Source organism: Vicia villosa, linkage group LG4 (assembly GCF_029867415.1).
Source record: "Vicia villosa cultivar HV-30 ecotype Madison, WI linkage group LG4, Vvil1.0, whole genome shotgun sequence".
NCBI classification, from domain to species: domain Eukaryota; kingdom Viridiplantae; phylum Streptophyta; class Magnoliopsida; order Fabales; family Fabaceae; genus Vicia; species Vicia villosa.
The window spans coordinates 53734558-53806646 of NC_081183.1; the positions used below are offsets into that span (position 1 = coordinate 53734558).

General features: G+C 34.6%; 3 protein-coding genes across 4 annotated transcripts; 2 read left to right on the forward strand and 1 right to left on the reverse strand.

Annotated features, from left to right (window-relative positions):
- Positions 1-10340: 10340 nt before the first annotated feature.
- LOC131594819 (histone-lysine N-methyltransferase ASHR3) lies at positions 10341-20486 on the forward strand. 2 transcript variants are annotated; one of them, XM_058867026.1, is made up of 11 exons: positions 10341-10726; positions 10917-11069; positions 11823-11987; positions 12644-12670; positions 13040-13154; positions 13312-13405; positions 14343-14436; positions 14549-14627; positions 14831-15002; positions 16593-16673; positions 20078-20486. In XM_058867026.1, exons 1-11 carry the CDS (start codon positions 10481-10483, stop codon positions 20250-20252), a joined length of 1401 nt encoding a protein of 466 aa, XP_058723009.1. In that variant the 5' UTR covers positions 10341-10480; the 3' UTR covers positions 20253-20486. The 2 variants fall into 2 exon arrangements, with proteins under 2 accessions (XP_058723009.1, XP_058723008.1); XM_058867025.1 differs by having other exon boundaries at positions 10342-10726; positions 12638-12670; positions 20078-20483.
- Positions 20487-54574: 34088 nt separating this feature from the next.
- Positions 54575-57644, forward strand: LOC131594820 (putative clathrin assembly protein At5g35200). Its single transcript, XM_058867027.1, has 13 exons — positions 54575-54734; positions 54813-54882; positions 54983-55323; positions 55408-55494; positions 55570-55620; positions 55700-55765; positions 55863-55928; positions 56010-56090; positions 56164-56241; positions 56338-56460; positions 56555-56627; positions 56736-56863; positions 56950-57644. Exons 1-13 carry the CDS (start codon positions 54690-54692, stop codon positions 57316-57318), a joined length of 1578 nt encoding a protein of 525 aa, XP_058723010.1. The 5' UTR covers positions 54575-54689; the 3' UTR covers positions 57319-57644.
- A 2129-nt stretch (positions 57645-59773) lies between these two features.
- On the reverse strand, positions 59774-65060 carry LOC131594821 (uncharacterized). Its single transcript, XM_058867028.1, has 8 exons — positions 64828-65060; positions 64621-64745; positions 64487-64524; positions 63614-63724; positions 63441-63520; positions 62402-62438; positions 62055-62096; positions 59774-60237 (listed from the first exon to the last, which is right to left on the reverse strand). Exons 1-8 carry the CDS (start codon positions 65020-65022, stop codon positions 60125-60127), a joined length of 741 nt encoding a protein of 246 aa, XP_058723011.1. The 5' UTR covers positions 65023-65060; the 3' UTR covers positions 59774-60124.
- Positions 65061-72089: the final 7029 nt, after the last annotated feature.

Genomic DNA, 72089 nt, shown 5'->3' on the forward strand with positions numbered 1-72089 from the left:
TATTCTTACACAAACGCCAATTACTGTTTATCACTTCACACACGCTGTTTATTTGAGATTTATTTACAGATAAATAGTACTGACGCAATTGGTACAGAATTAAATTTTTTGCAGGCGCAAAGTCCGGGGATTCAGACTGTACTGGTAACGAGTAAATTATTATTAGTTTTTTGTTTCCCACTAATTTTTGTACTATATTCTATTATTTTCAAAATCTTTTCCTTTCTTTTCAAATCTCTTTCTTTCAAAATCAAATCCTAACTTTATTCTATACATCTCTCTTTTTCAAATCCTACCATACACTTTCTTTCAAATCCTACTACCACTCAAATTTTCCTTTTTGTACGGAATCACTTCATTCCCCAACGTCTCTATCCTTCTTTTCACTCTATAAATACCTCTCATTTTTTTTCATAAATTCTCACATCAAATTTCAACTCATCTCTCAAATTTCTACCTCATATTTATTTTCTCTTCTTCCCCGACAAAAATGGCGAAGTGGATGGATACGTGTTTTCTTATGGTCATCACCGTCGTGGTGGTAATCATGTCCTTTTTCTGTCTGCATAGTCCTGAGAAATGCGGACCTGGGTTGTTGACACTCCCGATCATCTATATGTTGCTATTTATAGCATGGGTTTTTAATCGTCATTTTTAAAGTTTGTCGTATCTTTTGCTTTCAAATAATGTACCGTTTATTTGTCGTACTGTTCATTATATTATGTAATATTTGTACTGTCAGTATTAAATGTCGTACTATTTGTCGTACTGTAGTTTAATTATCCAGATAATATTTTGTGTGTTTTCTGCTAGTTAAATATTTATTTTTCTGTGCATTAAATATTTTTCAAGGTTATTATTGGTAATTTTGTTCGCGTACGGTATATTTTATTTATTTATTATGTATGTGTTTTTCTAACAACTCATGTAAATAAATTTTCACCATTAATACAACAAAAAACAAAAAAGAAAAATTAACTTTAACTGTTGAATTTTCACTTTAACTGCTACGTTAATGCCTGAACAATCAGTTGACAGTCAAACCCGCTGACGATGCAATTCTCCGTGTTTTGTACCATCAATCAAATCAATCTTTTGCATTTCAAAATTCCAAGATTTTTGTTCTAGAAGTCTTCTGATAATCACATGATCAGCAGAGACTCAGCACTGCACAAAAATCAGGTACGCTTAACTGTCTCCTACACGAACAGTCCCTAACTAGGGTTTTTGTTTTTTCAGGAGAACAAGTTTTTTGAGACCTCAAATGGATTTCATGGACCTCCATATATCTCTAAGTACCACCATACAAATTTTCAAACTTCAATTCGCTCAGACGCACAGTCAGCAGCTCAAACAGTCAACAGACGACCAGTTTGACCGAAAAGTCAACAGACACTCAAAAATGAATTTTTTTTGGCAGCCTCCATATTTTGTCAAAAGATTCATCATTTTATCATTGGTTGATCATAATTCATCAAGGAAAGATCAAAAATCAACAAAACCCTAAGTTTCAAAATTAGGGTTTTCTCCTAAAAAGTCAACTAAACTTTGATCGGTCATAACTCTCTCCTCGTTCATTCAAAAAATTCCAACCAAAGCTTGTTTTGAAGGAAATTCAATTATCTTTCAAATGCAATTGATCCCATGGTCATTGGATTCACCATTTGGAAAATATGAGCTTAGACATTACATGTCATTTTCAAAGTCAACAAAAAGTGGTTTTTTGTCAAAGGCCATAACATCAAGATAACTTCTCCAAATGAAAAAAAGTTTCCAAAGTAGCTTGTAGAGGACGTCTTGAGGTTTCTAAAAAGTACAAGAACTCCTTCATATGATAAAAATTGAGGGATTTATGCCTTGTTGAAGTTGGCTATATTTTGGGAAAATGCATGAAACCAACATTGATCAAAAATGTTTTTTTCCAAAAGGGGCCAAATTTTCATGATCCAAACATGATTCTAACAATGTTAAGGGCCTCCCACGACCAACCTAAGGCCCATAACATTTTTATTTCTTTTTTGGTTTAATTTTATTACATTTAAAGTTAAATTGAAAAAGAAATGGTGCAAGATCATTATCCAAAGCTTTGTCTCTTGTTTGAGTCATCAAGATAGCTTATTTTCTGCAACAAAGGGAAGTACAAAGCAGGCCTAGAGCAAGAGAGACCAAGAAGATCAAGCCATGGTCAAAAATTCAAAGATTTTTAATATAAAAAAATCAAAAGTTCAACAATGCAATCAATGCTTCTTTGCTTCAATTTTAAGCACTTCATTGATTATAAATGAAGTAGGATACATCAACAACAAAAGAACCACAAAATTATAGCAAGAGAATAGCAAAGAAAAACCAAAAAATTCTCAAAAAACACCAAAACTTTGTAATTTTCGTTTTCACATTTCCAGCCATTATCAATACAAACAAACACTTTCAATCATCTTCTAAAGTGGTATAGAGTAAGAATAATCTCTTAATATAGTCCCATGAGAGTCATAACTCATGCATAATGTTTTCCATGAACATACATATGTAACTTTTGTTTTATTATACATGCTTGGTTATAATGAAAACTAACCACTTGAATGGACTCATGGCATGATATAGAGTAGATTTGAGTGATTACATGCAAGCTTTAACGTGGTTTTGAAGCTCCACCATTTTTGAGCTTCAAACATGTGAAGCTTTCGTTCTCCATGATGCAAGCTCCAAATGGCAAAACTAACAATGCTATCATGCTTAGAAGGGTCCAATTAGGTGATCTGGGTGGCCCTTGTTCTTTTTTATTTTCATTTTGTAGGTCGTTCAAAAGATTGAAGATTTGAAGGAAAAATCCGCAGGAAAATCCGCAGGTAAGTTTGCAGGAAATTCCGCAGGTACCAAGGAAGAAGATGATGAATAGTGGAGGAGACCTTTTGACCAGCACGCGTGGCAATTTCTCTCCATTCCATTCGCCAGTCATCAAACATGGGTCCCACGTTAGAATTTTAAATTCTGAGTGATCCAATGATACACCTCTATCCATGTGCATCATGTGTCCTATAATCTAAGCCACTGAATTGATCTGACAACACATCCAACGCATCAAAACACACAACCATACCATATACCTTCAAAGTAACCACACAGGATCACAGCTTTATTTTATTTTCTATTTTTATTTGATTTAACTTCTAAAATTATAAAAAATAGTTTTAAAAATAAAAAAAATATAATAAAAATATTTTTAGGTTTATAAAATAATCTATTAATTTTTGACACAAAAATATTTTATTTTTTTAATAATTAAAATATTTTGTTTAATTAATTAGTATATATTTATATATTTGTTTTTTAATTATTTCAACCTATCAAAAAAAATCAGAAAAAAATTTGTTCTCTTTATTAAATTTAGTTTATATATTATAGACTAATTTTGTACATATTTAGAATATTTTTCTGTTTAAGTTTTAGTTATTTGTATAATTGTTTATATAATTATATGTTAATTAGCTTAATAAATTTTCAAAACAACTTCAAAAAATCCAAAAAAATTAGTTTTATTTTAAAATTAATTAATAAGAAATATGAACATATTTTAGACTTAATTTTTAGGTTTAAATTTTATTTCTACCTTTTTCTCATTTTAATTAAATTAATTATGCATTAATTTTAATTAAAATCAACCATACAAAAAATCCAAAAATACTTCCTTTTATCTTATTGCAATTTAAATTCATAGATAAGTGTATAGGTTGTCAAAATCATGTAAATAGCGTAGTTTACATTTCCCGCACAATCGATGTAATAGCGTAGATTTACTTTCCGCATTTTACATTCCCGCACTTTAAATTTCTGTACATATAAAACTGCGTGTATGTCAAAGATAATAACTGAAGCGTTAGGTCACTAACTTCAAAGATAAAAATATCTGAATCAAAACACAATCACACTTGCACCTCTTAGGGTAATCCCTCTGTTACTCTTTTCAAAATCAAATTCTACTGTTTCAAATACAAATTCAAACTTTTGTTTACATCCGGTAAAGGAGAATTTTCTAAAAGAAATAGGAAAGGACCTTATAAACTTAGGGTAGATCTCCTAATTGCTTGCTCAAATCAAAACAAACAAATGTCTCATATATCATTATTTTTCAAAACAAAACTTTCAAAAAAAAGACAACATTTTGTATATATCCAAACAAGGATCATTACGAAATTAAAGCTCTTTTTTCAAAACATCTTTCGAAAGATAAAACACTTTGTATACATCCGCACAAGGATCATTACAAAGCCAATTTACAAAGGTATTTTAAAACCACATACAAGCATTTTAAGGCAAGACAAATGATTCAAAACAAGTGAGCTAAGCAATTAAGAGCCCATGGATAACCATGGATACAAAGGGATGCTAATACCTTCCCTTTGTATAACCTACCCCCGAACCCAAAATCTCTTAAAGGTCTTTTTCTGTTTCTTTTATAAACCTTTCCTTAATTGGATAAAATAAAAGTCGGTGGCGACTCTCTGATTTTCAAAACTCAAAAGCAAAATAAGAGTCAGTTTGTATCTCTCACACGAGAGATAGAAAAAACCGAGGGCGACACACTTATACAAATCTTCCTTATGCATGAAGCTTTCAAACTTCCTATATAAACCATACAATTTTTTTTTAATCTACACACCATATTTTGTTTTTCTTTTTCTGAAAAACTTTAAAAATCTTAATTATTTATCAAATAAATTGATGCGAATAAAAACATTGGAGAAACTCTTATCCCACCCCTTGGATCTCTTATCCACTATGTGTGCTTCTAAAAATGTCTCTCTGCTTCCGTAGATGCATCTCCGGAAGCACCTTTTTTTAACATTTGCGTAGATACGTTCCATAGCTGCATCTGCGGAACATTTCCGTATGTATATCTACGGAATAAACCCACAACCAATAAACCAGAAAAACAACATTTGTAATGAGAAAAACAACATTCATTGATTAAAATCGGTCGACATTACATCGATAATTCCAATAAAAAATTAAATATTACATATCAATAGCCCGGTGGACGTTTGCACATCTCTAAGATTTGCTCGACCGTTCTTTGGGCAGTTGCTACGAACTCGAGTGCAATTTTCTTTTTGAAACCTTCATACGTTCGCCACGCCAAAACACCCGCTCGGTTCTTGAGCTCAAAGTTGCTGTAAATGGCGTTCCCTCCATCGTCAAATGAAAGTGACTGATACTCGAGCTTCATAACCTTCCCTCTGCCGTCAAACAAACTGTCACCAGCTAAATCTATTGGTAGTTCCAATTTTGACTTTTCCTTTTTCGATTCTTTTTTAATGTTGTTTAATCTTTCAAATTCGTGCATCCTATCAACAAAAACATCCGGCCACGTTTGGCATCTACGGTATGATGAAGCATTCATTCCTGTGATGTAGGTGGTATAGGGCATCCCGGTTTCAAGTAAACTTGCATAAAGTGACTCACTTTTGAAAGCCAACCAATACACATGATACGATCCCTTGAATTTGTAGGCGGTGCAAAGTGGGAAAAAGGTTTTTGAAAAACCATAACGCGTCAAGTCAATGCACACCATATCAAGGCGCATGCAATAAGATGTCCCATTTCCGGGAATTTCATCAATTTTGACACATGTGCGTAAGCGCCCATCCAAGGAATAAGAGTTTCGTTAATTACTTCAAATTTAGCTTCCTCTCCATATAAACGCGTGTACGAGTATTTATGCGTCTTCAAATCTTGGATGAGTTGATGATGGACAAGCGTATGGCTACCCTATACATTACCAAGCAACACCGAGACGACTCGACAACCGCAGTAACCATCCCCCGCAACATCTACGATCCGCTCGATGTAAGGGTGCATAAAAACCGACATCTCTTTGATGAATGGAATTTTCGGTGAAATAGGCATCTCTTCGATGAATGGGATTTTTAGTGGAATAGGTGTCGGAGGCGGTTTGCTTATGCGAGCTCCTTTGTTTAAATTTTTTTGAGACTTTTGAGATTTAGGAGTCGGTGAGTCAGGAAAAAGTTTATCGACATGCTCACAATACGAAGGAGCCCGTGTAGTTGAGTTGTCATCCAGTATAGGCTTCAATTTCTTCGGAGCACCCATTGTCTTAACCGATTGAGAAGGCAGTTTCATGTTGCTTGTTTCAGGATATCCAATCTTCCACAATTGTTCTTTGATGTGGAGTTTCATGTTGTCATCGGCCTTCGAAAATCTCTCTTGTATCGCTTCCAATTCGGAAGTAATAGAGATATTCGATTTTCTTCTTCAATGCAACTATCATCATCAAAACTGAGTCTTTTCCAATGAGGGATTACTTCGTACATTCTTATTGGCTCACCTAATCTCACCTTTTTAGCAATAAAACAAGCATACGAGAGACCATACGTTCTAGTAATAGTGCAACCACACTTTGCGCTATCGGAAGCGATAGTTTGGCCTCGTGAAAAATATAGTTTAACTTGGCCCGAGACACATTGCCGATCAATTGAGAATAAATAATGTTGTCCCTAAATCGATTTTCCAACACCGTAATGCTACGACCAAATATGCTTTGTATCTCATTATGTTGGTTTTTAATCATGATATTTACGGTGTCCTAATCTCGACACAAGTCACCCTTGCTATAGCCAACCAAAATTTCAAACTAGCATGTGTCGATTCAACTCTATTGGTGGTTGTATTCCCAAGATGTCAGACATTATCAGTCCACGCACACACAAAGTCCATGCATCCATTATTTATTCAATAATCACACCGGGCTTCACCGGTTTTCCACCTTCGGTCTCTACTTATTTTGTCCCCACCGCGGGTTTAACCTTACTCTCACATTCCGCGGGTTTAACCTTACTGGTTTAACCTTACTCTCACATTACGGGTTTAACCTTTCGTCCCCACTTTGCGCTAAGCGGAGCCTGGTTTGCATTTCGCTACTGTTTTTAGCCGCTTGAAGCGGGATTGTTGAAATTGTATTTGCATAAGCACGCTTGAAGGCCGCTGAGCGGACCTTGCTGTGTAAATCTTTTTGTAACTTTGAATTGATGTATCTTTTGATCCGTGACTCCTTTCTAAGTTCTGTTTGGACTGTTGGAAAGTTAAATAAATTCCTATCTTATAAGAATGGATTGAGAACCATTAGAATATTATTTAATATGACTTATACTTTTTGTATGTGTTTAATATGTATGAATTGATAATGATATTGTATGCTATATGCAATCATTTGTATGTGTTTAATGTGTATGAATTGATAATGATGTTGTATGCTATATGCAATCATTTATATGTATTTGATATGTATAAGTTGATAATGATGTTGTATGCTATATGCAAGTAATTGTGCGTATTTGATATATACGAGACGATAATGATGCCATGTGAGTAATTAACAATACATATTTTTTTATTATGAAGTTGAATATAACGTGTTATGAAGTTACTTGATTTGTATGATGTTTGTTGTTTATATGACGAATTTGTTGATAATGTTAATATGAATAACATGTTGATGTTGTTGTTAATAAGATGAACTGTTGGTGTTTGTTGTTAACATGATGAATTAGTTAATATTGTTATTAATATGATGAAATTGTTATCTTTGTTGATAGTATGTGGAACTTGTTGTTGTTGTACACCTTATGGTCAATGTTGATGAGTTGTATTGTGATGTACTGTGAAGTGGATTAATGTTGTATAATGATATGACAAGGCGACGTGATTGAGACGTGGTGAATTACTATAAAAGTAATTGTGTTTAGTCGATGTTTGTGATGTGTTGTAAATGTTGTGTTTGTGTGGATGTTGCATTCATTGAGTCACATCCATTGCATAAAAGAGACGTGGCCTTAATGGCAAAAGCGACGAGACCTTAATGGCAAATAGTGACGTGTGCCCAATGGCAATTTTGAGACGTGGGAGTTATACTCCAAATGGTACCACATGCATTTGCATAAGTTTGAGTCACATTTGAATTGTGTTTGGATTGTTGAGATGATGAGATGTTTGTTGTCACGTGATGAGGAGATGTTTGTTGTGATGTTATGATATTGTAATTGTGCATTTGAATATGATATCTTAATTGATTAATGACATTGTTTCCGTTTTGAAAGTTGTATTATATTGGTAAGATGTTTTGCGATGAAAATTGTTGTGATATGTTATGTGATGAGAAGTGGTGAAATTATGTATGATCTATATCTCCTATATTATTTATCATGCATTCCTTTATATAGTAAGATATCTCACCCTTTTGCTGATATTTCCCCTACCATGGGAAATGGGCAGGTACTCAAGATTAGCCGTGGAAGTTTGTAGCTTCATCGAGTCCAGTTGGTGTGTCGCTCTGATACGTAGCACTCGGGGGATGTTTATTTTGTTGTTTCATGTAGTTAATTTATAACTGGTTGAATTCTAAGTTGAATAATGAGAAGTACTGCGATGTTTTAAAGTTGTTTATGATTGAGTAAAGATGATTTGTTTATAAAGTCGAATGTTATGATTCCGCTGCATATTAAATAAAAGTTGGTTTGTTCTTAGAGCTGATATAAGTCGATTGTGATCCTCTGAGATTAAAGTGTTGCATATCTGATTATGTGTTGTTTATATGAAGTAAATGTGATATCCCAAATGTTGCTGATAGTTTTTAAAATACTCTGATTTCTGCATTATAATTTTGAGTAGAATTTGGGGTGTTACAGTAACATCGCCCATCTCAAATAATGGAAGTCTATACTTGTTGGTCTTGTAGGTAGAATCGAGAAAGAGCACTATCGGGAAAGTGTTGAACAACTTTATCGAATTCGGATGAGTCCAAGAAATATCTCGGACCGTAACCCCATCGTCGCAAGTTCTGTACCGTGACACATATTTGTTATCATCCAACATCTTAAACAGTTGTTGCATCTCACTTCTATCTCCCCAAATCACCTTATTATCGCGGTACCAGATGTTATACACTTGCCTTATATTTGATACATTGTCGGATTCCTTCTGTTTCAATGTGGCAAGTATATTTTTCGGTTGGACAAGATTCATGGATATGTCATTAATACATGTCTTCTCTTCCGGATTGAGCCAACATACACTAGGATGACCTTGTAATTTTGCGTGCAAGTCATGGTTATGTAAACCACAAATAACACTAAATCTCCACTTCTTGCTAACCACCATGTAACCAAGAATTTTAAACGGACACTCGCATTTTCTAGTATCCATGTCATCTCTTTTAAACTTCCTTAGAGGAAGATGGTATTTCCCGCTTCTTTCGCACAACATTGTTACGAAAGCGTTTCTTCTTGCCGTACCATTATTCAATCTTCCTATTACCGCATCAAAATCAAGGTTAGTTGCATTCCTACGAATCCGTGTGAGCATGCTATCCCGATCATCAAACTCTTACTTGTTATTAAAGTCACCGCCGACATCGACCGCCTTTACGACTACCCCTTCAACCTTCGGTGAAACATCGACTGAAGGAACTAATTCTCTTGAGATATTATCGGGGAGCACCATACCTATTTGTAAATAATAACACAAATAACGCAAAATCACAAGACTGCTGGAAAAAACAGCACAAACACTTTCCGTAGATGCACCTCCGAGATGTGTTAATCTTCAACATGTTCCGTAGATGTACCTATGGAAGCAAATTGATGCATAATGTGAGCATTGTAATGGATAAAGATGACTATTAACCTGAAATTTAGTCTTCTCTTACTCCCTTTGATTTGTTGCACCAAAAAGTTGGAGCTTTGGAGTGGAAAATGATATTGATAAAGTAGGGTTTTTTTAGGGTGGTGAGAGTGATTGTTGAAGAAGAAATGTAACAATGGGGGAGTGATCATTCTGATTCAAACTATATCAGATACTTCTGTAAATATATCTACAGAATATTCTGGCGCTAAATCATTTTGTAGATGTACCTACAGAATAATCCCTGAATTGAATTTATGTGTATTTTTTCCCAACATACAATAATTAAACATGCTTTCATAGATACACCTACGAAAAAAAATCAAAATTTTAAAAAAAAAGGTATTTCCAAATTTACATCTACAAAAACAGGAAGCATAATTAGATTTTCGTCAGTTGACTAAGAGATTCAAAGATATATTGACACTAACATCTCTAAAAATGACATTCTTGAAATTTTATTTTAATTATTAAAGAAACACACCTCTTTATCTTTTCCTTTTTTCTTTTATTAAGAAAAATAAAAAATAAAATAAAATTCAAAATTCCGCATTCACTCTACTAGTCCTTCCAGCGGCGCCCGATTACATGTGGCAGCATCGTAAATACAAACAAATCAGATGTAGTTTTCTGTACTCTCACTCACTCCCATGAAAATGAAAATGAAAATGAAAACTACAAAACCTCATTTTCCCGCCCACTGCTTCTTCTTCCCCCGATTTTCTCTCCATGCTTCTATCCCTCACTTTTTCCTAGGGTTTAACACTCTCACCTTCTCCAAATCACCATGCCAGATTTGGGGAACTGCCCTCTCCCGCTCGTACCCTGCTCCCCCGTCAAGGCCACTGACGCCGCCGACGATGCAGCTGCTGTCGAACCACTACCCAGTGATTTTGGTTCCGATAATGGCGTTCATGCCAGGGTTTTGAAGAGGAGTCGCGGTTCTCTCCGGAAGACTGGCAATGGTAAGAGTTTGTGGGACCGCCTTACGGATCCTCAATCTCTCCCGTTTCTCGTCGGTGCTCCGAAGATGGTAGATTGTTTTTTCCTTCCAATTTACTGTTTCATATTGTTTTTGTATATACTGAATACTGATTATTAATTGATGGAACATCACAAATTGGCATTGCTGTTTTTTAATTATACTTTTAATGGATGGAGTTTTGACCTAAGTTCATTGTTTTTCGTTTTAACTGCTTTGTAATGCCGTGGGAGATGTTCAGGTGGAATGCTGTTTCTGCCACCATTCTGTGTGTCCCGGGGAGGAGCTGCTGTGTTCTGTTCATGGATGTAACTCATGCTATCATATGGAGTGTGCAAAAGAAGTCAGTGGGGTTTCAAATCTGAAAAAGAAAAAGTTCAAGTGTCCACAGCATGTAAATTTTCTAGTGAATTCAGCATTGCTATAATTTGTTACAAAAAATTTATTGATGTCTCTTTCATTAATATATTCTGATCCAATATCAGGTTTAGGGCTGTGAATTATGTTATATAGATATATATTTACATTTATTATCTTAATTTTAGCTGCTTTCAATGGGCAGCTGGTGTAATCATAGCCATGCTTTACCGTGTAGTGCGCACATTGAGGTTGTCGGTTTAAATCGTGAGCTTAGCTTCTTTTAAATGCGAGTTAAGACAGTCTACCTTATTGTGGATCCTGTCATGGTAGAATCTTTGTTTCTCTTCTCGTTTGATCTCAAATCTGATCTAATTATTCATATACAATTGTTGGAGAGTATTTTGTTAGATTCACAACTAATTGATAATGCTAGTTAGGTCTACCTTTTTCTGGATCCTGTCATGGTAGTATCTTTATTTCTTTTAGTTTGATCATAAATCTGCTCTAACTATTCATTTTTAATTTTTAGAGGATATTTCATTAGATTCTTTTGACAAATCGAGAAGGATCTCACGTGCTTAGATATTCTGTATTATTTAACTACACCTTTTTTGTGTGATCACATGTATATTTTGTAGGGGTTTAGTAGATCCAATTATTTAAAGCTTTGTATCTCCTAATTGACGTGCTTTTCCATATTGGTGTAGAACCTAGGTTGGATATGGTATTTTGCCTTTATTTGGCCTGCCTTGTTTTTCCGTTGAATATCAAGTCATTAAATATGCAGGTGTGCTTCATTTGCAAGCAAAAGACGCATTTGCGGTGCGTGCGTTGCACAACGGCTTTCCATAGTAAATGTGCACCATGGCCTGAAGCTGTGATCCCTCTGAAAGATCATCCTGGACAAGCTGTTTGTTGGAGACACCCTTCTGACTGGCGCCTGGATAGAAAGGTCAAACTTTTGTCTTCACCAGAACTATTTACTGTAATTGTTTATTTGTTGATTATATTGTGGTGATGCGTGGCTATTCAAGGTTACACTGATTGCTATTCAAGTGTTTTTGTTTGGTTTTTTCTCTGGCATTTTTTTAAAAAACTTTTCTATCCCAATAGCTATTGAGGGAGGACACATCAGGGAAGAAAGGGGGTACTTGGCACTTGTTTAATACTGACATGTATTGGTTATGGAAATTTCTAATTGCCTGTATATTACTAATCTTATCTATATCCTATGCATTATGTCAACGATATTAAATTGGACTTTTATTAAGTTTTTGTCTAGGTTTTGTGGTGTTAACACAGTTGAGATTCCTTTTCCTGTTGTACTGTATTTATGCCCCATTAGTCTTTATCTAAAATATAAAAGAGGTTGTTGTTTTTATAAAGCATACAATTTCTGATTATATGTGGATATGTATTTACATTTACACCGCAAGCTTATTAATGTTTAAATCGTCTTACAAATGGCCACTTATGGAATATACTTCATAGAATTGAAGAATATTTCTCACTATATTTATATTCTTCTTTTCTAAGTTTTATTCTTTTATTGCAATTTTTCATTGGTTCGGCTGGCTGACAGAACTGTTGATTGTGTTTCAGGAGCAGCCTGATACTCCAACAAGTGACATTTCGGTAAGGTTTAAGAAGAATATCTTTATATCTATTTTATGTATGAATGTACAGATCTTTTAGTGTTGCTTTGCATATATATATATATATATTTGACATTTTAAAATAGTTATATGACTAACTGGTCGAGATAGAATGGAATTTACACTATTAAAGGTCATCAAATTTTGAATATTCTGTTTAAATTGCTCATTATATATGCTTGTGCCTTGCATGTTTTGATAAGTTAAACCACTGGTAGTACATTTGCTTTCTTGTTTAAACCCCCCAAAACTATTGTCAGGGCTAAGCTACAATAAATAAGCTTTTGAATAAAATATGGTTGGGGAATAAAATATGTGAATTTTTCTGACTTGTCCTACCTTTTCTCAGGAAGTATTTTGTCGTTTGCCTCTTCCTTTTGTTAACGAGGAATTCAAGATCGACTTCACTTGGAAAGACATGGACAGTAAGATGGAGCCACCGCCGTATATACACATACGACGCAGTATCCATCATATACTAAGCACTATTTTAATAAAACTTAAATAATCATATCTATTTTTGAGGGAAGTTAAGGAGTTAAACATTGTAGAATCAATATTTTTCAAGTAAATTTTTGAGCTCACTGTCATTTGCTACTTGCTAGCCTAAACTAAGAATAGATATATACCTAGTGAAGAAAAAGCGTAGTGATGTAGATGATGATGCTGGGTGCACCAACTGCATTTCTTCATGCTCTGATGATTGTGTATGCAGGTATATGTGAATTATCTTCCACTTTTTATTTTCTTTAGACTTAGTCTTTTTATAGGTGTAAATAATGTTCTTAGTTTTAGTTGAAAAAATTATTTTGATTCTATATCCAATATATGACTGATATTAGCCGATTAAAATTTGGTTATTCTAGACATAAAGGTCTACAAAGATATGGATACAATGATTTTTGTTACTGCTATTGAGCTATAATGTTAAGAAACGATGTTTACGTTCAACATATGGATTAGATTGTACACTGTAAAAAATGTGTCAAGATATAGAATAGGGAGAATTATTTAGGAAGTATTCGTATACATAGGGGAATATAATGACAGAGAGGATTGACATTGAATATTGTATTTCTGTGACCAGAGCAGTGGCTCTATTGCAGAAGGAGAAAAACCCTTGGAGAGATTTCTCTCATATCCTTTCGTATTTTCTCAATAAAAGTATTCTTTCTTTTCAATTATATTCTTGGTTTCCTAGCAAAAACTCATAAAGATTGAAGTAATGGCACCCACATACAGCACGCTTTCATTCATCTTTGACTTGGATACCCCTATATTTGCAAAAAATATTGAATAGCAAAAGAATTCCTAAGAGAAAATGATGATTTTTACATATGCCCTTTGTTCATGTGAGCATGCTCTGATATAGTCTCAAATGAAAACAAAGTCCTGACTTTATTCCTAACTAGAGGGAGAGTTAGTTGTCATTGTCATTGTATTCCCCAGCTGTTGTATGCGTAATATCTATCTACATATACCATTTATATGTCCTTGTCATTGTCATTGTAGTTAGTTGTAAAAAAACGACATTTTGGCGATATTTAGTACCAAAGCATTATTTCATAAGTTGGTCTATTTTGTAAATTTAATTGTAATATTTCATAAGTCTAGCTATGTATTAAGCGTTACATAATATTATGACTTATCAGGGTTCAATGCATAAGCTGCTCAAAGGCTTGTCGGTGCTCTGAAAATTGTACCAATCGGCCATTTCGCAAGGAGAAAAAGATCAGGATTGTCAAGGTGTGAAAATTTGTTGTAGTGACTTGATGGATGAAATATATTTTTTAGGCCTAAACTTCCTACAATGTCGCTATCTATTAACATTTTATGCTTGTTTATGGTTTGTACTCAGACTGAGTTTTGTGGATGGGGAGCTGAGGCTGCTGAAACAATTGAGAAAGGAGGGTTCATAATTGAGTATATTGGAGAAGGTAGCTCATATTTTTGAATAGTTTATATTGTCAAAACATTGTTTGTATCCCCTTCTTCCACGCCATAATCTAATTCTAACGTCTTTCAGATGATATAAAATGCCATTTATCCAAGGATGTTCTGAAGGCTTATGATCTGTTAAGCATACATGATCTTTTAACTAAGCTGTTTCTCCATTTAATCAGAAATTTTTCTGTTACAGTCATTGATGATGCTTCGTGTGAACAAAGGCTTTGGGACATGAAATATAAGGGTGTGCAGAATTTTTACATGTGTGAGATTCGTAAAGACTTCACAATAGATGCAACTTTCAAAGGAAATTCATCACGTTTTTTAAACCATAGCTGTGATCCCAATTGTGTTTTGGAGAAGTGGTTAGTGTCAAAAACCCTGCTGTACTTGTTTGTGCTTTGCATCATGCTCTTACTTTCCATGGATTCTATAGATATATAGTTCCTAGAGCACCTAATTATTATTAAATTTCGGAATACAATATAACCTGATATAGTGATTTGCACTTGAAAATTTGGATCAACAAATAGTAAGTGAAAGCGAAATACCTGAAAGCAACTTATGGTATAAAAATCCATTGACTTACAAATGCAGAAATTATATCAAATTTACCTTAGGTATTTACAAGGAAATAAAAACCGGGCATTGCTTAAGCATAGCGAATACAGAGGAAATCAGCATTGGGCTGCAAGCCATTTCCCTAACCAAGAGGAACAATGGGAATTTGAAGACCCGGAAGAAGGAATTCTTACAATTGTATCGTGATCATCATATTTTAAGCATTGGATTTATCCACCCAGATCCCATTTCTTAGGGCACTTTGGTAGGATAAACCCATTGCTTAAAATATCATGACCACAATGCAATTGAAAGAATTCCTTCTTCTAACGGCTACACTTCGATTTGTTTAGAGAATTTATCCTAGATTTCATCTTCACTGCTAAGCAGTTTCATTTCAATTAATATTTTGGATAGATTCTATTACGCAACAAACAATATGACACCTGAAACTCAAGATCCAATTACTAAACATGGCCAAAATTAAGAAGAGAGGTCGATAATCTCAAAGGAAGTAGAGGCGTCGCAAACAGCTTCTACGAAGACGTCATGTGTATCTCATGAGCAAAAAAATCCCCCACTGTGTGTTACTGACTACTTGCAAAAGCGCGTGATGACAGTGATAGCTGACACTTTGTAGGTTTTTTATCAGCACTGTCTTAGTCTAACACTGCGGTGTGCATTTATGGGAATGGACTGACGATAGAAAAATGTGATGTCTTTGGTATTGATTTGGTCACTTGACGACTACTCAATGGGTGAATGCTTAATGGTTGCTAAAGCACTAGATAAGATGATTCGAAACAAAAATGAAAAACATTAGGGTTCTAAAAATGAGTTTTGATTGCAATTGTTCTTGCATTGTCAAACATTCAGGATGATCCATGACAGGTCAGAGGATGGTAATGCTCTGATAACATGTTGAAGGTATAAGCTTTAAAGAAAGGGAAAAGAGGAATAGTAAGGAATTTGAAATTGATAATGGTATAACATGATTGGAAATAACTTAATGATACCCAACTAAACACTAACCCCTGTCATGATATAACTAAATAATATGAATACTAATTTAAGGAGATAATCTAAGTTAGTCTAAGATTAGAAACTAATCTTACAAGATAATCTGAAAAACTCTCAACATAATAACAATATATTCAAAGATACCTTCTTATGTCCATTCATATAGTTTATGTTGTAAGTCCATGCTTTTGGTATTGGTGTATTAGTTTGTAATCTAATTAAACAAGTTACATCATTGATTAGCATGCATTCTATCCTTAATGATATGTGCAGTTGATTGATTCAAGTTGTATAACTAGATTTAGCAGGCTTATCTGCTTGGTATTGCCAAATCAGTCTCTACATTTTTGCTAAAATCTTAAGGTTTCTTCTAGGCAAGTAGATGGTGAAACTCGCGTTGGTGTATTTGCTGCTCGTTCGATAGAAGTTGGAGAGTCATTAACATACGATTACAGGTAAGTTTGATCCTACCTCATTTTCCGCTTGGTGCATAGACATTTGTTAATAGCTCAATCATGATTTCTTAACTTTGCAAAAATATATAATGACGTTCTCCTTTGCATTTATAATCAAAATTTTTTATACATTGTTTTTATGTGGCTGTCAAAATACAAAGGAAGGATATTTGTTTCGATTAGCTATTTAGTTATTGTTCCCACTCCAAATTATTATTTTGCATTCCACTCCCGGTTCTAATCTTATTAATTTTTTTTTTTGTTCCATCTCGGAGTTACTATTTAATTTTTACATGGCTGTCAAAATACACAGGAAATACTTTAGTGGCATGGATTATTGTTCTGGGATTGGCCTTTTAGTAATGGGGAGACTATGAAAAATAGGAAAACACTATTTTCTGAATATGCCCAAGTCAATTAGCACCGAGTAGAATATTTAATTTATTCCCAAAAGATTACAAGGATATTAAATGTCAAATGTAAGTGAAGGAATCCACACATGTTACAACAGTTGAGCTATGACGTTTAAATACTGAATCATTAAATAAACACAAATGTTAATGCTACCGCATTTATCCGTCCTCACTGTTACAATCTAGAGGTGGCAGTGAGGATGTTTTATGTAGGAACCCGTGTTTCAACCCGGGTCACCAAATTTCTCCTCCCCCGTGTTTGTTTACTTGAGTATGTATTGGCCACTAGAGTAATAACAATATATAAAAATGATACCATATTTGTTATATTACATCATTACCAAGTTTGTTACATATATAGTGCTTAAGTCAATTAGCAGAATGCAATAGAATTTTAGATTAATTGTTATGCCTTGACGGTGTAAAACTTTTTTATACATGCACCCAATCAAATTGCACCATAATAGTACTTTTATAGGTTAGTTCCTAAAATATCTCCACGAACATCTATATTTTGTGATTTGATTGGATGCACGTGTAATTGCCGGTGTATACAAATTAAACCAATAGAATATTTAGTTTTTATTCAAAGATTACAAGGATATTAAATGTTAAATGCAAGTGAAGAGTCCATCATTGTTACACAGTTAGGCTATGACATTTATACCAAGTCATTAAATAAATACAAATGTTATGCTTCCACATTTATAATATTTACATCATTACCAAGTTTGTTACATATAAGTTTATTAGAGGGTTCGTAATGAGCTTGCTGAAAAGATCTGCCAATTGATTATTTGAATCAACAAGGCTAGTGTTCATATCTCTTGATAAAATATTCTCCAATAGAATGACAATCTCTATGATTAGTTTTCTCATGAAATACTATAGGCTTAATTGCAACTTTGGTCCCTCTATTTTATCTTTTTCTCGATTTTAGTCCCACCATTTTTAAAATCACGATTTTGGTCCCCTTTTAAGTTTTCTATTGAAAAAGAGACAGAAATAGGGACTAATTTTGCAGAAAAAAATAAAATAGGGGGACGAAAATTGCACAGAAAACTTTAAAAAGAGACTAAAATTGTAATTTTTAAAATAGAGGGATCAAAATCAAGAAAAAGACAAAATAGGGGGACTAAAGTTGCAATTAAGCCAATACTATATTTGAGGGGCAATGTACAAATCAACTTGATTACGACAAATGCGTGTCATCTATATAACCTATCAGAATCTAAGCTCCTGAGGGGCAATGTATAACTCAATATGATTAGCTAATGCAATGGCTTGGTATCATGTTTCCGCACTAGACTGTGCTATGGCATTCAACTTCTTACCTCTCTAGAAGATAGGATTGCCCAATCAACATTTGAATTTCCTGCAACTTGAGTATGACCCTTGTTTTCCTAAAGAAGAACTTTCCCCGAAACTTCTTGAATATACTTAATTATATGAACTATGACATCCAAACGTCCTTCATATGGTCAGTTAAGAAATTGACTTACCCTACTTACAACGAAGGAGACATCTAAGGTAGTTACAATGAGATAATTTAGTTTGTCCACCAATCTTTGGTGTCATCTTTGCATCAAAGAGTTGCTCCCTCTGATTTGGTAGATGCTAGCACTATGATCCATTGAAGTGTTAACATGCTTAGCATTTATTAAACTTATTTCCTCTAGAATGTCAATAACATACCAATAGCATACTTCCTCTAAGGAATTACATTACAATTCTCGGGTTGTGCCCCCTCTACCTCTAAGAAGTATCGAAGCCTGTCAAGATCTTGTTAAAAAATGGGAGGCAAAGAAGTTGTTTATCCATGCAATGCCATGATAATCACTACTCTCTGGTTGAATGTCAATAGAAGACCAAGTGATCTACCTCACTTTGTGTTGTGTCAAATCAAATGTTAAGTAATATTGCTAAATCAATAGATTCAAAAGACGAGGAAAGTAAAATGCTAAGGTGGTAAAAGATGATAATCAAAGTAATTGAGTGAAGAGAAAGATTATGAGTAGACCTTATACCTTTTTGGAGTGCAATAGGAAGATCAAGTGCAGATATTTAGACCATAGCGGATGAGGTAGGCAGAGCCGCAATAGTCCACAGAAGTTGTAAATGGATGCATTAATGGCAGAGGCAGAGGCATAGGTGTTGGAGATGAGGCAGATTTGGTGGAGGTGGAGACTTAGGTGCTGTGTGTAGATGAGGCTGTCGACAATGATAGTCTGGAAGGGACGAGGATAAGCAGAAGAATTATGTCAAACATGGGGCATCACTAGATCAATGTATTTAAGTAAGACAAGAAATAGGTAAAGTGTCTTGGATAGATTCGGGTGTAGAGATGGCTATAGAAAGGTGTAGGCTCTAAGTAGGTAAGGTTACATCAGTTCAGAATGAGGCCAATTTGACCCAGTTATCAGAATTGTAGTATTAGGACAAGCTGTCATATAGCTTGTGGCACTGAAACCTAACATAGGAAGGGTTTGTGACATTAAATCTGAATGAAGTGAACACTTACCTAAATATCCGAGTACAAGTATTTGATAGTTGTTTTGGTTGTCAAGAAAAAATCTCACAAACAAAAGTTTTATATCTTATATTGGACCTTTATAGTTGTTGCCCTTGAAGAATCCAAATGGAGAAATTATTATTTGCTCAACTTACCCCATGGATATATTGGGATCCATCCAACCAATATGAATCACATGCATTATAGTCATTTTCCTCTAGATCTTTATTTGTTACTAGCATACGAGAATATCTACTGCATTACATTGCAAGAAATGTTAATGATTGATACATCCTATGTTTCTGTTACTAAGTTTGTTACTTTTTTTGGGAAGATGCAACAAAGGCCTAGTTTTAAATCCGAAAATAAATACTAGTTATTCTCACTAGAAGAAAACTTGTGAATCATATGGATTTGCTTGTCGGTAACTTCTGATAATAGAAATTAATGTTATTTTGTATCATTTTTGGCTTTTGTAGATTTGTGCAATTTGGTCCAGAGGTGAAGTGCCACTGCGGTGCACAGAAATGTCAAGGATTTCTAGGTTCAAAAAAGAAAATTAACAAAGTAGACCTCTGTTGGGGGGCAAAACGTAAGCGAACATTATGCACATCGGCAGTAAAAGCTGCTGATTTGCCAAAATATTATATGTAGTTGTCACAGCTGTATGTAGGCAAAGTGAAAAGGAAATAATCGTAATAGCATAAAAACCTCACATTCTTAGTCTGTTGTACCAGAAAAAGGTGGCATTCTCCTCATTAAAGATTGTGACTACATTGTCACGTAGAATTTTATCCTTGTCATACAAGACAAGAAAACTTGTAAATTGATATTGATGAGTTACTGCATATATATTACAGTTTTCAATAATGATAAATATCAAAAATAATTATTTGAAAGTTTAAAGATGTTTGTTATCTAGTTTGTTGAATGGGAGGGAGGGAGGACTATTATGCTATCATGCAGTAACATCATAAAATATATCAAAGGCGAATGAGATATCTAACATAATGATATGATTTGCCTGGATCCGGTTTAACAGATTTTGACCACGTTTTTCTATTGGTTGGTAAATGTTAGTTTTGAGCCGTTCTAATTTGATTAATTGTTCAACTCATAATTGTTAGATTACTGAATATTTTACAATAAAAACAGAAAATTATGTTTGCATTTTAAGTTTAATATGTATTGTCCTTAAAGTTTTGTACTTTTTGAATTGATTTTTTATGTTACAAGATGTGTCATTTGCCTTTTAAGTTCCACTTCTATTTTGTTGTCTTTTATGTTATTATGTAAAGGTGAAAGACACCAAACATTTGATGTGTGGGAGAAAGTAAAGTGACAATCAATATGAATAGCTTCAAGTAAAGTTAGTTTGTCATACAATCTAAGCAAATGCATAAGAACAAAAATAAAATAAAGGATAAGTACACACATAATTTGTTTATGTAGTCCGATCAAACCGATCTATTATGTGGAAGAGACCAATTCTTCGATCCAGTGTAACTTAATAGTCGTTACTAGAGATTATTAGATGAGTTAAAAGAAATTAATTTTTCAAATTCAATAAGAACTTCTCTCTTTTTTTTTATCCAATTATTTCTCATTGTCTCATTTACTCGATCTATGAATCACACAAATTTAAAAATGTTTAGAAGTATTTTCCAATCTTCTTAGTTACTTCAAAGATCTTCTAACTTTTAGAATAATGAATTCTAAAAACATTTCTCTTTGTCTCTTTAAGTTTTTCTTTCTAGGAAATTCCTTGTTTTTCACCCCAAAGGTCTAAAAAGCGGCCTTTATAGGCAAAAGATATTGCATTTCACTGAAACACAATGCACCCCTACAAATTGTGTTCCCTACAAAATGCAAGAAATAATGCGTCTTTACCAATCACATTGTGTTTCTTGAAAATGCATTGTGCTCCCATCAAACCATTTTGTTCCTGCAAATGCTTGACGTTCCATGCAAGCGCGATGCATAATGGCAAATCTTTCCTTGAGATTTTTTGAGTGAATCTCACAATTCTTCACCTTGACTCTAAAATAGATTATGATTTCAATTTACCCATCAATCTCTCTCTCTCTCTCTCTCTCTCACACACACACACACACACACACACACACACACACACACACACACACACACACACACACACACACACACACACACACACACACACACACACACACACACACACACACACACACACACACACACACACACACACACACACACACACACACACACACACACACACACACACACACACACACACACACACACACACACACACACACACACACACACACACACACACACACACACACACACACACACACACACACACACACACACACACACACACACACACACACACACACACACACACACACACACACACACACACACACACACACACACACACACACACACACACACACACACACACACACACACACACACACACACACACACACACACACACACACACACACACACACACACACACACACACACACACACACACACACACACACACACACACACACACACACACACACACACACACACACACACACACACACACACACACACACACACACACACACACACACACACACACACACACACACACACACACACACACACACACACACACACACACACACACACACACACACACACACACACACACACACACACACACACACACACACACACACACACACACACACACACACACACACACACACACACACACACACACACACACACACACACACACACACACACACACACACACACACACACACACACACACACACACACACACACACACACACACACACACACACACACACACACACACACACACACACACACACACACACACACACACACACACACACACACACACACACACACACACACACACACACACACACACACACACACACACACACACACACACACACACACACACACACACACACACACACACACACACACACACACACACACACACACACACACACACACACACACACACACACACACACACACACACACACACACACACACACACACACACACACACACACACACACACACACACACACACAAGTTTGAACCACTCTTCACACACACAAGTTTGAACCACTCTTCTTGAACTTTAAGCTGAAGCCTCAACTTTCTTCTCATATCAACTTATAAAGACAAACTTCACAGCTCTAGCATCAAACTTGTTTTTTATATGCACAAACACCAAAGTTCTAAAAACATTTAAAATAGAGTAGTTTATCGGTAATAAAGACAAACTTCACAACTCTAGCATCAAACTTGTTTTTTATATGCACAAACACCAAAGTTCTTAAAACATTTAAAATAGAGTAGTTTATCGGTTTTTCACTCCAACTCTTGATAGGTGTCTCGAAGTCTATTCTTATGGATAAATATTTGTTGAGCAGGTAAGTTGCAACAACTACTTCTTCACGCCAAAAACTTTGTTAACTCAACTCTCAACAACACACACTTTACCCTTTCTAAAAGGACCTATTTATTTGTGTAACTAAACCATTTTATTGAGGTATGCTAACAATGGTTCTATGCCTCTTGAAACATTGTTTCCTACAAAAATAATTAAGCTATTATGATAGAAACTTTGGGACATTCGTTTTACTTTCCAAACCATCTCCTATATGAGAATTTCATTTCTTGAACTTTTCAAAGTTGTCTCTTTGAGTTTTTCAAAATGTGAACCCAAACCATTTTAGAAAAATGACAAATAATAGTAAGGAAATAGAAACCAATTCCATGAATTTTCGCCCTTGCCGAATCCTATAGATCACAGTGAACATATTTAAATGGTTTATAAAATTATGCATATCACTCCCAAACTTTACCCTATATTAATTTCCCATTATGTAATGATCACAAATTATAGTTTGTTATATTTCTCACATCCTAGTACACTTATTTAGATAGTTCAATCAAACCTCTTCAACTAACGTTCTCTAATCTCAGATGTTGCAGATTGTCTTTGTCATGAAAGTCTTGATTTGATAATGATGCATGAACAATAATAATAGAACCATATAAAATAAGTGGTTTTATGTGTTGTGTAAGTTATGATAGTATTGTTTGTTGTTTTGAAGATGATAAAAGAACAAAGTTAAAATAATCATGAACATCATCAAAGTAGAAAAATATTAAATTTATAAAAGAAACGAAGCTAATAAGGTTCCGATGTTGAAAGCAAATACAGTCAAATGCAAAGATCAACATCAAAAGGAACTAAAGTCTTTGAAAGCTTGCCTTATCCAATGCATAGTTGTATTTTTATCTATTTAAGATCAATAATGAGTAAATGAGTGTGAGTATCTCTCGAAGTACTAAGACAATGCACATACACTCAATATGATTTTACAAACATCATTTAGTTCAAAAAAATTCTTAAAGTTAATTTTGGCCACTAACTAATCAATTAGGAAATGACCTAACCAATTAGGAAAGCAAAATATCGGTCTCTAATCGATTAAAACTTTTATCTAATCGATTAAGGAGTAAGCTCACCACATAATCAATTAGTAACCAATTAGACTCTAAATATGGTTAGTTTGTTTCCAAATTAGATAGGTCTAATCGATTAATGTGAATCTATGTGCTTGCACATGCACATCTATTTGCATCAGGAAAACATTCACAATGATTTTGATGATGACGACACTTTATGTCAATCAACATGATTTGAAGTCATCATATGTTAAGAAGAAGTATTGATCAAATATGTTTTTTTATTAAGATCAAGATGTTTTGTTTGTGAGATCAAGATATCAAGTTAGATTAAATAAAGACAACACGTAATATCAAGCGGCATTCGATGGAGTCCATGATGATATATGTTCAAGCAATTCTGGATGAAGTGTGTATCAAATAAGTTTTATCAAGCCTCATGATTCAGAAGAAGTCAAGTCTCAAATGAAGTTCTAAATCAATAATGAATCAAGCAAGGGATTTTGAAGCTCCGAAGACTGTGAAAGAGAGAAAGTGTAAAAGCTCGCGTGGTCCGTGTTTGAGCGAGTTGTATTGTAAATGTATAAGAGTAATTCTTAAATTACTAAGGCAACACAACACACACATACACACATAGACACGCACTCACAGATACACACACATAGTTAAATATAATTTTAAACCCATCTCTTTTGCCAAACCACCTTAAAATATATAAAGGAACCATTAAGATGCTCGTGGAATTGACCAAGAATGTTCCTAATGATTTAGGAAGCTTTTGTACATTGCCTAATTGATTAGGAATTTAATATGATTGATTAGATCAAGGAAAAAAGCTTCATAATCGATTAAGAATAATCCTAATAAATTAAGACACATAACCGTGTTAGGGTTTCCTATTTTAGAATTAAGGTTACCGTATTTTTGAAACTTATAATCGAATAATCCCATGCCTTAATAGATTTGATGCATTAAAAATCCCATGAAACTTTTTCCCTTTTGAGCCAAATTTTATAAATAGATGAATTCTCCTCATTTCAAAATACACCAGAAAACATATTTCTATTTTCCTTTCAATTCTACTCTCTCCATTTCATTTATTTCTTTTTCACAAAATCGCCTTAGTGCTTTGAGAGTGAAAAATATAAGTGAGACTTTTGTTGTTCTGGTGACTAGGAATCTTGTAAGTTACTCAAGAGGACTTCTCTCTTGTGTAATATCTTCAAAAGAAGTTATTGTTTGGTTCATGAGCTAAACTAATTAAAAGCTCTATTTGGTTCTTGAGATTATCCAAATAAAATCTATGTTAGGTTCGTGAGCCTAATACATTAAAAGATCACATTTGGTTATAGAGTTTAGCCATCAAAAACTCTGATTGATTCCTGGGCTTAGTCTGGTGTAAAAACTTTGTTTAGTTATGAGATTATCCCGATATAAAATCTCCCATTTGGATTGGGGATTAGAGAGTGTAAAGTATTTTATTTGGCTATAAGAAGGTTCGGGGACACAACCCGTGAAAAGTTCACATATAATATAATGGAAACTCTTAAGAAGAAATTCTTGGAGAGAGGAGTAAGTGAAGTGGTTAGGCCGAACCTGTATAAATTCCTGGTACGTTTCTTTACTTTTCAGTTCTTTATTTCTTTTTGCTGTATTTCCTTATCTTCATCTATTCAATTTTAATTCTTTCAATTATTTCACTTCCAATTCTCTATTTGATGTATACAATTGTTTTTTATAAATCAATTTTTTTATAATCGGACATCATTTTTAACCTTCATCAGTTTCAAAAAGAATCCTTGAAGAAATGATTTAAGGATCAACATCATATGTTTCATTTGAAAGAGCTATCTGAAAGTCTAGTATTCAGATCTCAGATGTCCTAAGAGATGTCGAGACATTGATCTCTGAACAACATACAATGGCCATGTATCCATGATTTAAAACAATACTGGAAAGTAATTGAACACACAAAATTGTTAACCCAGTTCGGTGTAAAACAACACCTACACTGGAGGCTACCAAGCTAGGAAAGAAACCCACTATTAGCAATATCAATTCAAAACAACCTCCTGTTTACAACTTCTCACTTAATCCCTAACTAATGCAAATTATACCTAAGAACTTCCTAGATAAGAGTAACCCCTCTCATTTCCAATCACCACAGTGATGTCTCACAATAATAATCCTAGTTACTGATATTGACGACCCTTTACCATAATCTTTAATTGAACACACAAAATTGTTAACCCAGTTCGGTGTAAAACAACACCTACTCTGGAGGCTACCAAGCTAGGAAAGAAATCCACTATTAGCAGTATCAATTCAAAGCTAAACAACCTTTGGTTTACAACTTCTCACTTAATCCCTAACTAATGCAACTTATACCTAAGAACTTCCTAGATAAGAGTAACCCCTCTCACTTCCAATCACCACAGTGATGTCTCACAATAACAATCCTAATTACTGATATTGACGACCCTTTACCACAATCTTCAATTACAAGCAATACTCGATTAAGAACCCCTTAATTAACAAATACTTGATCTTGCTTAAAATCTTCGATCAAGAACAATAGCTTGAGACACAAGAAACACACACTTAGATAAATGTATCAACTATACCTAAGTAACATACATACATTCAATACTTAACAACTTATGAATGCATGACAGAACTCACAAATCCATAAAAACAATCATACTCTTATATCAACATGATATTAGGGAGGCTCATAGTTAACACACAAAAATTAACATATTCCTGTAAGTTATACTTAAAACTAGGTTTATCGTCTTCTATTTATAACACACATCTAGTCTGGACTTGGGCTTCAAAATGCAGCAGGGAGACTGCTAGAAATATGTAAAATATTCTCTAAGAAAATAGGTCTCCAATCATTAGTTTCCTAAATATTCTCCATATTCAGAAACTACGAATTTATCTTGAAAACAGATAAAATCTTTTATCCTTAGATTAAGCGTTATATTAGATTGTATAATATTATCCAAATATTCTGCATATGTAATAACTTAAACAAATTCCATAAGTCTAGCTTTGCACACAACCATGATGTTAGATGATCTTTGCATATGACATATTTCTTGACATGTTATATCAGTTGCAGTAGATAGAACATCTTGTTCAACATATATTTTCTGCAAGTTAGCCCAACCTTTTTAAGATGTTCCTGTCTAATTTTTTTACTAAAATTAATGTCATTCATACAATCAGAGAGTTAACAATCTTCCCCTTTGGCTAATTCTGGCTAAAACAAATTTTCATATTACAATCATATTTCAACAACACACAAGAAAACAAAAATCTGAAGTCAAAGTTCAACAGTACTCATGCACTCCTCAGATATAACTTCTCCACTTGAGACATTAGTAGCAGACCTAAATGTCAGAGAGTTAGTCTTTTTTCATTCATATGAAGGTTGTTAGGATTCATGTTTGACATCTTTTTACAACAATCCAAACATTTCCACTTTCGCACACACCACTAGGGGTGCTCAAAACCAAACCAACCCAATAGAAAACCGCAAACCAAACCAAACCAAATCGAAACCGCAAAAACCGCATTTGGTTCAGATTAGTTTGGGTCATTTTTTAACAAAACCGCACGGTTCGGTTCAGTTTGCGGTTTGTATTTTGTAAACCGAACCAAACCGCATTATGTTACAATCTAAATTTTACTTAACTCGCATCCAACCCAAAATTAAACCTATTATACATTAGCCTTATGATTACGAACAATTTTCTCATCCTTACCCATATAATTTCAGTCCCGATCTTCTCAAATCTCTAATAACGTTATTTCACATTCTTTGCCACATACATCTTCCCTTTTCTTCTATAATCTTTACTCTCCTATATTATTTATTTTTCACCTTCTCATTTTTATGTAAATGTTATGTATTTCAGTTTCATTTTTATCACACATCTTCTTCTCTAATCTCTCAACACTTTTTCTTTTTCTTTTTCACCTTCACTAATCTTTCGTCTCTTCTATTTTTTTTCATTATAATAATTTTTATATTGTTTTATGCTATTATTTTATGTTTAATATTCCACTTTTGTCTAATTTAATTTTTACATATTAAATGGAAAATCGTTGTCAAAATATGACGAGTTTTGTTGTTATTTGTTAGTGTATGAATGTCTAAATATAAAATTATGTTGTCATATATATATATATATGTGTGTGTGTGTGTGTGTGTGTGTGTGTGGCTCAATAAAATATTTGTAAAAAACCGAACCAACTGAACCGAACCAAACCGCATTAGTTTGGTTTGGTTTGGTTCGGATTTTTTTTTTTAAAGCCAACCGAACCAAACCAAACCGCACTATTTTTTCCCTTGCGGTTCGGATGATTTTTTTCGTCAAAACCGCCCAAACCGCACCGCGAGCACCCCTACACACCACAGACCAACAACCTCAGGAAAGGAGTAAAAAGTCCTAAAGTCACTTGGTGTACACGAGGAAGAAGATAACTGACACTCCCCCTCAATGCAGGAACCAAATCTTGCCATTGATGGAATTATCCAATTCTCCCCACTGAGGGATAATTCTTCCAAAGGGCATAAACGACCCATTAAGTGGCATAAAAGACCCCTTAAGAGACAGCCACCAGTCAACCTGTGTAACTCAGAACACATGACACAACTGTGTTCATAACTCAGATCACAAGACACAAAACAAACACGACCCATGATAGAAAATCTTATTCGACATCTTTGTAACCCCAGAAAATCAGATGAAAGAATGAAAGCAGACCCAAAACCTGACCCCTGAGCATATTATTTCTCCCTCATTTTTAGACAAAATTTGATAAAGAATGTCGTCACAAACCCATATCCAGACAATACTCACCCATACCCGGACAAACGCCAGAGCCCTATTTAGAAAGAAAATGACACAAAATGAGTAGAGATAAGGGATGACCTCTTTAAATATCATGGAAGTTACTTAGGAAATAACAATCCTTGATTGTAACAATCCCTCATCAATATTCAAGCCCAAATGTGGTTCAATTCAAGATCAACAATTTTCAAATTCATCTGATACACAACTAGGATTTTTGACCTAATTCTTTGGAAAGTTGACTTTTGGTCAAAGCATGGTTCCATGGCTCAAATCATGATTCAAGGATCTCGAATTCCTCATTATAATCCACTCATAACATTCATTTTTCTAGAAAATCTTGATTCAATTGATACTTAGAAGTATGCAATTCATTTGGAAAAAGTCAATTATTGAAGATCACCTTTGAATTTTGAGAAATTTGGTCAACCATGGACTTTTGAAGATTAAAATCATGAATATGAGATTAATGAAGTCATTTGATCAAGGAAAATCAATAAAACTGATCAAGGAATCAAAAGTCAAAGATTGGGGCTTTGACTTTTTCATGAAGAAGTGCATGTTTTATGCCCAACTTTAAGGCCATTTCCCATCAAGCTCCTTTGAGAATTTGAGAAAACACCAAACATGAAATTTGTAGAACATGTTTAGGGCTTTCCAAAAAGTACAAGAACTCCTCCATAGCATTTGTGAGCTATGAGATTTGAATTTATGAAGATAACACCATGAAATTGTTTTTCCATGATCAAACAAGTTGCAAAACTCAAGCCATTCCTCTACAAATATTTTTTTGCACCCTATATTGCTTCTAAATCTCTCCATAATATGATCTTTACACCATTAAATGAAGCATTATACTAGTGGTTAATGTAACATCCCAATTTTATTTGTTATTTATTTAATTAATGTTATTTGGTGTTTTAAATAATTATTTATTTTAATTAATTATTATGTGGTATAATGATTATTTGAATATTTAATTATATGTGTATTTGTGCTAATTGAGTTAATAGAGATATTATGAGATAATATGTTATTGGGCCTAAGTGCTAGAAATATAACATTAGGAGAATTGGTGGGTTAAGTCCAACTAACTTAAGGGAAGATAGTAAGGGAATTAGGTTTTTAGAATCATAATTTCATTTTTGGGGAAAAGAGGAAGAAAAGAGAAGAGTAGAAGAGAGAAGATGATTTTTGTGAGATTCTTGAAGATAGAAGGAGACTAACTTGAGGGAAGGGTTAGAATCCAAATTAATATAGGTTTATATATAATTGGGTAATGTTGTGTGTATGCTTTGTGTGTAATCTCTTATTCTCTCAATTTCTTGTATTTGGAAATGTTATGGTTTATGTTGAATTTATGAAATTGTATGCTTAAATATGTTTTGGTGTAAATTGTTGGTAATATGCGCTAAATACTGATTGTATGTGCAATTTCTAGTTGTATGAAAGTGGTTTAGAAGGGTAGAAACACCCATTTGCAGAACTGAGTTCTCTGCAATTTTTATGCAAAATCGCGAGTCTGCTAAGCGAGCTCAGACCGCTAGGCGAAGTCTGAGAGTGAATTTCATAAATCGCGAGTATGCTAAGCGAACTTGGCCCGCTAAGCGAGATTTTGGAAATCAAACTTTCTGTTTTTAGTTGTAGCTAGCATGTTGGGAGCCCGCTAAGCGAACCCTGTTATGCAGAATTTCTTGAAACTTCTAAATGACATAACTTTTGAACCGTAACTCTGTTTTGTATGCCTTTCGAAGCATTAGGAAGCTAATTTGATGCTCTATATGATATGATAGGATTGATTAGCACTTGTTGAATTAAGTATGGTGTTGTTGTGTGTAGAGGTGTCAAACAAGCCAAATAATTAAAAGCCCTAATTATTTGGCCCCATTAAAGCCCTATTATATTGAGCCCTCAATTATAGAGATTTAATTTGGGCCCTAAAATTTTAGGCCATTTGCATAATGCATTTTTTTTTGCCCCATTGAAAGGGCCTTATTTTTGTGAGAGGTATGTTGTTGAAAGTTAGTTAAGAATTATTAGCAGCGTAGGTTTTTGGATGTTAGTTGTCACTGTGGCCATGGCTTGGGAATTAATTTGTGATACTGTTTATATTGAGCAAATAGATGAGGCTGTTTTGTAGGGTAAAGTATGATATTCTCTATAGTTCTGTTTTGAAATGTGTGTATAGATTTGTTGTTATTAACCTTATTGTGTATGGTTTGATAGAAAATGTGAATGTATGAATTGTATGTATGGTTTTCGTTTTTTTGTTGTTTATGTATATGCTATGATTGGATTTGCAATGGTATGGGGCTGTATGATTTTGTTGAATGCTTATGTTTGGAGAAAAAAAATATAAAGTCCTACTCAATATATATATATATATATATAGTCAAATTTATATACTCAAATATATTTTTTATTTTTGAAGTTTTTTTCTTTGGAAAAACTTTTTTTTTTTTGGAATTTTTTAACAGAATTTTTAATTTAGTTTTTGTTAAAAAAAAAAAACTAATTTAACAAGTTGTTGTTTTTTGAAATTTTTTAACATATTTTTAAAAAAATTTATTTAAAAGTTATTTATTTTTTTGATTTTTTAATTTTATTCTATTTTTTAAAATTAATTTTTTTATTTTATTTGGGGCCTTATAGCCCCCTTTCAAATTTTGGGGCCTTCTAACATTGGGCCCTATGTATTTGAGGGCTTACTATTTTAAAATTATTTTAGGCCCTCTTATTATAGGGGCTAGGGCCCAAATTAATTGGCCCCTTACATTGACAGCTCTAGTTGTGTGAATACCATGCACTTATCTTTATGAATGCTACGAATTGGTAAATGGTGATCGACAATTGTTGGCGTAGTATGTGGTATGATATTCATGATGAGTGTGATTGAATATATGCTAGTTGTCGTGCATTATTGTGATTGTTATTTGACACGTGTGTTGTGTATAATTGGTGGATAATTCATTGTGTGAATTATTGTAGTATGTGGTATGTTAAGATTGTATGATAATCTTAATTGCATATGTTTGGTGATAATTGTACATGCATGCATGGTTGGGTTTGAAACATAGGCGGTGAAAGTTTGGGTTTACAATGGTTGGATTTGAAAGATAGGCGGTGAAACTTTGGGTTCACAATAGTTGAATTTGACACATAGGCGATGAAACTTTGGGTTCATAATGGTTGGCTTTGAAACATAAGCGATGAAACTTTGGGTTCACAATTGTGGCTTTGGTCTGATCCAGATCGGAAGCGTGGCTTGGATCCTAGAAATGAAATTGGAAAGCGCTGAAACTTCAGATTCACATATGGTACCACATGCATTGAGTCACATTATTACATTCGAGTCATATTGTGTGTTATGTGATTGTTTTGAATCAATGTGATTGCTTTGCGTGAAACTTGATATATGGTATATGAATGCATGTTTTGAGAATAGTGATGAATTTGTGAAATGTATTTCTGTTGTGTTTTGCATTCCCATTATTATGTTTATCTATAATAATTTGAATTCCCACCCTTCTGTTTGAATGACGTTCATTGTGACATCGCGCAGGTTCCGACGAGTAGTGAGCTTATCGGAGGATTTAGCCGAGGAGCTTCTGAGTTTGTTATTTGATTAGGTAGCGAGTCATATGCTCTGATCATGTAACACTTGGGAGATTTTATTTGAACTCATGCTTATGTTAGAATATTGCTATATTGTTTGTATTTGACACGATAATTGGATATGTTGTTTAAAGGCTATGTTGCCTAGATATTTGGAATTTCAAATAGCATAGTTGGTTATGTTATTTTTAATTGGTAGATGAATATATTATGAGATATATTCATTGAAATTTCTTGGTGTTTATTATTACGTGTGCGATGTGCATAATTTATGAAAGCATGAGGTATCAAATTGTGTTACAAGATGATTAGTGCATGTTTGATATGTTTGTTTTGGATTTTCATTGCGGTGAAAACAACATGTGACACCCTTTTTATTATATGCATGTCAATACTCTGTGAATGTTTGTTATAATTTGGGGTTAAAAAAGGGGTGTTACAGTTAAGGGTTTGTCCATTAAATCATTCCATTTTTACACTAAAGGCACCATTCTCATTTTGGGAAAAGTCACTTTAATCACAAAACTTTATGCATTGAGCCCATACTTGGCTGCTTCTAACTTTGAAACATCACAAAACCAACAAGAAACCATCTAATAGTATAGGAGCCACCCTATTGTTCTTGATTAAAGTTTGCCAAAGTTCATGGGAACCATAAATTCCACTTTTCTTCAGAAAGAAGCAAGCTAACACCATTTGAATTTGATACACCTTTTTGATATGATCCCCCCCCCCCCCCAAAAAAAACAAACAAAAAATCCTCCCTATAAATAGTGGCCCTTGACTTTTGTTTCAAGTAGGGATGGCAATGGGCAGGGTTTGGGCAGGGTACTATAATATCCGTCCCCATACCCGCAGTTTAAAAAAATCTCCGTACCCGAACCCAAACCCGCGTGGGTATCAATATTCATGCCCGTACCCGTACCCTGTGGGTACCTCAATGCCCATACCCGTACCCGTTTACCCGCATTTATAGTAAAATCAAATCGTTTAATTACAAAATATCATATAATTTAAGTCTTTTTAACAATATTAAAGAAATTATGTATGTTATTGTTGAGTTAAGAAACAAATAAACACTTTTATTAAAATGTGTAATGATTTAATAGCGATATATTTTTTAAAAAATTTAAAATCATGCATTTTTATATAATAAAATAAATGACATTATAGAAATATGTAGTGTGGGTATGGGGCGGGTTGGGTAATAAGGTACCCGTGCCCGCACCCATACCTGCATATTTTAATGGGTAATTACTCGTGCCCGTGCCCATACCAATTTTTATGGGTATTTACCCTACCCGATATGGGGTTTTTTGTGGGTACCCACTGGGGATGGGCCAAATTGCCATCCCTAGTTTCAAGGACACAAAAAAATCTCCAAAGTCACTCCCTCACTTGAAAGCTCCAAAATTATACTTTGCATAAACTTGTGATTTTTGAGTTCCAAGAAATTTCTATGCAAACTAAGCCAAAAATCTTCATTTTTTTCTCTCGATTATTTTCTTCCAAGTTATTTCATTCTTACTAAATAGGTAGGCTCTTATGCTTGTTCTTTATTTAATTCTATTGCATTTTTACTCTTGCTTTGTTTATTTAGTACCTTAATCATCACCATTTTTTATGAAAAACTCAATTGATTTTAAATCAAGAGTTGAAAAGTGTTCTTGGACCTCCATCTCCATCTTCTTTTTTTCTTCTTTTTGGATCAATTGGACTTTGATGATTCATCTTGTTCAATTAAGTATGAATTAAAGTTTGATAAACTTTCATCATTTTAAATCTACTTTAAGGTGATCATGAGATTACTTAGAGTACTTTGGGATGGTGATAAGTTTGTCCTAAGGCCTTAAGAAATGCTTGATTTATGTAATGATCTCATAAGCTTCCTTGACTTAGGTCTTGATCCACCCATGTTTGAACTTGTATCATATGTTAGAAAAATTAACTTAAAGTGTCATTTCTCAAAACATATAAGGATACATACATTGAAACACTTCCTTGAAGATACATTGGTACCAAACATTGATCATTATCACTAACCTTATTTTGTACTAACTTTTACTTTTAACACATTTTATATTTCCACACTTTATATTTCCGCACTTTACATTTCTGCAATTTACGTTTCCACACTTTACATTTACGCACTTTATATTTCCGCACTTTATTTATGCTCTTTACATTCCATAGCATTTTATCTTATGTCATTTGTCTTTTGCTCACTTGAGCTCTTATTTTTTTTATTTCTTTTTGTCTTTTCATTTTTCTTTTTTGTTTATTTATTCATTTATCATTTATGATTTCTTTTAATTTTAATACAATAAAAAATATAAAAATATTTTATTTATTTAATAAGTCTTTATTTTATTTTATTTTATTTTGTGTATTAAATAAAAAATTAAAAATATGTTTCTTTCTTGTTTAAATCATTTAAGTCTTGTTGAAAGTTTGTGTGGCCTAATTTCTTAATAAACTCTTGATGTCATGATACCATAATTAACTTCTTTACTTGAGCATGAATTTTTTTTTTCTTTGGGATTTATACCATGTTTAAGTGAAGATTAATACCATGAACAAGTTTAATTCAAATTGTTTTATGCTTTAGTAAATGATTAATATTTATACATTTATATTTAATATATTCAAAAATCATTAAAAACATGTTTTCTTTAAATTAATTTGTTTACATTTTTAATACTTGTTTAATATAATATTTTTGATGAAATGCTGATATTAATACCATGACATTTGGATGTCTTTGTCTTTTGTTGTTCATACCATGAATTAATTAGAATTTATTCTTTTTCAAATGATTAAAGCATGATTAGAATGAGAAGCTTTTGTCTTGAAAACCCTAATTTCATAAACCCTAATCCATGTAACATTTTACTGATTTGATATCATGCCTTGATGTTTGCACTTGTTCATCTTTGAGTTTATACCATGATATTCCTTTAGGGTTTCTCATTTGATATTGCCATATTTTTGTGATTAACCTTGTATGCTTAAGGCGATTACCATGAGTAATGTTTGTCATGATCTTACCATGTTTATATGTTTGATATGATCCTTTTGCTTAATGATTATCCATACTTGTTATTCGATGTTCATACCTTGATTGTGTCCATGATACACATACCATGTCTCACACACCACTTGAGATATTCACCCGTAATGCTTGCTTGAGATGTATGCTTCCTCATTGATGCTAAAGTCCAGAGGAATGAGATGATATTGACTAAAATTGTCAAGGTACTCACTCTCTTTTCCAAGTCTTTTACTTTGTGCTTAGTATTGTTAAAGCTTAGCACTTTCTTCTTATTTTAAAAACCCGTTGAGTATTGTTAAAGCTCAACACCCAAACATATTTTGCCACTTGGATCTTTATTTTCCTTTTAAGAGGAACTACAAATGCTCTGACTTCCCTATTGCACTTAAGGGGTATGTAAGAACAAGATGTGATGTCTTGCCGAGCACACTTTTAAAAATTTCTTTTCTCACCATCCCACTCTATTTAAACAAAAACAAAAAACAATAAAAATAATAACAAATATAAATTTTCAAAGAGGTTCCAACAGAGTATTGTAGATGTGAGGGGTGCTAATACCTTCCTCTTGCATAACTGTTGAATAGTATATTCAAGGCAAATATTTTTGTATCGTATCCACAGAGATTGGGTAATATTACCGCCGTTCTATAGTTACTATTATTTTAAGTTCGGAAGGTAACAAAGTTGTTTTGTTTTGAATCACTATTTGTTCTAATCAAGACAATTATAAGACAATAAACTAAAACTTGTTTCAATAATAAAAGAATGACAAGATTGGTTTTGGTTTCACTATTCCTATCTTCTATGTGACTTTAACAACTAATGTATAACTTCAATAGCAATGACAATGTTCTAGTATCCTCTCAACAATGTTTATGTCTAAACAAGGTTGTGAAAGTTAATATATTAATCTTTAGATGATCTCTCACTCTAACTATCAATATACTAATCTTGATTGTTTGATACAAATAGAAAAGTGGCAAATAAATCTATCTCTAGCATTTATTCACTACTTGATAAAATGTTGTAGACCAAGACTTGAAATATATTTCTCAATCATAAATCAAATCTAAATATAAAGATAAAACAACAACATTCATCCATTTCAATGCTAATGAAGTTCATACAAAGTGTTAGAGCAAATACATAGTTAACAAGGATAGCTACTACCTCCAATTTTGTCAAAGTGGGATTTAGCTACTCATCACCTTGGTTGACAACAAGAAGAATGAAGAAGAAACTAAGAACATCAATCTCTCACAAAGTTGTTCTTTTCTCTCCCAAAACCCTAGCCTCAATGTTTGGTTCACAATAGAATAGAATATTCTTTTTCCTTTTCTTTTCCCCCTCAATAACCCCTAATTCGTACTAACTTTTAATCTTCAAAAGATAAGCCCCTCTCTCATGACAAGTGGCAACCAAATAAAAGAAACAATTCTACAGCGCTCAGTTTGCGGCGCCATCAAGGGTTGCGGCGCAACCACTGAAACGTTTGCCACCTCAGTTGCAATTCAGAAACTGGACTTGTGCAGTATTCATCAGTTGGCGGCGCAAAGGATGTTAGCGGGGCAAACTGGTCTCATCATCACTTCTTGCTATTCCAAGTTGTCAAGTAATTCCTCTTTTTACTTCCATGATCTTCAAACCTTTTAATAACACTGCAAAACTAACAAACTTGTGAAATAACACTTCAAATGAACTAAAACTAATCAAAATTGCAAAATAATTAAATTGTAAGAATAAAAGTGTGATTATTGAGTAAAAAGTGGTTAAAGGGACCAAAAACAATATATGAAAATTAGTACTATTTGGCCCCTAACAACTCTCCCCAAATTACCATTTTGTTTGTCCCTAAACAAAAATTCACAAGAGTAGCAAGAGCAACGCACAAGAGAATGATGACAAGGTAACCGAACACTCAAATGGCTCAAAAGTATAAGTCTTTCCAAAGTACACTCACCACAATGCTAAAACAAAGCATGAGAAAGAATGATGGCAAAGTGCAAACTATTATCAAGAAATTCCAAAAGAGACATGTCAAAATTGAATCAAACCTACACCCACATCATAGTAATGATGAATACAAGAGGGTCTACTTTCACTCGTTCGGGCATTTAAATCAACAACAACTCAAATCATGCGTTCACCACAACAAGTTCAAAAATTATGTGTAAAGTGAGAATCAAGAGGGCTTTCATAGGTTGTAATGTGGCTTAGGTTACAAAGAAGTGGTTTTATTAGAGGGAAATTAAACAAAAATGCCTATCCTAAGGGAGCATTCCTATCAATTCACTTAACAAACACTTGCTTGAATCCCTTTTTCTTTCTTTTTCTCCCTTTTTTTTTCATTATTTTTCAACAACACATAATGGGAGCGATTTTATTTATTTTTCTTTCCCCATACTTTCAAAATGTGTTGTTCTTTTCTTATTACCACAAAAGTCATAAGTACCACTTTTTCATTTGTTTCAATCAACTCTCCCCAACTTTAGGATTCAAACCATAATAGATACAACAATGCTCCCTACAAAGGCACAAGGCAAAATTACAACCATAGTGATTGAAGGTTTCACTGAACAAAAAGGATTAGGATTCACATATAAAACATATTCAATAATCACATGAATCCTAATATAAGCTCAATGGGGTTAACTAAGAATCACTCCTCACAAGGTTAATTGATTTAACTTTTTGGTCAAGTGGTTTTTCTCAAATTCAAACAATGCCTCTATCACTTTCACACTTTTCACAAACAAGAATAATGCATGGTTTAGCATGATAAAAATGAGTTGAAATAAATTCCGGTATCCCGCATTTAGTGTACAATGGAAAGTTTACTTACAATTGGTTAAGTTATAAATTTTGATTCAAAAATGACATGTGACTCAAGGAATTTATGCTAAGCAATTTGCACACACCATCAACTAACCATGTTAAGTCTAGAGAGCGATAAATGTACCTTAATCTTCCTTGATACTGATTCTCATCATTGCCACTCGAAGTGTTCACAACATCAACTCTTGTCCGTGCCCATTGATTCCTCAAGCTTCCTTTGCAAAAGAACAATTAAACAAAAACACTTTGAAAAAGTTGGGTTAATCACTTTCCACCCAAACACACAATTAAACTACAATAATAAAAATGCAATTTTTAAAGATGTTCAAATGGTGAAACGAGAGCCACCATAAAGTACACAATTAAAAACCAAAAAGTGCAACCATAAATAAAGAAAAACAGACTTAAGACTAAAATAAAGTAAAAATAAACTAAAAAGAAATAAACAATTTTTTTTTGTTACAACACCACTTCAATCTTCTTCATCGTCACCGCCACAAACTGTCCCAATCACGTCTTCCATTGTGTCATCCTCATTTCCGGTACCGCTGCCTCCTGCACCCCCCATGAAAGGTGGCCTGCCCACAGGCCAATTTGCGTAGGCCTCATACTCTGCTTCCAAAGAGGTGCGCTGAAATTGTTGAGATAATGTTTGCACCAAGAACCGGTTCGATCTTTGAGTCGCCTCAAAGCTTCATTAATAACACTTGTGATTTTGAAATGTACCTCACTCGGGATGGCCACCCTCACATTATAACAAAGCCCCATGATTAGACCGGGGTAAATAAGGACAGCGGCTTTGCCTCCATGTCTCGTCCCCATAACTGCTACCCTCCTCATTTCTTCAGAGATAATGCTGGCCAAATCAATTGGTACTCTGTACAAAATGCAAAACAGCATGTATCCTACTTCGAGTGATATGTGTGTCGTGTGAGTTCTTGGCCGGATGTTGTGCAATACCACCACTAGCAAGGCCTTAACCTCCACTTTAAAATCCTCTCTTTTCCATACTTTTGGCGCTCCCACATCATTCAACTCATAGGTCTTTCCTTCAAGGCATAAGGACTCGCTGACAACTTGAATGTTCCAATCATTAGTGAGATACCTTCTGTGGTACTCACTTCTTACTCCATCGGGTAGCTCCAATGGGGACCCCAAATATTCATTGATAGCGTTCCTCTTAAAAGAGATTGTCCTTCCCCTCACCACTGTTTTGTACATAAATTTTGCCCCGTCTTCAACCGAAATGGCATTCGCATAAAATTCGTGAACGATATCATAATTGATTTCAGCCACCGGTTCGCATATCTTCCCCCATTTAAGTGTTTCCAATGTTTGAACTAACTCTCGCATCGGACCATTCGGTTTGAACCGGATGAACTTTTCAGCCTGAACGGTTCGGTTGCACAAGTAAGTATATCGCTCTTCTTGTTCCTCACCAATGAACCGTGGTATGGAGTGACTAGGATTGGCGCTTCCGATTTTTGTGCGCTTTGACATCTGCAAGGATGGTATGGTAAGTGTTGGGATGGTATTGTGCTCTTTTGTTCATCTCTCTTTTAATTCCTCTTCATTTTTTTGTTATTTTTCTCACTCTCCTCTTTTTCTTTTCTCTCTTTTTCAACTAATTCTTCCTCTATTTTCTCCTCACTCTTTTCTCCCTCATTTTCAACTATCACTTCCTCCTCTTCACTTTCAACTATTACTTGCTCCTCAACATTTGCACCACTATTCACTTCCTTCCCGCTTCTTGTAACAATGGCTTTGCAATGCTCCTTTGGATTGGTTTGGGTGTTGGCGGAAAAGGATGCTCCCGGTTGTTGCTCGGACAATTGCTTTGCAAGTTGACCCACTTGATTTTCTAAATTCTTTATAGCCGCTTCATTACTCCTTTGATTAGCCATGGATGCTTGCATGAATTGTGTAAGAGTGTCTTCCAACTTTGAGATTCCACCTTGAGATTGTTGACCTTGTCCTTGTGGATTTGAACTTTGATATTGGTAGTGTTGATTGCCGAATCTTGAAGGTTGGAATCCTTGGTTGTTTCTTTGGTAAGGATTGTTGTGAGGTGGAGGTTGCCTTTGATAGCCTTGGTTTTGATTGTTGACATAATTCACTTCTTCACCTTCGGGAGGAGGACAAAACCCGGTAGGATGGTCACCTTGACAAAGTTCACAACTTTCTACTTGAGAAGTTATTTGCATTCCATGAATTTCCTTCATTTGTTGTGGGAGCTTCGACATTTGCTTGGTGAGTAACTCAACTTGTTGAGTGAGAATCTTGTTTTGAGCAAGGATGGCATCATTGGTGTTTAATTTAAGAACACCCGGCTTTCTTTGTGATGGACTCCTATCATGTTGAGTTTGGAGATCATTGAGTGCCATACGATCAATTATCATTATTGCATTCCTCCGCGCTTTTTGACATTAAAGATCCACCAGCGGTAGCATCCAAAAGTGGTATTATAAATAGTTTATGTGAATTCTTGTTACTTTTGTGGGTTGTATGGGAAAGGGCTTGACACCCCCTTTGTGGTGAGATAAATCCTAAACTCAGATTTGAGTGCACTTATTATAGGATGTGTGGTAAAGTCATTTTGATCTCGAGGGAGTAATCCCAAGAAAGTCAATTTGAGATCCACCACTCAGTGGAGGCCTCTTTGAAGGTAATCATTTTTGACCAAATTAATTGGAAAAACATCATTACAAACAACCTGGTTGTAGAAGCTGAGGAACATTAGAGCCCTTTAACCCAACTTGACAATTAGGAAGAGTGTGGAAACTTTATTTGGATTCAATTCTAGAATGGTTGTTATACAATACTACACTCAGATGAGATTCTCTTGGAATATTATCAAACAAGCAAGTAAATTGCAACATTTATAATACACTCAGATTCTGGAAACCCTTTTTAGAACCTTGTTCTTCAGGTACAAAATTACCATAGTACATACTTTATGGGATGGTTAGACCCTTGACTCCATTCTCATGACTATAACACCCCGATTTACCCCGTATAATAATAATAATAATAAAAATAATAAAATCGGAGTATAAATTCTCCATTCGAAAACAATTCATCAAAATTAGGATGTCACACTTACTTCATAACAAAAACAATTGCTCATAATCATAATAGATACATAACATGATTAAACAAATGAACCAATCAAAACGATATAGTCTTCAAAAGAAACAACTTTCAATTACGCAATGGAATTCAACATATTCAATCTTAGAAATATCATGGCATCTTAATCCAACAAAATCAGCTTCAGGCTGTAAACATACTTCAATAAACAATTAAGATCTCAAAAAAGAAACAAATATCAAATAATAGTGTTCACCCCCCCCCCCCCCCCCGAGTGTTACGTATTAGAGCTACGACACCAACTCAACTACCGAAGGTATTTAGCCTTCATTCCTAATTACTTGCACGTTACCAACATAGGGGTAACATTCAAACAAAAGGGGTGAGATATTTTACAATATAAAGGAATGCATGATAAATAATATAAGAGATATATATCATACATAATTTCACCACTTCATACAACATTAGCATCGTTCATCATTCAATAACACATCGTTAATCATTAACAACAAATTCATCAATCATACCATCTTTATGATAATGCAATGCAACCGACGCCGTGCCAGTGCATGTGGTGCCAATAGAGAATAAGCTCCCAACTTAATATTTTCCAATTAATAGAGGAATCAAACAAGTCATAAGTCTTCTTCTCAACTTTTCCAATCCAGGCCAACGTGTTTGCCAATCCAGGCTAAATTAATAATGCAATGGATGCGACTCAATGATGCAACATTCACAAAATGCAACAACATCAACTAATTATCAACGAGGAATAACCTCCATCTCAAACGCCAATAATCAATGGAAGCAACAAAAACATCATCATCGTATTCATTTACAACATATAATCACGCTATTTTGGCGTCAACATCACATAACTACGTTCATACTTCGCATAATACCATCAATTCATCATATTCATCATAATAACAACAAGCATCATAGTACACAAGTCAAGTAACGACATGAAACAGTTAATTCAACTTCTTAATAAAATAATCATCAACTTATACAGATCGAATACGTACAACCAATTGCATCCAGCATACAACATTATTATCAGCTCATACATATCAAATACGTACAACGAGTATAAGTTATATTAAATAATTATCTACTGGTTCCCAAATCATTTTTATAAGATAGGAATTTATTTTATCTTTCCAAAGGTCCAAACGGCGCGTCAAACAGATACCCGAGTCAAAAGTTATGGCATTTTGAAGTTTTTAGGAAAAATCGGTTCGACTCAGTGTAACCCGATTCCTCTATTAGGGAAACCGGTTCCCCTATTAAAAATCACATTTTTGAGTTCCAAAAACTCTGGGAACTCGATTCCTCTATTAGGGGAACCGGTTCCTACTGTAGCAGGCCCAAAAATTTGTTGTTTTGCTGCTATGAACATCTACCCTTCAATACCCCCAAAACCCATATTTTCCCCATACAAAAATTGCCAATAATCATAATTTTTTAATGCAAATACCAACATCATACCATTATTCACATACAAACATCAATTCCATACTTTTCACACACATCACAATTCATTCACAACATTCATAAACACATTAAAACCTCAAATTCTTCACACATTCATGGATATAGGATAATGTAATATAACCTTTACCATACCCATTTTCATGCCAACCCTTAGAGAGTAAGAACCCCAACCTTACCTTAGCAATTTTCTTCAAAAGTTGCTCTACCAATGGATGTTCTCCCTTTGCCCTAGCTTAGCTTCACTCTATTTCACGTTCTCTTCCAAAATTCTGTAACTTCCTAATTTCTTCTAATTCTCTTATTTTATTAATTCCTTACTAATTTTCATCTCTCTAATGGGCTTAACATCACACCTCCCCTCAATACTCATACTAACACATTTTATGGCCAAATTACTATTTAATCAATTATTCTATTGTTATTATTATTATTATTATTATTATTATTATTGTCAAATCTCAACAATAATTCTTTTTCCAATCATATTAAATCATCTAATCTTCTAATAAATCAAATCAAATAAATAATTACAACTAATTATATTTATTCGATTCTATAACTTCAAAATCAAAGGCACTACCCTCTATTATAAGGATATGTACCCTCCGATACCACAATCATCATATAACATCAAGGCAAATTATCCTATAAATCAACAAAACATCAAAATAACACTAAATCATTGAATAACGAAAACTGGGTGTTACAGTGACTATAAATATGTGATCATGTTACCATGCTTTGCATTCAACATTGCATATCACTTGCATCCTTTGCATAAATCATGCATACATCCAGGATGTCCAAATATCTCATTCCAATTGTCTCTTTCAATAGTTATCTGTCAACTGTCAAGTTGTTTCCTTAACACAAGTAAGAAACTAGAGCTAACATTAGACGAAAAATGGCAGATCAAGAACAACATAACATGGGATTTAGAAGGAAATTGACGAGTTGAAGTCAGACATGACGAAGCTCACAGAGATGTTGCAATTTTTGATTGCTAGAGGGGAGCCACCTCAAAGGACTGTTGTCTCAGAAGTTATAGATGTTGTTACTGATCCTCAACTTAACCAAAGGCCAACCATTACATGGCCAGAGTTTGGTTTACCTCTGAATTATTCTCCATCTTTTACCACTACTTCTATGGTTGGTCAATCTTCTCGACCAGTGTTTCAAGCTCCTGTATTCACTGAACCTCATCCTGTTGTTCATACTACTTCCCAAGATGTCTGAGCTCCTTATGAAAATACTCTCTTTGAGTATCATGCTGCTGATACCCGAAGTGAAAGCCAAAAAGATGTTGTTGAACATGAGGGTGTCCAAGTACAGTTTAAGACTTTACAAAAACGATTAAGGGCCATGGAAGGTAATGAGTTCTTTAGTGTTTATACTGACAACGTGTGCTTAGTTTCTGACCTTATGATGCCTGAAAAATTCAAGATTCCCGAGTTTGAGAAATAGAAGAGGCATACCTGTCATATAAGCCATTTGGTCATGTACATCAGAAAAATGGCTGCCTACAGCAACATTTAGAAATTTCTCATCCATTGCTTTCAAGATAGTCTTATTGGTACTTCACTCAAGTGGTATATAGGACTCAAAAGGAACTGTATCTAGTGCTTCTAGGATTTAGGTTATACTACAATCTTTGAGAAGAGATTTGTATTTTGGTTATGCTACATTCTATGAGAAGTGATTTGAATTTTGGTTATGCTATAATATATGACCATGTATTTTGATTAATGAATCATTTTGAGTTTTTAGTTTTACATTTGCTGTTAAATTGTTTGTAAATCGTACGGTGCAACCTCTGTATTGTTTGTCAAAGTTTAGGCAAAAATATGTCAAAATTTTAGGCTTACGTATGTCAAAATTTAGGCAAAAGTATGTTAAATTTAGGCTTAGGTATGTCTAAATTTAGGAAAAAGTATGTCGAAGTTTATCGAATTATTTGTTAAAATTTAGGCAAAGTTAAGTTAAAAGTATGTGCAAACTCAGTCAATATTAGGCTTAGGCAAAACTATGTCAAAATTTAAGCAAAAGTATGTCAAAATTTTAGAAAAGCTTAAGTATGTCAAAATTTAAGCAAAAGTATGTCAAAATTATAGAATCATTAAGTCAAATTCAACACAATTCCATTAAAAACACAATGATTATATTCATCAAACAACCTTACTTCAACAATTGCACTTAACTATTAGGTACATATTAATCATAAGAGAAAATAAAACACATAAAAACTTTATTTTCCCAGCATATGTCTTTGATTTCAATTTCGCCCGCAACTTCATGTTCTTCTTCTTCGAACCATACAACTTCCTAAACAGTTCAACAATCTCCAAATCCTTCAACTTATTGACATTTACCTATTCAACACCATTAACATATTCAACCAAATCTTCATCCCATATGAATAAATCACAAGTATCTTCACTTTTCTATAATGGACATCTCCAGAAGAGTCTGCCTTTATTGCGGCCATTCTTGCACAGTATGACACCATATGAGCTTTACAACCACAATTCCTTCCTCGACAACATCTCCCAGAGGATGAAGACACGCTGATGGGTTGTGTAGAACTTGTTCTAAAATACGACATGACCGAACTTTGAATGACGACGAATTAGGTTTGCGAAGAAGACAACTTCGATTGTGACTAGATTTAGAAGAAAAAGATGAGGAATTAGGTTTCAGCGTAAATGAAGAAACAAAGTCTGGGAGCCAAAATTTTTCTAACTAATAATGATTTGTAAACTATTTTCATACATGAAAATTAATTATTTTCCAATTATTTTAAAAAAAAATCCATATTATCGTCCAAGTAGGCTTTTGTTAAGTGAAATATACGACATGGACGAAAAATAGGGATGAAAAACTTTATGAGAACCATTCTCTAAACGAAAATGTTATAGGGACTAAAACTAGTTTGTGGGATATTTATAGGGACCAGTAATATGTTTAACCCTTAAATTTTTGCTAAAATTGTAAGTGGTTAGTGTTGGGACAAAATGGTTTTCAAGAAAGATCAGAGAAGAAGAAGAGAGAAAAATAGAGAAAAGTGGTACACTGAAAAGTTGTTATTGCTATTATAAATAGGTGTACATGAAACTATACAAGTTATGCCTATTTATAGGCTATCATTTCCTAGACCCAAAATCACAACCCAAGCCCAATTGCAACTCAAGCCCAAAATATACAAGTTATATTTTGACTCTAACACAATAACTAAATGTTGTATCCGACCCTGTGGAATACAATTAACTCCTACAACTCGACTTACTATTTTGGTAGAGTCCTTTAACACATTCGAACATAATGTCTATCGAATATTATACTAAACATCGAATTACAATTTCTAACACATCCCCTAATTCATGTTTTTGAGACTTCTTATCTTGATGCTTCTCTTCAACTCGTTGAACCTGAATTTCTTCAGGGGTTTGGTAAGTATGTCGGCTAGTTGCCTTTCTATCTTGCAGTTCTCAACTTCAAGCTTTTCTTTGTTTACTTGAAATCTGAAAAAAATGATACCTTCTCTCCATATGTTTACTTCGACCATGACACATTGGATGATTGACTAGATTGATAGCTGACTTGTTATCGACAAACAACTTAATTTTCCGAGGTTCCTTGATATTTAACTCTTCTAGAAGCATCTCTATCCATAATTCTTGACATGCCGCAAACATGCATCTACGAACTCGGCTTCACATGATGACAAAGCCACAAAGCTATGCTTCATGGAGATCCAAGAGATTGGAGCACCTTTGATCATGAATATATAGTCGTAGTAGTTTTCTTCTCGTCTTAATCTCCACTAAAATATGAATTAGTGTAGCCATATACATTTTCATCTATGCTCTTTTTCTCCTGCCTTTGCATCATCACATCATGATCAATCATCCCTTTGATGTATCTCAACACTCGTTTAATTGCTATAAGATGACATTCTTGGAGTTTCTCCATGAATCAGCTCAACCACCCGCCACTTTAACAGATATCTGGCCTGGTGTTGCAAAGATACCTTAAGGATTAAATCATTTGTTTGTACCGTGTCACAGTTACTAATTCATCATCTGTCTCCTTCCATAACTTTTCTTCAATTTCTAATGGCGCGGCAGTTGCTTTGCAGTTACTCGTCTTAAACCTTTTCAATATATCTTGGGAATACTTCTTCTGGTGCAAGAAAACTCCTTCACCCGTGTCTTTGAACTCCATCCCTAAGAAATATGACAAGTTTCCTAGATTGAACATTTCAAACTCTTCCATTAAATTTTACATGACTTTTCTTATCACAGCTTCATCTTTACCTGTAATCACCAAATTATTGACATGCATGCCTAAAATGATTCTATTGAGCCTGTCAACATTATTGACATATACTCCATGTTCATACACACACTTTATGAAGCCTAATTCGATCAAATTGCTATTTATTCTCGTGTCCCAAGCCCTTGGGGACTCCTTCAATCCATATAGAGCCTTCCTCAATTTGTACACCTTAAACTCATCCCCTTTTGATTTCGAATCCTGGTGGTTGACTAACATAGACTTTTTCTTCCAAAGGTCCATTTAGAAATGTTGATTTTACATCCAACTGATGTATCTTCCATCCTCTGTATGTTGTTCTCGACACAACAATCCTGATTGTCTCCAACCTTGAAACAGGTGCGTAACCATTCTATCAGAAGTTTCCTAATAAATAACACACTACGAGCAACAACTCTATATGTTTTACATTTAATTACAAGACTTAAAACATCTTGTATTCTTCTTGGATTTGTCTTCTGAATTAGATCTTTGCGTGTATGTTGATAAGCAGAATTTGAGCTTCAGCTCCGAATGTTAAGTGTTTCTTCATGCTGATCTTTATCTTCAAATCTTCTTAAGCAGATTTAGAGTAATGGCTCTATTGTTGATTGCTTCTGATTTGATCTTCATCTTCTGAAAGCAGATTTAGAGCAACAGATCCGTTTTGAGTTGCTTCTTCAAGTGATCTTCATCTTCTTCTGAAAGGAGATTAAGAGCAGCAGCTCTTGTATTAAACGCTTCTTTCAATTTGGTCTTTTCTTGTCAGAGTAAGGAGATTAGAGCTTCAGCTCTTGAAATTAATTCCTTCTTGTAATACCATCTTCTTTTTATCTTCACAAGCAGATATGGAGCACCAGCTCTCATGTTGATTGCTTCTTGTGTGTATATCTTCATCCTCTTCTTGAATATTTATCATGAAGCTGGTCACAGCTGATAACACATTTAATGATCATAAGCAAACATGAAACACTTTCGAGCAACAACTAAGTGTATTCATTTTCTCTAGTCATTCAATGTGAGCAATGTATGAACTGATCAAGTATTAGTGAACTTCTAATGACTCCAATGGAGAATACTGCTTAACAACAAAAATTTCTTTTTCACTCTTTTATGATTTCTTCACATAGGAATCTGATGTGTATTTCAACATAATTTATTCATCACACATTTTGTGTATGTTGCCTCTTGATGTAACTTCTGAAGCATGATCTCACATTTCTTCATTTATACTTTCATGCTCAGCTTCTCTCTACAGATTTTCTCTCAAGATTTCTCTTTTGCTGCACTCTGTAGTTGCTCCATGGATACACACTTTGGATGCACACTCAATGCACTTTGGTGTACTATTGTCACACATTCAAGTTTGAAGTTTGATATATATATATATATATATATATATATATATATATATATATATATATATATATATATAGCTTGATGAGTTACCGTTGGAATCTAGCCGTTGAGATTTCTTTGAATGCTTTGTCTCGATTGAATCATGAATGACAAGTGTTGTTCTTGGTAGAATCTTATCCTTAGCATGATGATGACAGTTATTAGCGTGTTTCCTTGATTAAGCTTGTCTTTTTCAACGCGCTGCATGTGGGTTGCTTCTTCAATCAACCTTGGGAGTTGTTCCATTAACTTGTTGCAACCGTTTTGATAATGATGATGTTTGTAACGACTTTTCTTTTGATTCTGAACTTTTTTAGGCTAAAATTGTATTTTCTTTTCTTGTCCACGTGTTCCTTTACTATTGTAGCTTTTTGTATGTCACTGCGTTACTCTATCAGAACTCCTGATCCTCTATTCTTGTGATCTTCTTGTTGTAACGAATTTTCATGTATTTTGATATTTCTGTTTAAATCCTTGAAGCTCGTCTTGTTGAATTCTTGTTCTTTGTACCAGAACTTCTGATACTGTGTCTTTCTGATGTTGTCGTATAAGTCTTTATAACATAGTATCTGCACACTCAATGAAATCATTAGTAATAAATTGTTACTAACAAAATATATGATTGTTATCATCAAAACCAGATTCTGAACATAGATTCTCAATCTTGTTCTAACAATCTCCCCCTTTTTGATGATGACAAAAACCATGTATTTTGATGGAACAATTTTATGAGGTGATAATAATTAAGCAAGTATATTTCATCCCCTTTTATATGTTCAATCTAGCAGCTTATTTTTTAACAACTTATTCATCAAAATCTATTATTCTTTCTCCCCCTTTTTGTCATAATCAAAAATCTTTTAAGAGTGTTGAATGAGATTAATCAGACTTAGGAATAATTTCCCCTCCTGAGATGTATAGTCTCCCCATGAATTAGATAACCCTATGAATTAATTTCTGATTTATAGCTCCCCCTGAAATAATTTCTTTAGTTTGTTTCTTTAGAAGATTGACAAATGTTTAGCTGTGTATGCGTGCATCTTCTTAGAAGTTCTAAAGATTCAAATTTTTCCTGCACACTTTCAAAGAAGATACTTCTGGTACACACATTAGAAATGTATTTGAGATTTCATTTGTTTCAAGTCAGATTATTTTATATTACATCAGAACATGTTATAATTCAGAATATCAATTTTTCAAGTTTTTTTCTTCTTTTTAGATGAATATCTTTTAATGATTTAAATTCTATTACTTAATTAACTCTTCCTAATCCTTCTGTTAATTTTTTGAGTCAAATAACCAGATGAATTTATCATAGTTACGACTTTTCTTATAACTTTCTTCATCAGTATATATGACTTATAACTCTGAATGCTTTAAAGTTCTTAGAATCATAAAATGGTTTTTAATCCCTCTCTTTGACATAGTATGGGAAACAAGTAAGTAAGCTAGGGTATAGAACATAACCAAATTTCATTAAAAAAATAATATAAGAACATAAGATAATGATTAAAAAAAAAATTAAACATAAAATGCCTCACAATTTTCTTCAGATAGGAGGACATTATTGTTTGGAAATTCTGCACTGCGAATTATCTGAGTAATTTCAGTTGATTCAAACAAGGCAGATAGAACTCTCCCATATGGAATGTGGGGGCTCTGACCACACCCAAAATCTATGAGAGATTCCTTCAGATGGCTGAAAATGATTGCAGGAAGGTTGAGAGGACGACTACTTTCAAGTCAGTGAATCAAAAAACGATCCTTGCACGACACGAGTTGTAGAAAGTTTCCTCTAGGCGTTAGTGTTAGAACATAGTTTGATTCTAATCTTATTATAATGTTTTGATGATAACAAACAAATAAATTTTGTATAAGCAAACATGGTACTCTAATTATATATTTCTGATTTCAGAAGATGTACCAATACCAGCACAATCAGAACATGGAATACATGTAAAGCTGGATAAATGCAAGAGATACTCAAGTCTTCAGTCAACTTCTGATACTGCACCAAACCGCTGCGAATACATCTACAACAGAAGTCGAAATACAAAGCTGAACAGAAGATCACGAAGACTGATTCAAAATATACATCTACAACAGAAGGCGAAATACAAAGCTGAATAGAAGATCACGAAGACTGATTCAAAATATACATCTACAACAGAAGCCGAAATACAAAGCTGAACAGAAGATCACGAAGACTGATTCAAAATATACATCTACAACAGAAGCTGAAATACAAAGCTGATCAGAAGATCACGAAGACTGATTCAAAATAATGCCTTTAAAGACATAATCATTAGTAAAACGGATGCAACACTCCAAAAGTGCAATTCCCAAGGTTGATTGAAGAAGCTATCCACATCCAAATTCTTGGAAGAAAACAAAAGCTAAGACAACACACAACCCATTTAATGTTGTGAAACGGAGCTGAAGTTAACGGGCAAAAAATATTGTGGCTATATATATACTCATGATCTCTTGAATCAAATACAACAATCACATACGAGAACATTATTATTCTGAAAAATCATCAAGTGTGAAGAAAAACCCACTGAAGCAAACTTTTATATTCATTCTCTGAGTTCACTACTTTGTATTTAAACTAAGTGAAATATCACAGTGGTGATTACATCTTTCTAGAAGCAACACTATACACTATCATCAGAAGTTACGTGGTAACTGAGTCCTTGAGAGACCGGTTGGGTCAGAAGTCTCAAGAAGTCTAGGACTAGTTGAGTCTTAGAAGTTGGTTAGTCATAAACAGTTGGGTTGTGCAGGATTGTTGTCACCAGCAGTTTGGCTTATGCATTGTATTGTGAGTTACGGCAGTTGCTCGTGCAAGTGTAATCAAGTTCTGATTATAGTGGATTAAGTCCTCGTTGAGAGAGGCAAATCACCTTGTTGAGGGTGGCCTGGAGGTAGCCTTATTGAGAAGGTGAACCGGGATAAAAATAATTGTGTTCTGTTTATCTTTCCTTCATTAAGTTTTTTTAAAAATCACTTATTCAACCCCCCTTATAAGTGTTTTCTCAACCTTCAATTGGTATCAGAGCGCTTGGTTCTAGGTGCAAACACTTAACCGTGTCAGAAAAAGATCCAGAAGGAAAACACTATGGCGAATGATTTAAACAACAATGGCTACACAAAACCTCCTGTGTTCGATGGAGAAAATTTTGAATATTGGAAAGATAGGATAGAAAGTTTCTTTCTAGAACAAGATCCTGACCTATGGGATATTATGGTAGATGGTTACAATCATCCTGAAGACGCAGGTGCAAAAATAGCAAGGAAGAACTTGACGAATAAACAAAAGAAAGAATTCAAAAGTCATCACAAAGCCAGAACTATCTTGCTAAGTGCTATCTCACAGGCAGAATATGAGAAAATCACCAACGGAGATATAACACATAATATATTTGAGTCACTCAAGATGAATCATGAAGGAAATGCTCAAGTCAAAGAAACGAAAGCTCTAGCCTTAATCCATAAGTATGAAGCCTCCAAGATGGAAGAGGACGAGACTATTGAAGCCATGTTCTCAAGATTACAGGCCTTAACTGCTGGTCTAAGAGTTCTAAATAAAAGATACACGAAAGCTGATCATGTAAAGAAAATAATCAGGAGTCTACCAAGAAGATGGGGGGCCAATGGTTACAGCGTTCAAAGTCGCAAAGAATCTTGACGATGTATCCCTTGAAGAACTTATCAGTGCGTTAAGAAGTCATGAGATTGAGCTCAACGCAAATGAGCCTCAAAAGAAAGGTAAGAGTATAGCCCTTAAATCTGTTAAAAAAATTGAAACTAATGCTCTGCAGGCTAAGGAAGAATGCTCAAGTGAGTCTGGATCAGAGGAAGAAGATGAGTTGTCTCTTCTCTCCAGAAGAGTAAATCAACTCTAAAGGAGCAAGCAAAGGAAGTTCAGAAACTTAAAAAGACCAAAATACAAAGGATAATCCTCTGAATACAGAAGGTCAAGCAGAAGAAGTAATGTATGCTATGAATGCAATGAACCAGGAATCTTCAAAAGTGAATGTCCTAAACTGCAAAAAGAAAGTCCTAAGAAAAGGTTTGAAAGGAAGAAAAGTTTGATGGCTACTTGGGATGACTCTGAATCATCTGAAGACAAATACAATTCAGAAGATGAACATGCCAACATAGCATTCATGGCCACCATAGAAAATGACTCAGACTCAGAAGCTCAAACAAATGAGGTATTTTCTGAACTCACTAGAAAAGGGCTTATCAGAACTTTTAGAAAGACACCATCGATTAACATTGCTTCTTCTATTAAGTCACCATTTGCATCGATTACTTGATCTAGAAATCGCTCATATCCAACTAGACTTATCAACTCAGTTCTCATTCTAATCGATCTTCTGACATTTTGCTCAGGTGGCTCTTCACTTTGATTGGTTGTGACTTCATTATGTTGATCTTCATCTTCCAATACAGTTGTGATTGTATCATGTTCATGTCAAACTGACTCCAGAGTCCAGTTCTACCCTTTGCTTTCATCTACTAGAACATCTCGACCGATCACTAGTTTATCATCATTTGGCGAATACAACTTGTATGCATCATTCGAATGATAACTTATTAGCGCCATGGGCTAACTTTGATCAAAGAACATAAATTTTCTATCTTTCTTCCTTTTAACCTTGTGCGCAACCTTTTATTCATCATCTGCATTTGCTTCCAAGGCCGGTACTCCATCATTCACGATTTCAGACACATCTTGAAATTTTAAGATGACTTTCATCTGGGCAATCCACCTGTCGTAATTCTCTCCTTTGAAAATTGGTAGATTCGCTGGAAATGCGTTGATGTTGTCGTTCCATTTTTCATTACAGATTCTCTCTGAATCGCAACCCAGGCTCCTTAATACCGTTGGGGCAAAAGAGTTTTCAAAAAAGATGAGAGAAGAAGATAAAGAGAGAAAATTAGAGAAAAACAATAAACTGAAAAGTTATTATTGCTGTTATGAATATCTGCACATTAAACTATATAAGTTATGCCTATTTATAGGCTATCAATGCCTAGATATAAACTCACAACCCAAGCTCAATTAAAAGTCAAGCCCAAAATATACAATTTATATTTTGACCTTGTCGAATACAACTGACTCCTGCAACTCGACTAACTACTTTGACAGAGTCCTTTGGCATAGTCGAACATAATGTCTGTCGAATACTATGCTAAACATCGAATTACAACTTCTAACCGTTGGAGTGATTGTTGCGGAGTCGCTAGAAGAAAATTGATGAGGCCCAATAGTAGGTCGAAGACTTCTAAGAGCTATGCACCTCAACTATTTCAAATTTGGTCATTTGTTATGACTTTGATGTACCCCATGTATTCTAGAATTTGTCTTTGTATTTTTTTTACTTTACTTTGGTTTCTATTATTCATTCTAAACAGGAAGTGTTGTGTATATCCTCCGGCTTGCAGGAGGGTATTAGAAATATAGGAGATATAGATTAACTCTTTGTTGTAATATTTTTCACTAGTTTTTATCCCACTTGTAACATTTCACTCTCATATCAATAATATAGATTCTTGAGACTTTTCTCTTTTTTCATGGATGCCATGTTTCCTAACAATATCCATCGTTTTTGTTTTAATTCATTACTATTTTTTTTTAAATAGTATGGGCCTTAGAGCACAAGTTAAAGAATGTAGTAGTAATATGAGAAATAAAATGAATGGTGGTTATAAACCGCGCCAATTCAGGTTTTGCACACATTCCATTTGTTTGTTTATATCCACAAAACACCAAAATGAGATCTTCCCATGCTGCAACTCTTTCACCTATCTTCCAAACCCAACCTTTTCTCTTCTCTTCTTCATGTAAATTTCTTCACTTTTGGATTTGAAGAGATTGACAGGCAGAGGTGAGGTGAAATGAAGAAGGCATTTAGATCGCAAAAATACCATGGCGATTATAAGGTACCTTATTAAACCAACAATGAAATTTCAATCTCTTCTATTTCTATGTTACTTTATTGGTTTGGTCTTTATTAGCAGAGCTTGGATGCTGCAATTGTTAAGGCCACAAGCTTTGATCATTCATTGCCAAAGGAAAAACACATTCGATGTATGTCATCATCATCATCATATTCTTTTTATTTGGTGAAGAAATAATTTACTTCATTTGAATATTACGTGTCTATTGTTGTTATGGTGCATGCATGCAGATATTTTCCAGTCACTTTCTCCGTCAAAGCCTCGCAGCGAGGTTGCTTATTGTATACATACTCTTGCAAGGCGTCTCAAGCAAACTACCAATTGGGCTGTTGTTTTGAAAACACTTATCATCATACATCGCGCGATGAGAGAACTGGACAATACAGTTTGGGAAGAGCTTGTTAACTATAGTACCGGACGAGGCCATTTGATTGATCTATCACACTTTCATGATTCCTCAATGCCAAATGCCTTGGATTATTCGGCTTGGATACGGAACTATGGTCTTTACCTCGGAGAGCGCCTGCAATGTTTTCTCATAATCAACCATGACGTCGCAACGTATAGCTCAGTAAGTGTTTATATTCTATTCATTCGTTGCTTTTCAACTGAATCACCGTTTTCATCTTCAACTTCTGTTTTTGTATCTATACAGAAATCTTCGGAAAAGCTTGACACAAAGGAATTGATGGAGCAATTGCCAGCCCTACAAAGTCTTCTCTTTCGGCTACTTGATTCCAAGGTTACATTCATGATCAATGACTTAATATTTATTGCGAGTTTCTATTACTCATTCACTCGATCTTTTTTTTTGCAGCCAGGGGGCGCATCTGCTTTTAATCGCTTGATTCAGTATGCTCTTTCGATGGTAAGAAATTAACATCGAAATTTTTTGAAAGTGTTGTTTTGTTTTCTTCAGTTTAGACTCTTCCATTTGTGGTGTTCAGATTGCTGGTGAAAGCGTCAAGATATACGTTGCAATAACGGTTAGAGTGGTGGAATTACTTGACAAGGTGAACAAATATAGCATGTATTCATTCATATTGACAGTTATGATTAATGTAAGGTAATAACATTGAATGAATTGTACTATTTGTTTCACGCGCGCAGTTTTTTGAGATGAACCGTGATGATGCGGTTAGTGCGTTAAAGATTTATAGAAAATCGGGAAGTCAGGTGATATGTGTTGAGTGAACCTTTGGCATTTTGAGATTGTGGATGTATTGAAATCCAATTGAAGTTTGTTTGTTGCTGTAGGCAGAGAGGTTATCTGAGTTCTTTGTCACCTGCAGGGGCCTAGATTTTGGAAGAGGACAGAAATTCGTCAATATTAAACAGGTATATACCTTTTCATCGAGCGATATTAAACGCGCGTTTAATTTCATCCTAAGTATATGTATATATTTTGCAGCCTCCTGCATCCTTTATAGCGACCATGGAAGAATATATCAAAGAGGCTCCCAATACGTTAATGCTCGAGTACGACGTGGTATGATGCTAGCTAGCCTCTGAACTAGAATACATTAATAACTAGTTAAAAACCCGTGCGTTTACTTTGTGTTCCAATTAATTTGCTTATTATCAGAATGACAAAGAGGAAGGAGGTACTGGTAATGATGTAGGCGATTTGATGAGTCTAGACGAGTCAAATCCTTCTCCGGCGGAAGGGAATGAGGCTACTGCACCAACACAGGCAGCTGATCTTATGGTAACTATAACAAACAAGTACTGTTTTTTTTCTCTCTTTCAGCCATTCATTCACATGCTTTCTTCACATATATATGACTTTCTCTGTATGTTAGGGTTTGTATGACTTACTAACAGGTGCATCTGAATATGATGAAAATCCCCTTGCATTGGCGATTGTTCCAACTGGTACGGTACAACGATTATATACATTTCAAGAATATTCTAATCTGGATGATGCACAAACATTTGAAATTCACCTAACTAGTTTCTTTTGTGCATGTAAAAATTACACAGAAAATTCTGTAAGTTCCAGCAATGATGAGAATGAAGCCAGTCCTAGTCCTGTAACAGGTTGGGAGGTTGCACTCTTTACAGATCAACAAGAGAGCTGTGACCAAAATATAGTTGCAGAGAATATAGAGGTAGGTCTTTTATATTTGTTTCTTGTAAGTGACAGACGAGACGAGTCGATGATGGTGTAATTGTTACTTACAATATTTGAAAGCAGGGTGAAGAACCAGGCGTGTTAAAACTTGACAGTTTATATGATGAAGCTGTTGCTGCGGTGCAACATGATGGAGGTTACGAGATAGGCCAAGTGAATTCGAACCCTTTTGATTATCAGGCTATTCATGGTCCTACACAATACAACATGGCATTGGCGCCTCCAAATGGTTTCTATGTTAATCACAATATTCCAGGCCAATTTGAAAGCATGCAACCATACCAAGTTTCTTATAATACACCTCAGCAGCAGCAACAGGAGGAGGAACCATACCAAATGGTTAAAAAATCGACGAATCCGTTCGACGAACCTAATATTTTGCCACCGCCTTCCACCTCGAGCGTGCATCAACATCCAACTCAGACTACTTAATCCGATTATATAAAAGGAGATACATGGCCATTCTCGCCTCGGTAGGAAAATCCACTGTGAATTTTAGGAAGTAAGAAATCGTAGAGGTGAATTGAGGTGATAACAATCACACTAGCATACGCGGAAGCTAGAATTATATTAATGCAGTTTTAACAAAGCTACAAATTGTAGCTTTAGGAAGACAAATAGGTTATAACAACTGTGTATGTGCCACCATGTGTAGTAGTACAAATCAAATCAGAATTAATTTTGATTTGTAAGTATTTCAGTTAAATGTAAAATATTCAAAATTATAGACTAAAAGTAAAATACAATGATTAATTGAACTCGGGATATAACTTAGAAATGTTATGACACTTACAATTTACAATCTAATTCTTGTTTAAAGTGCAAAACGATTAGGATTAAAAACATCATTCATTTAGAAAATGAAAGTGAACATATTTTGAATGAGGTTTTTACAAAGATATCGGTTCTTAAAAACATATTTTGAACGAGGTTTTTACAAAGATATTAATTCTTAAAAGCATCATTTTTTTTTTTTGCCTTTCGAATCTTGTTGTGGCCTGAGTCTTGATTTTGGTGAGTCTAACCATGTTAATGGTAAAGGTTTTTTCTCTTATCTCCCTATGGTTTCTTATCCATTAGAACTCCTATCAAATGGTTTCCAAACCCAATCCCAACGGATTGCTACTGTCCAAATCCTCATTTCTTTCACAGTGGCTTTTGTTCCCTATGAATCTCATTGTCCATTTAATTAACTTCTAGTTCTCATGATTGTAATGTTACTTTCACTAATTAGCATGTTATTCTCAAGAGTTCTACTACCTTTTTCTGTCATCCAAAACATGATCTGCCATAGATTCCTCACTTACTACTCATGCTCATTTGGGTCATCCGATAAGCCACAAGTGTATAGCAATATAGAAGTAGTAAAAAGAGATATTATTCGTAGAGACCAGGATTCAACTACCGTTTTCTATCGTATCAGTGTTTATCTAAGACGATAAAGTATTCAATTTGTTTGTGCGATAAGGTAAAAATAGTGATTTTCTTAGTAATAAAAAAACAAAAGTCCAAGACTTTGATTCTTAACCCCCACTTTCGGAGGCGCATTACCGGACTCTAAACTGATAATTCATCGACTTTTGCAGAACCATTTGTATGTTTAGAGACTCTTTATAAAAGAAAAGCAATTTCTCAGCCGGCTCAAAAATGCTTTCATAGCCTTAACACCAGCTGCCAAAAATTCTAAGTCAGATGTCGTTTATACCTTTTTGGCGCTTACACGATGTCTTTGTGTTCCTACTTTAGTAGCGAACATTTTTCTTCAAAACACAAATTAGAAAACAAAATAATATTCTCGTTTCAATTGATACTTAGACAACTAGCATTAGGTCTGTCTGTTGGTACGACGATCCTCATGTCTCAGACTCTAAAATAGACTACTCGTACATGGCTAACGATAAAGCAGCAGAGATATAATATGCATACATTATAACAATAGTAATAATATGTGATTTAAGAACCTGAATAATGCAGAAACAATAACTTTAATTAAATTTCCCCAAAGAGTCTTTAGCAATACAAGAACAGCAAAGCTTCAAAAGAAAAATGCGATAACAATCTAAAAGTTGAATTCTTGTAAAATTGGTGTCTTTTCTCTTATGATTACAGACCCAACCGTTTGGGTATTTTTGCATTCGGTTTTTTAGGTTTCGTTCAGCTATCAATTTCTTGTCCGGCGCTGAGGCAAAATATAGTCATATCACTAGTAACATGTGAGTTTATTTGATTGAAACAATTATTCAAAGTGGTACAATTTGAAGAAGTAAGACCATTGACACTAATCGGTGATAATTAATCGGCGTTGCATATTGTCTCAGATTCAGTTTTTTATGAGAAAACCACAACATTGAAATAGTGTCAGTTTTTTATGAGAAAACCAAAACATTGAAATAGTGTCACTTTGTCAAAGAAAACATCCAATCAGACAATATTGTCACAAGTTTCACCAATTCTAATGATCAACTGATAGATGTTTTTACGAAATCTATGTAAAGTCCTAAAATCAACTATATATGTGGCAAGGTGGGTGCATAAGTGCATTTGATTTATATACTCTGCCTTGAGGGAGTAATATAGTAATAGTTTGTAAATATACTCTAGCATGCATATTTTAGAATGATCTTGGCATATTCTTTTATATTCCTTTATCATTAATGTTTATAGCTGTATAGTGCGTATGTACTAAAATTTATGTAATACTATTCGGACATACTGTTTCAGAAAATTTATGATTTGTAATAATAAAGAATCAAATAATTTCCGATTCTTAATTCCTAATGCAGTCAACCAACTCGTATCACTTGGACGACTATTTCCATCAGATTTCCATATAGATTTTCAGAAAATTAACAAATGTAAAAGGAGACAAACTAAGCACAAGTGAATCTAATAAACAAAAAAGATTGTATACCAGCTTCGCAAATTTACATGTTAAATAATTGATCAATCATCTGTCCTGTCCTCATGTAAAATAATTCAAATACTTCAACGAGGCTTAATGAACAAGTTTGATATTCAGTTAGATCGTATTACCTCTCCTTGTGAAATTGTCAGCTACATGCTACTTCCTGCATAGCTAATATTTCCCCATTTATGGCAATCAGCACAGTTTTCCACTGTTATCATTATAGTCATTTTGCAAATTACACCATGCTTCAGAAGAGCCACATTTAAATAATGAAATGTATCATCCAAACGAATTAAAAACACCACAACCCCTTTTTTTCCTCTTTCCCTTTTATAGCCCTATACACTTTTTGGTGGAATTAGAAGGACTAGAATCATTAGTTTTATTCCTTCTCGAAACTATCTCTAATGCCCAGGCTTTGCCAATTTCAGTCTGGAACTTCCCTGCAAAAGGGTTGATAAGCATAAATCAAGGAAAGATGCATAGAACTTTTTTCAAATAATACCAGATCAACCTATAACAACCTCCCTTTGAGCTTGAGAGAAAAAAAGAAGAAAAAGAAACAAAGGGGAAGACAAAAATGCACATGTTAGAAATTTTAGAAAATGCGCTGTACATTTTTAGTTTCAAGATCTCCGAACAAATTTGAGTTTTCCCTAGGAAAGTGCCTTTTAAAGTTACATTTGAAGAATAATAATATAATCTCATTCCATCTCAAGATAGGAGGCGCGTTATACTGAGATATAATTAACCAAAACTTATTCATGAAAGAGAAATTGGTTTAAAAATCAAATGCAACAATGTATTTGAGATAAATGACCAATCTCACTTTGAATAGTATATTACTCATCATATTAAGAGAAGATTTAGCATGATATCGAACATCTAAGAGTACAGCTACAGTAAAACATCATAAATTTGGAAGGAAAAAAATCCAAGTAGCTCAACTTTTCCACAAGTTAGTACTAGTAAATTAGTTAGTTTAGAGGGTAATGCATCGTGAAGTTAGCTATTTTAGTAGCAAAATATATTTCAATCTGCAATGCATCTTCACATCAAATGACTAATTGTTATTAAAATCGGGAGAACCAAATCAGGGATCTTTTGTCATAATTTTGGGTGTCAATGTAGTGCTTTATATTAAGACAAAAATTATGTAGTTAATTTTTTTTTTCAGATCATGTTAATCCTTTATGTTTAAAAATATTTACTCTGTTAGACCGACTTTAATTTCCAGTCCACTTCTGTTAGAGATCTGCACACACGACTATTAATGCGGATATCTTGTTTGGACTGTTCCAACAGACTGGTGGACCTTATCACCTACCTATTATAGAGGGTCACATATTAGCGTTTTTTTTACTAAGGCTTTGTTTGGGAGTTTGGAGGGGAAGGTTTTGAAAAAAGGGAAGGATTTAGTGAAAAGAATAGAAGGATTTTGGTTGGGAGGGTATTAGAGGGTTTGCTTTTATTCATAACACCAAAAATCCCCTAATTTGGGGAAACTCAAAATTTGCATTGGAGGAGGATTTTGGAGGGCTTAGACAAATTGGTCAAATATAATTTTTGTAGTTAAAGTATTTCAAAAACTAAAAGTATGTTGATGATAAGCATTATTTTATTATTCTATACCAGATCTTTTTTTTTCAAAAAATGTAAAAAGATTTCTCTATTTTTTTCAAAAAATCATTTTTCAAAGCCTCCATTCCCCTTCCCTCCAAACTCTCAAACAAAACCCAAAGGTCACATATTAGCTTACTCACTTTCGTTGAGTTTTTCAAGGGTTACTAAACTTAAATTTAATTGTGTTTTATTCATTGGAAATCTTGTGAAAAAAATCCAGAGTTGTAAATTTCATAATATGTAAAGCACAAGCATCTTCAACTTTTTATAATTCCAGTGTAACTTGTAAATAACACTCTGGTCCGACTTTGCCTCATGACCCACCATCAATATCCAAGCACTCACTCTCATCATGCAAGCCCTTAGTGGCAGGTTAGCAAAGCAGCAGCAGCATCAAAGAGGGTGCTTGCCTTTTTCGCTAAAAAAGAGTTTTACTTGTAAAGGGTTTTCTAATGTCAGAGGAATCAGTTTAAAGTGGGTTGAGATGAGGTTTGAAATCCCAAACGAGACAAATATGACGAGGAACAACAAGAGGGAAACTAGAGTAATAGCCTAATGGACTGGAAATAACATAACTCTGAAATACAAAAAAATACAAAACAAGTAACATAACTCAAAAATATAGAGAAAATCATACCAGCAGTGGACTGGAAAAATTCATCCAAATCCTTCCCTTGCTCTGTGCATAAAAAAGACGAGAGAAGAAGTTTAAGAACACAGAAATCTTAAGTATATGGTTATTCAATGATTAATCCAGAAAGGAACATGATAATCTGCAAAGCACCCACAGATTTCAATGTTTGTGGCGTACAAGTATAAAAATTTAACACATAATTTTTTACTACAAACCAAACACATTATAAAGTATAAACTAATATATGGGAGTACAAAACAATTCTATATTTTATATTTCTTAGTCATAAGCCAATAACATGTTTTTTTAATATTATTTCATATAATATGAACATTGCAAAAATCTCTCACCATCTTCATATTCCAAGGCTTGAAGGATCATCTCTACCTGTATGGAACAAAATTTAAAGGATTCAGGTAACTAGAGAAGTGCAAGAGAAGAACTTACGATGAATTTTAGTCTAAAACCAAAATGATAGGTAATACTAAGCAATGCTCTGGACAAAACTACTTAATAGATACCATAAAATCTACTGCCAGCAGGAGCCTTTGTGCTACTTATTTTTGTTGTCTTTTTCTTTTCAAGTCCTTTGGGAAAACAAAAAGCATGTTCATTAGGAATCCCAATTCCCACATTGAGGAGTGCCGCCTAATAAATGGGGAATGATTTCCTTTCAATACTCTTCCTCCCCTCCCCTCCAAATCCCTCCCCGTCCTCTCCCTCTTAACTCCCAAACAAAATCTTATGGACTACCCTTTGGGGATAGACTCTCCCTTTGGCCTTATGTTCTTAAAACTCATATAAGCATTAAAAAATTACTAGAAAAGAATTCAAAGTTAAGGTGATAAATTGTTGGATAGTGCCATCAGGTTGATGTTTATTCAATGTTTTTCCCTATAGATAGTGTAGGAATGAAATAAATGATAAATATTATGCCGCTATGTATAACAAAGAAACTGTTAGGAACCAATAATTGGATTCTGAATAAATAACACACTTTATTTAAGAAATGTGATAGAATAGGAAAGAATCTCTCCTCCAATGGTTTCCCCCTCAAAGTAGAGAATACGCTATTCACAATTATAATATTCAAAGACAACATCTAACCCTTGTGCTCTCCTATTTATACACATACTCTCTAACAAGTCATAACTACAACCCAAATAACTAACTAAGTTCTGTAACACCTCATAACTACCTTAAACCTGGTTAGCCACAATTCTATATCCTAACAGAAACTATGCATAGGGAAGTTGATATAGCAAAGAAAATATTCCAATAAGCCTAAAGATATAACAAAATGTAAATAGAAACTAAAACCAGTGAAAAGGTCATATGGAATGTCATATGTAAATCACTGAAAGACAGAATAGCCAAATATCCACAAACCTTGTCAAGGTCCTTGACAAATTTGGCTTCTGGAGAAGAATTCGCTTCATATTCCGTCCACAACTCAGCAATTTCCTTGGCTTCATTATTGAAAATGTATCAGGAATCAATAGAGGGGAGTATATTTTGTTTTCTCAAAAACAAAAGGAATAAATGATTAAATACTCTTGTACCTCTAGATCCCCCTCCAAGCACTTTACACATATGATCCAGTGCTTCTTGTTCTCGTCGGCTTTTTTCTTCTTTTGGAATTCCATCTGCCGGGGTTATGTCCCCAACAATTGCTGTAAGATAGAGTACTCAAGATTATCAACTTACAGCTCTATGAAAGAGAGACCCAACAGGAGTAACAAGAATGACATTTATAACACTCACATATCAAGCATCTACTTGAAGACCCCAAAACATGGGACATTTTATAGAAAACAAAACATATGTAACAAAAGTTTGATTGTGAATGCAACAAATTAAAAATAGACAAGGCAGAAACTTCGTAAGTTCTCAACTAGAGTATATTTAAACAATAAAAATAGTATATGAGAGGGGGAATGTTATTTTTTATTTAGGAATAGGAACTAAGTCATACATAATACAGTCTCCAGTTGAGATTTAAACTATGTCACTTAGGGTTACACAGCTTGACAATCACAGCTGCAACCAAAGGATCTATGAAAACTCTAACAACAAAAACTTATCTTTAACAATGTCTTCATGTAGAATACTATATTTCTTACAAACTAATTATTTTTAACATTAATATCTACTACTCCACTCAGAGCCGTCTCAAAATTTTGAGAGGCCCAGTGTAAGAAGTTGGAGTTAGCTTCAGTTGAGTCGTGAAATTTTGTCACCCTAAACTATAAACTAATTGTGAACCCTAAACTATAAACTAATTGTGAAATATGCGTATGAAGTCCTTTTTTCCATAGCTTAAACTAATTGTGAAACATGTCCTAAAAAACGGCCCTTACTTCACTTATTTTACATTTGAGTTGATCAAATTTCAAAACATAGATATAAAAAACAAAAAACAAAAAACAATGTACCTTCTGCAATATCATGAACAACAGCCATTTTGACACACCTAAATTGAAAAGAAAAAAAAAACTTTCATTAAGCATATTCAGTAAAAGAATTTCAAGTATACATGATAATGAACAGAAATGAAAATGATATTAACTTATCTCGGTCGATGCCAGGAAAATCTGGCGCAATGAGAGCCATCAAACCCATGCGATACATATGATCCGCTATAGATTCAGGCTCCTGTACGTCTTTTCGCAACCATCCCGCTCGTTTCGTTGTCTGTTTCATTTCATATTCAGACCAAATCACTCAACAAAAAGTTAGTTAGCAAAGTACAAATTGAGATGATGATAATGAGCACCTTGAGGCGATGACATAGAGAGAGGAAATCAATGGCGGAGGAAGCGGAGGGATTGTTGGAGCTAGCGGATGAGGCTGCGTGCGCCATGTGAGACGAAACCCTAGCAGCGAGAGAGGATTTGAATCGTAGCTGAGGGGAAGAAAGAGAGAGAAATGGCGCCGAAGAATAGAGTGAGAGCAGAACTCGACTTCCCATTTTCGATTTCTTTATCTTTCTTGGTTTTTTTTTTTCTTTTCTATTTTTAAATTGCCTTAGTTAGGTGTAATATCAACCGTGACTAAACCATCAAATTAATAATTTAACACTTTCAAATAGATACATCATTATAGATATGTCATTATGGTCACATGGTACAAGAAAGTATCTGGACTACTAGAAAGTATTTTTTAGCTTCTGCCTTGAAGGCAATTCGGAGGGGTCAACGAAGGATAATATTAATGTGGGATCTCTTTCAAGTTCAGTCGGTCAGTCGGTCCCACAATTATCCCCCATGTGGAAAAGTTAGTCGGTTCCTATCTCGAACTAAAGGTTTAAACATGTTCTTATAAGTGGGGGCAATCCTCACCCTACAAGCCGGTTTTGTAGGGTTGAGTTAGGCCCAACCACATTTCTTAACATAGTATCAGAGTCTCATTTAAGATCCGGTGGACCACCTTCTATAGTTCCCGCTATCGGGTCACCCGCCATTTATTTCCACGCTCCAGTTGTCTAGTCCTGGGGGCGAGGGGTGTGTTAAGAGTCCCACATCGGATAATATATGGTCTGTACATATCCTTATAAGTGGGGAGCAATCCTCACCCTACAAGCCGGTTTTGTAGGGTTGGGCTCGGAATACGGAGTAGGAGGCAGCTGAAGGATAGAAAAACACTTAGAAAGGGGGGGGGGTTTGAATAAGTGTAGTTTTAAAAACTCGTAAGATAAAAATAATTTGCACAAGTATTTTTATCCTGGTTCGTTGTTAACTAAACTACTCCAGTCCACCCTATACAAGGTGATTTACCCCAACTGAGGATTTAATCCACTAATCACACGAGATTACAGTGGTTTTCCACTTAGACAACTTCTAAGTCTTCTAGAGTCTTCTGATCACAACTTGATCACTCTAGGAACAACTGCTTAGAGACCTTCTAAGACTTCTCTAGAGTATACTGATCACAACCCGATCACTCTAGGAACAACTGCTTAGACACCTTCTAAGACTTCTCTAGAGTATACTGATCACAACCCGATCACTCTAGTCCGTTACAATTTAATGTAAACAAATTCTAAGAGTATTACAATTGCTTCTTAAAAGCGATAATCACAAACTGTGATATTTCTCTTACAGATTTAAGCTTAGACTCACTAAAGTATTACAACAGTAATGTAGTGAGGTTGAAGATGAAGTTTCTGAGCTTTGAGTTGAACAGCGTTTCAGCAAGTTAATATTCACAGAAATTGTTAAGAATTGGTAACCTTGCTTCTCATCAGAACTTCATTTATATAGGCGTTTGAGAAGATGACCGTTGGGAGCATTTAATGCTTTGCGTATTCCGTACAGCATTGCATTTAATGTTTCACTGTTTTGTCAACTACCTCGAGCCTTGCTTTTGCTGTGACTACCGACATTGCCTTTAATAGCTTCTAACGTTCCTTTTGTCAGTCAGCATAGCCTGCCATCTAGTACTTGATTCTGATTTGTTCTTTGTAAATACTACGTTGAAAATCATCAGAGTACAAACAGCTTGGTGCAGAGCATCTTCTGATCTTCTGATCTTGATATGCTTCTGAGCGTGATTCCATGACTTCAGTGCTTCTGCTTCTGAACTCAAGTTCTTCTGATGCTTCTAATAGGCCATGTTCTGATTCTGCTTGACCATCTTCTGATGTCTTGCCAGACCATGTGCTGAAGTTGCATACTGAACCTTTTGAGTCAAAGCTTCTTAGCGCTGATTTGTGCATACTCTTTATATATTTCCTGAAAAGGAAATTGCATAGGATTAGAGTACCACATTATCTTGAGCAAAATTCATATACATTGTTATCATCAAAACTAAGATTATTGATCAGAACAATTCTTGTTCAAACAATCTCCCCCTTTTTGATGATGACAAAAACATATATAAATGATATGAATTTGCAATCAGAATAACAGACGGCAAAAGACAATTACACAGATATAGCATAAGCATATAAACATAATGTGAATGTGTCTCCCCCTGAGATTAACAATCTCCCCCTGAGATGAATAATCTCCCCCTGAAATTAATACTAGAAGAATTTTATAAATAAAAGACTTCCCTGAGTATTTCAGTAGAGACGTTCACATATGCTTGAACTTCAGAACATTCACTGCTTCTGATTTCTGCTTCCATAGGACAGCTTCAGAACATTGAATTTCTTTAGATCCTCAGAACATTCACAGCTTCTGATTTCTGCTTCCATAGGACAGCTTCAGAACTTGAATTTCTTTGATCCTCAGAACATTCACAGCTTCTGATTTCTGCTTCCAGCGGACAGCTTCAGAGCTTGAATTTCTTCTTACATCACTTCATGCTAGATTGTATCAGAACATTGTTGAATGTACCAGAGCATCATCAGAGCATCTCTACATCCTGAAATGTTATAGAACAAAACTAAACGACAAAAGTCAGCATGAATGAATCAGAACATAAAATATGTTTCAGAACATATAATATGTATCAGAGCCATATAAGCCATATAGAATGTATCAGAACATATTCTATCATCAGAATATCTGAATATTCTTCCTTCTTGCTTCTGATTCTGAAGCTTCATAGCACTCAGCTTGCTTCAAGAATCCAAGAACTTGATTTATCTTGTTGCTTCTTATATTGATCTTGAATCTTCAATTCCTGCAACAACACAACTTAGAAACATATGAAGCTTGCAGCTTCTGTTAGTAATGTGGGGGCTTTCTTCCCGGCAACTGCTAATATAAATCAAATCATTTATCACTATTTCTCCCCCTTTTTGTCATAACATCAAAAAGAATGTAAAAGATTCAGATGTAAGCACAGGACAAATGGAAAGAGAAACAAATAGTCATTGATAAAAAGCAGAAGTACAAGAGTTATGCAGAACGCAGATGCAACGAACAAACAGAAAACAACTAAGACACAAAGACTAAGACCCTAGCATTGACAAAATCTTGGCTAGTGTCTCATAAATCCCATTGTTGCTCTCAGTCTGCCTTGCCATGAAGGCTTTGAACTCTGCATTGGTCTCATCTTGCCTATCCAGACGAGAAGCCATGTCATTTTGATTCTTCTGCATGGCCTCCAAAGTCCGCACCAGATAGGAGGGTTCACCAGAAGAAGAAACTTCCAGACGTCTGTTGACTGGCATAGCATTCTCCACTGCTGCTTCCATGGTAGTCTCTTCAGGGAGATCATCAGAATGTACCACCACATTCTCAGCAGGATGATCTTCTGAACGAGAACAGTCAATCTCTTCAGCATCTTCCATCTCTACATCTGAGTCAGACTCAGAAATAGCTTCAGCATATTCTGGTTCTGGGAACTCAGAATTTCCATCTTCCAGGGCTTGAAGAATGGTTGCAAGATTTGTTGGAGAAGGAGGACCAGCTGCAGCTGCAGGATAGACCACTTCTGGAAAGTCCATAGTAGGAGCACTTTCAGAAGGGTTCATTCTGAACCAATTGAACAGCCCCTGAAAGTCACCAGTCAGAACCATGAACTTTGGTCGCCAGACCACAAGAGTTCTGCAGGGATTCGCTTCCAGTTCTGCAAGGAGCCTTGCTAATTCAAACTCATCAATGAATTTTTTCTCTTCAAAGCAGAATCGGCCACTACAACTAGTAAACCAAAAATCTTCAGCGTCCCTTAGAAACCTTTTAGGTCTTGGAGCAAGATATTCACAAGACTCCTGAAGGGCTTTAAAGGCAACATCAGACATGAATCTAAAGGACCGCCAGATCTTTCGCATTGCTTCATCATCTATTCCACCATGATGAGCTGCACGAAGGACTTCCACACCTCTGTCTACAAGCTGCTTTACAATTGTAAAGCATACACCAATACTGTAGGGACGACGAGGTTTGATTTTGTGTAGACCAAAATCTGGTTTAAGTATGGAGTAGAGCTGCAGATTACGGTTAAGTGGAAAAAGGAAATTTTCTACGTTTTCTGAAAAATTATTTAGTAAGGTGGAGGGAATGGGTTCATTATTTTCAGAAGGAGGAGATAGAGACGAGGGTGAAGATGTTGTGAGAGGAATGACAGTTTGGAGGGGTTGTATGTCAAGAACAGTGGATTCAATGACTTGGTCAGATACAGTGTTTATTTGAGAAGGAGAGGGAGGAATGAGAGCATGGACAAGAATGGGTGATTCTGATGGGACTGTTTCTGGTTGGTTTAGAGGTTCAGAAGGAGGGGCAACAGATATTGGTGCAACTTCTGATTGATAAGCAGGTGCAGAAACAAGTTCAGAGAAGACAATACCTTTAGAAACATTCTGAAGAGCAGCAAGTTCAGCTTCACGGCGCTTTTGCTTCTTGGATTTCTTTTCTTCCACTACCTTTGCTTTTCCAGAAGCAATTTCTTTTCTTCTAGCAGCCATTCGACTGTCTTCTTCCTTTTCTACAGCTTCAGAGGCAACTTCTTCCTCCTCACTATCAGTCACAATCATTCTTCTTCTCTTCTTCTTCTCAGCAACTTTTTGAACAACAACAACTTTAGATGCCTTTTTCTTTTTCTTTTTCTCAATAGCAACATCTTTTTCCTTTTCTGCTGTTTTCTCAGACGCTGCTTCTGATTCAACTATAGCTTCAAGTGTAGCAGAACTGTCAGTAGCTACAGGAACAACTTCTGTAAGAACTTCTTTATCCTGACTACCAGAGGAACGGTCAAGCTTCCTTTTAGTCCTTCTTTCTTTGTTGACAGCATCTTTCTGAGCAGGTTCTTCTAAGTCAGCAGCTTTTGAAGAAGGAGCGCTTTTCCTTTTGCCTTTTTCAGGGACAGTTTGGACAGCTTCTTCATTGAGAGAGTTGAGATACCTTGTCCTAACTTCTGGAATCTCATTTGTGAAGAAGGATTCAAATTCAGCAAGAATAGGATCCCTTCTGTCTTCAACTCCAGAAAGAGGCTTAGGAACGTTCTTTACAGAACTGATTACATACATCTTTCTCAAGGTAAGAGCATTCAAGCAGCTTCCTGTGCAAACTGCAAGATCTTTAATGGTTCCTTCTGATTCCAGACTTTCCACAATCTTGGAGTGGACCAGAAGATTTGTAAAGATTCTTCCAAACGGAATGATGTAGCTCTTTTTCGATTTGAAAGTATCCCTAGATTCTTTCACAGCCTTACACATGTGTTTGAAAATGATGTGAATAACATCAACTTTCTTCTGGGTAGCAATACAATACAGAATGTATTGTTGCTCCTTGTTCACATAATCAGCAGAGTGGGTTGATTTCCTGTGATAGAAACACCCCAAGAGAATCTTTGTCCAGATTTGATAAATGAGCTTCAAATCTTTAACAGGCTTGTTGTATTTTCCTCCATCATAGAGAGTGGATAGAACGTCATCCCAGTCTTCTCTTTTATTAAGTTCAAAAGCTCCTTCAGCCGTTCTGAGATCAAACATCATTCTCAGAATTGCTTCTGTTACCACCACAAATTTATTATGAACAAAAGATAGGATGGAGGTAGGAGTGACGACGGCATGAATCCAGAATTCCTTCACTAAATCTGGGTAAGTAGGACCACAGAACTCAGCAAAAAGTGATGTCCATCCCTGAAAAATCATGTCCTCCTTGAGACGAAACTCATGTTCTTCAAGACTGTCAAAATCAACCATGAGTTCACAGATAACTTCCAACTTGTCTTTAGGGATTGAGCAAGTGATGACCGGAACCAACGGTTGTTCTCCTTCGCGAGGATGAATGGGTGCAGAGGGACCAGCATTGAGAGATGATGAGGCAGCCATTTGAGCAACTTTGAGAGAAGAACAAGAACTTGGTTTTCTCTTAGGGTTAGAGAAAAGAGAGAACAGATTACAGAAATGCATACACAAAGGAAAATGAAAAGAGAGCGAAAAGAAACCCTAAAAAATTTGAAATGAATTTATAGACACGGATTTGAAAAGACAATGTAATGCATTTTATGACAGTGAACAGTTACAAAATCAAATAAAATCAATTTCATTTAATGAGGAATGACGTTAGGTGAGAGAGTGACTTCTGAAACGATTTACACAGTTACCTAGGAAGACGTCCTTTCAGATACACGCTTTTACCTGTAGCCAACACGAGTTTACAGCCAGAAGATACCAGATTATAGCTGTCGTCTTGCTTTCAGATGCTGATGACAACAAGACTTTTAGTTTTTAGCTTCTGAGAGCAGATTCTGATTCTCACTTTTTAAGAACGCTCTGGTTCTTATTGGATCATCTTTCTTTCCAATAATGACATCTTCTGAGTGACCAGATGTGAGTCTAGATGATCTTCTGATAGTTGGTTCTTCATAAATTCTCAGATTTTCCAAGGATGCAGCAATTTGATCTTCTGATTCTTTGCTGCTTTGGTTTTCAGCTTCTGAAACTTTTCTTCTTGGTTCTTCAACTTCTGAGATATCAATATCAATATTTGCAAAATTCTCAAACTGCTTTGGCTTTTCAAGACCAAGCTTATCATCAAACCTGATATTGATTGATTCTTCTACAACCAATGTTTCAGTATTGTATACTCTGTAGCCTTTAGAGCGTTCAGAATATCCAAGAAGGAAACATTTTTGTGCCTTAGAATCAAACTTACCAAGATGATCTTTAGTGTTCAGAATAAAACAAACACATCCAAAAGGATGAAAATATGAAATGTTGGGCTTTCTAATCTTCCACAATTCATAAGGAGTCTTATTTAGAATAGGTCTTATAGAGATTCTATTCTGAATATAACATGCAGTGTTTATTGCTTCTGCCCAGAAGTGCTTAGCCATATTGGTTTCGTTGATCATGGTTCTGGCCATTTCTTGTAGAGTCCTATTCTTTCATTCTACAACTCCATTTTGTTGTGGAGTTCTAGGACAAGAGAAATCATGGGCAATACCATTTTCTTTGAAGAACTTCTCAAAGAATTTGTTCTCAAATTCACCACCATGATCACTTCTGACCTTTATGATTTTACACTCCTTCTCAGTTTGGATCTGAGTGCAGAATTCAAAGAACACTGAATGAGACTCATCCTTGTGTTTCAAGAACTTTACCCATGTCCAGCGGCTATAATCATCAACGATGACTAATCC

Coding starts and splice junctions, on each gene's coding strand:
- LOC131594819 (XM_058867025.1), top strand. CDS start 10,481: ATGCCAGATTTGGGGAACTGCCCTCTCCCGCTCGTACCCTGCTCCCCC. Junction 10,727..10,916: donor TCGTCGGTGCTCCGAAGATG/GTAGATTGTTTT, acceptor GGAGATGTTCAG/GTGGAATGCTGTTTCTGCCA. Junction 11,988..12,637: donor ACTGGCGCCTGGATAGAAAG/GTCAAACTTTTG, acceptor ATTGTGTTTCAG/GAGCAGCCTGATACTCCAAC.
- LOC131594820 (XM_058867027.1), top strand. CDS start 54,690: ATGAAGAAGGCATTTAGATCGCAAAAATACCATGGCGATTATAAG. Junction 54,735..54,812: donor AATACCATGGCGATTATAAG/GTACCTTATTAA, acceptor CTTTATTAGCAG/AGCTTGGATGCTGCAATTGT. Junction 55,766..55,862: donor TGGTGGAATTACTTGACAAG/GTGAACAAATAT, acceptor TCACGCGCGCAG/TTTTTTGAGATGAACCGTGA.
- LOC131594821 (XM_058867028.1), bottom strand. CDS start 65,022: ATGGGAAGTCGAGTTCTGCTCTCACTCTATTCTTCGGCGCCATTTCTC. Junction 62,097..62,401: donor AGCCTTGGAATATGAAGATG/GTGAGAGATTTT, acceptor TTTTATGCACAG/AGCAAGGGAAGGATTTGGAT. Junction 60,238..62,054: donor ATTTTTCCAGTCCACTGCTG/GTATGATTTTCT, acceptor ACCCTTTTGCAG/GGAAGTTCCAGACTGAAATT.